The following is a 72,089-nucleotide window of genomic DNA, read 5'->3' as shown; positions in this document are numbered from 1 at the left end:
ACAAAATATTTAATAAATACACTATTTAATGATGTAGAACAGTCAACGCTACTTTCAATTGCAAGTGGCGCTCAAATGTGTCAAATGTGTCACTTTTAAATTTTACGGGTAAAGTTGTGCATGAGATATCATGGTTTTGAACTGTTCTTTCTAAACTATTCAAGTTTTGTTCCAATGCCTGTGGTGATCAATGGTATTCTTGCAACTTGATTCAACTGCTAATATATTGGTGGTTGTAGGCTTCCAGTTCATTAGACATTTAGTTATTAGTTAAAATTCTCACAAGAGTCGAAGTTATTGTTTTGGTTCATTAATGCAAAATTAGTACTCTCAATTTGGTTCTTCAAAATTACTTGTCATCATGTTAGGTTTTTTTAATTGTCATTAAATTAATCTTGTTAACATATATATGTTATGCTTGTATTCTTGTGTTTTATTTTTCATATTTTGTTTCCAGCTAGTCAATTAAAATAATTTTTCCTTTTCACGGCTAACATTATTAATTTTATGGTTGCTAACACGGTTGTGATTGACTTATACCTGAATATTTTAGTTATATTAAGCACTAATTTATTATGTCTATTTTATTCTACTTTTTCAGTTTATTTTATCAAATGGATAAGAGTTGGATAGACTACAATTCTCTTAATAAAGAGAAGTATATTAGAGGAGTTTTAAATTTTCTAGATTTTGCATTTGCGAAATCGTCAAAGGATGGAAAAATTTTATGCCCTTGTACCAAATGTTTCAATTGCAAGTGGCACTCTCGGATGACTGTTTATGAGCACATTATTAGTAATGGGTTTCTAAAAGGATATGTTACTTGGATCTTTCATGGTGAACAAGTTGGCCCATCTAGTTCTTTAGATACATCCCAAGTGGAAGGGGAGTTTGATCATGACATGGATACATTGGTTCATGATGCATTCACAATGCATGCAACTAATGAGAGTAATGACACAGATATAAATATGGAGGATGGAGATTCTAGAGAATTCATGAATGGACCTAGTGTTCAACAATCTGAAGACAATAATAATTCAGATAAGTTCTATCAGATGTTAAGGGAGGCAGAGCAAAGTCTTTATAAAGGTTGTAAGAAGTTTACAAAATTGTCATTCCTTGTACATTTGTATCACTTAAAGTGTCTAAATGGGTGGACTGATAAAAGTTTTTCGATGTTGTTAGAGTTGTTAAGTGATGCATTACCAGAGGAAAATACTTTGCCCAAATCATTTTATGATACACAGAAGATTATTTCAGGGTTGGGTCTATCTTATGAAAAAATTCATGTTTGTCCCAATGAATGCATATTGTATAGGAAGGATTTGGCTGATGCTGAAATTTGCCCTAAATGCAATTTGTCAAGATGGAAATATAACTCTGATGATGTTGAATGTAGAAAAAAGATACCAGCAAAGATTCTTCGTTGGTTCCCTCTTATACCTAGATTGCAAAGACATTTTGTATCACCAAAAATAGCTTGTTCTATGATATGGCATGAGGTTGGTCGAACTAAAGATGGACTCTTGAGGCATCCAGCTGATTCATTTGCTTGGAAGGATTTTGATTGTCAGTATCCTAATTTTGCTTGTGACGCTCGTAATGTTCGACTAGGTTTGGCTACTGATGGCTTTAATCCTTTCAAAACTATGGCAATTTCCCATAGCATTTGGCCTGTTATCTTGATTCCGTACAATCTTCCTCCATGGATGTGTATGAAGCAACCTAATTTTATACTTTCATTGCTTATTCCTGGTCCAAAAGGTCCAGGTATGAACCTTGATGTTTATATGCAGCCTCTTGTGGAAGAATTAAAGGAATTATGGGAAATTGGGGTAAAAACATTTGATGCATGTAAAAAAGAGTCATTCCAAATGCGTGCTGCAATTATGTGGACTATTAATTTTCCTGCTTATGCAAATTTGTCTGGTTGGAGCACTAGAGGCCAATATGCTTGTCCATATTGTGGTTTTGAGATTGGCTCAAAGTGGTTGCGTTATGGTAGAAAGTTTTGCTATATGTGTCATCGTCGTTGGTTAGAGCCGGATCATAAGTGGAGATACAATAAAAGAGATTTTGATGGAACCCAGGAGTTTAGAGCTCCACCTGATCTACCTAGTGGAACTTTTTCTTTGAGACAGATGGAATATCATGGAGTTGGGGATTGGTCACCATGGAAAAAGAGAAGTATTTTGTTCACATTGCCTTATTGGCAACATAGTGTGCTCCGTCATAATCTTGATGTTATGCACATAGAAAAGAATGTGTGTGATAACATTATTGGGATGTTGTTATAATTAGAAGGTAAGTCAAAGGACAATGATAAGGCACGCTATGATCTTGTTGATATGAATATTAGAAGCCAATTACATCCAAAGATGCACCCAAGTAAAGGCAAACAATATTTTCCTAGAGCTTGTTACCAAATGACTTCAAAAGAGAAAGAAACATTTTTGGAAGTTCTCAAAACAATTAAAGCTCCTGATGAATATTTGTCTAATATTTCAAGATGTGTGCAAGTGAAGGAACACAAAATATCCGGTCTCAAAAGTTATGATTGTCATCTTTTAATGCAAGAGTTTCTTCCTATAGCTATGAAAGGTTGTTTGCCAGACAAAGTGAGTTTAGCTATATCCGATCTTTGTTGTTTCTTCAAGGAGTTGTGTGGCAAGGTGCTTAATGAGAGTAATTTAGAGCACCTAGAGCATCAAGTAGCTCTAACATTATGCCAATTAGAACATATTTTTCCTCCATCCTTTTTCACCGTAATGGTACATTTGGTAATCCATTTGGCACATGAAGCAAGAGTTGGAGGTCCTGTACATTATCGATGGATGTATCCTATTGAAAGGTATGAATACTTTTTAATCATTATAAAACATTCTAGAGTTATAAAGTAAAATGATATTATCTTAATTTGTAACCTAAAATTTTCTTTTTAGGTTCCTTTTGACTCTAAAGTCATTTGTTCGTAATCGAGCACATCCAGAAGGATCTATTGCAGAAGGATATTTAGCTCATGAATGCTTGATATTTTGTTCAAGATATCTATCTAGGGTGGAGACTCATTTTAATCAATCTGCTCGAAATGATGACTCATATTTTGTGGAAAATGTAAGTGTTTTAAATCCTAGAGGTAGACCATTAGGGAGAAAGAAGCAAGTTGGATTCAATGTGAAGAAGAGAAAAAGAGCTTCTCGAATTTCTCTTGATAAGAAAGCATTGGTTCAAGCACATAGATATGTGCTTTTCAATAGCAACAATGTTGACCACTTTTGAAAGTAATACAATTTTTTTCATGTTCATTTAGTTATTTAATATTTGTATAATATCTTTCTATCAATGATAATGCTTACTTTTTCTAACCTTTTTTTACATATAGCCCATATTGATCTTATCAAGAGACAAAATCGTCGATTATCTCCATATGAAGTTGACAAAATTCATAGTAAAGAATTTCCAGATTGGTTCCGTGAAAGAGTAAGTTTAGGAAGCATCAATAATATTAAATTTCGCATTCATTTAAAATTTTAACCATTTGAAATAAAATTGTGGTAGGTTGCTCGATTGGAAGAGCAAGACAACACTCTAGTGACAAATGATATAAAGTGGTTAGCTCGTGGTCCACTAGAAATAGTGAGAAGATATAGTGGGTACATTGTTAATGGAGTTAGATTTCATACAAAGACACGTGAAAGGTGCTTGAAGACTCAAAACAGTGGCATTGTTGTAACTGTTAAGACATTAAGTTATGCCAGTTCAAGAGATAAAAACCCAAAGGAGGGAGAAATCCACTACTATGGTGCACTAATAGATATAATTCAATTGGATTATTCTGGAAAATATAAGGCTATACTTTTCAAGTGTGATTGGGTTGATATAAACAGGGGTTGCAAAATTGATAACTTCGGTATGACATTAGTGAATTTCAGTTATTTGCAACATACAGGGAATGATATATGTGACGATCCATTTGCTTTTGCATCTCAAGCTAAGAAAGTATTCTATGTGGAGAATAAAACACAAAATGGTTGGCTTGTTGTTGTGCATGCTAAAATCAGAGATGTATATGATATGGGTGATGAGCAATCCAATGACACAGATCAAAGGAATGAACAAGTCTTACAAGAGATAAATCATAATGATTTGATCAAACCAGAAGCCGATGATAGTGATGATATCATTGAAGTTACAATACCTATGGAGAACATTTTACCACATGACAAGGATGATAATTATATAGATGATGATGAGAGCGATGCAGACTTCTTTTGATTTGTTTTTATTTGTTCTATTTGAACATTTGGTTATTTTTTAGTATACATGTATTGAACATTTTGTCACATTTATATACTCTTATTCCTTTCTTTAGTTTTTTGTTCTTATTATTCATTACTCTTGTGTTTATTTTTTGTTATGTATAAAAATCACTCACAATATAATGATGTTATCCGTTTTTTTTATCAAAATTTGTTTCGTTGTTTCCTCAATAGTTTGATTCTTGGTGATTGGAGATTGGTGAAAAAATAGCTTACAAGAAATCTAAATTCGCATTTTAGGTAATTACTTTATTCTTCTTTTATTTTTTGGCATGGTGTTTAAAAAAATCATAGTTAATAATGTAGTTATATCTAATTTTTATTTTATTTTATTTTTTGGATTGGTTTATTCAGCATACTATGGGAAAGCACAGAAAGTTGAATATCATTCAGAATGATGGTCAATCACAAGCAAAAGAGCAATCAATTGAAAGCTCTACTGAAGTGAACCAAAATAACAACTCTATACTTGAAGAAAATGCACAATTTGAAGGAGGTATAAAGATTTTATTAACTTAATTTCTTTATTTTATATTAAATTATTTATAATACGATTGTTTATTAACTAAATCAATAATCACAAACAGAACAACACATACAAGAAGATAGTCATGTTCAGTCTCGTACTTCTCTTGAAAGTGCAAGTGAAAGTTCAACTAAAGGTATTTATACACATGTTTTTTTGGGTTAGAATTATATGTACAATTCTGTTGGAGTTGAATATCTTTTAGAATATGATAAGATTAAATTTACTAGTGAGTTTCTTTTTTCCATATAGTTCAAATCTGTGTGTGTGTGTGTTTGATAAATATCATATCCATGAATGATTTAGGTAAAAAGAGAACCAGAGGTTATACACATATGCTAGATGTGTGGGACTTGCCAGATGGAGAATTCATACTTGTTGAAGTATATCATTGGGGGCAATCCTATGGGTTGGGAAGGGAAAACTCTACTGAATGCAATTGGGAGCTTGGTAAGGAGACACCAATGTGCTCCTATCAATTTTCTTAGCTGGAAAGACATGCCTAAGGACTATATTACTGACATGGTTGAATTAATTTAGGTCTGGTATAAAACTTTATAAGTGTTGTTTCATCTTGCTTCTTGCAAAATTTTATGTCTTCTAATGTCTAACAAAATGATCTTTTTTGCTTGTTAATGATACTCATAATAGAGTAAGTTTCGATTTGTTCCTGAATTAACTGAACAAACAAAGAAAATATTGATTGATGACATGAGTCTGAAATGGAGGCAATTTAAATATGAACTGAAATCAAAAGGATATGATGAGAGCAAAACTAAGGAGGAAATGATTGCTCACATCCCAGATCCAAGGGTTGATCCTTCTCAATATCATGATTTAGTACATTATTGGTGTTCTGAGAAAGGACAGGTATACATGACAATGTCACCAACCTTTTGCTAACATAACAATTATATATTATATGTTTATTTTTATTATTGAATTTTTATATTAGTTGGTTATAGAAAATAAACAATATCAAGAAAAGGAGCCGCTCAAAATATGAGGACTTGCATTGCATGGGAACCAATAATCTTCCAAGACGGATTCATGAGATGGTTTGTCTTTTTTATATTTTTTATTATTAAATTGCTTAATACAAATAGGATGATTGATTTTTTTAACTAATGTTAGACTACAAAGGCTAAGGGAGTGCAACCTTCTATGGCAGAAATTTATATTGACACTCGAACTCGAAAAGATGGAAGCAGTGTTAATGAAAAGGCTGCTATTGTAATTGTAAGAATTTTAATTTTAATTTCAATACTTTTTCTTTGTTTTGCTCAATTTTCTAATAGAAGGTTATGGGGTGAGGGGGAGTAACTAATGTGGAGATGAGTTTTGTTTAGTGATATTGAAGTATTCAGGATATTGATGTATGATAATAATTTATAAGGTGTATTTATGTAGGATGAACTAAAAAAGAAAATGGTTGAAGCAGAGAGTTCGCAAAATTTACAAAGCACCCAAGATTCTACTGATAGGACAAATGATATATATTCAAAAGTCAAAGGACCTGAAAAAAGAGGATGTGTGCGTTGTCTTGGCAAGCTTCCACATAAAGCAAGTTCATCTCAAAGCTCTTATACAAACAATAGAATTCAAAAGTTGGAGAATTTGCTTGGAAACCTTGTAGCTGTGCTTAAAGTACGATTTGCAAAAGATCCACAAATTAATCAAGTCTTAGAAGCTATAGATCAAGAGGTATGAATTTATAATTCTACTTATTCAACGATTTAACTATGATATGATACTTTACAAAAAAAAAAACATTCTTTTAATTTAGGTACCTACAAATGATTCTACCAGTAAAGATCATCAAACTACAAACAATCTTAACTAGAGGTGAGTTGAAATTTAGATGGTAATGAAGATGCGAGCCGGCGACAAAATGTTATTTCAGGAACATGATTTAGATGGTAATGAAGATGTGAGCCGGCGACAAAATGTTCAAGTGTTTGGTTTTTACTTTGCCTATTTGTCCAACAACTCGAATTAACTCTTTTATACATTTAGAAATTTAGAAACTTGTTACATTTTAGTGATGATTCCCTCCATGTAAAGAGGGTCATGGTGCACCAAAAATATACACTTAGGAAGGACTATGCACATGGTACTAAAAACCAAGGCAAAGTGAATTGGAAAATTTTCTATAGCACTACTAATGCTAGATCATTTCACAATGATAGTGGATCAAGGGCTGCAATATGTTAAAAAGCACACAATCTAGTTACAATAATCACAAATTAGGCTAACAAAAATTTAATTGTATGTAGCAGGTTGTTGTAACTTTTCAAATTTAATTAAGCTCATGTATATTTAATTAAAAATTATAATCAACAAAGAGTGTAATTAGGAACTAGTTTTATTATTATTATATGACATTTACCTACATAAGACCGTAGGTACAAGTAAATTGACTTTTACCTACAGTTAGAGATTATAGGTATAAATTAATATCTTTTACCTACACATTTGAAATAGTAGGTGTTACCTATAGTGATAGTTAAATTTGACTGTAGGTAAAAATATATCCGTAGGTAAAGTCTATAGTGACAGATTATTAGTTGTCACTGTATACCCCCTCAAAGTTGATGCAAAAAACGTATCTAGGACAAAGTCCTTTATACATCTACCTACGGATTTTGGACTTCTAATGACAGATTTTGACTCTAGAGAATTTCTTTTTAAATTGAATTCATCTAACATTATTGAGGAACATTAGAATAACACAACCATTGAAATAAGATACAAGCTTACAGACAAAACATAATGCAGCAAAGTTTCTACAATCAGAAATTATAATGAAAGCTTTGTATGTGTATATATATATAAGCACAAGGATAATAAATAGATTGCAAAATGAGGATGAGAAAGCATATATTGCAGAACTTGGAGAGATCCAAGCAGGTATAATATGAACAAAGACCAAATAAAATAATAAATATAAAGAAGCTTGCTAGCAATGTCATCACTATAGCTATTATAAAGGGAGGTGTTTTGTTTCTTTTTTCCACTTTGTATTCGGGAGGTGAGCACCAATTGTGCACTCTAAACTAATCAAAATTCAATAATTAGTGCCACTAGTGCTGAGATTTACAAGGATTTACCAAAACCTAGTACTGTGATGAGAGCATGAATACAAGGATTTGCCCTTCCAAGTGAATGGTAAAAGAATTTGTACAATGTAGATTGTATTCATAATCTCATATTTTTGCACCTATAATGTGGATATATATTCAATACAAAATGTGAAATAGACAACTAAATTGGAAAATATAACTCATCCTATTTAGAGATGGGTTGATGAATTGTAAAATGATGAGTTCCAAGCCTATATATTTGTGAAATTTCATCACCTTAGTATCAACTTTGTCGTTAGTCTCTTGATCATGTCCAGAAGGTTCCCTTGATTCGTGAGGTGTACATTCAGACTGGACAAATAAAATTCAAAAGACTGGTATTAACAAGTTTCCCCATAAAACAATGCCAACTCACTAACAAAAGGGAAATTCCTACATTCTTACCTTGTTCCGCATGCTTTTACAGAGCATTTCAGGTAAACAAAAATAGCAATCTAGTCACCTCGGTACAATATTTGTTTAAAAGGGTTGATATCCAGTGCAAAGCTTCGATTCAAGTAGCCTCCAGTTCACTAGATAATTGCCTGGTCAATCAAACCATCCCAAAAATCATTCTACAGAATAATTAGTGCAAAATGGAGTACTTGGCTAAATACAAAGGACCCTCAATCATTTTTCAATAGCTTCTACAGTAGTCAAACCACCCTAGAAAGAAAAACCATACCTCCTGGCAATGGACAGGATTGCTCCTACATCAAACGCTTCAGCTGGATCTGCCTTGAGGGCACGTAGCTCTTCATTGGTTTCACGAACAACCTAACATATAAGTGATAGATAATTTCAAATTTATAGATTAAATGGAAGGAAGCAATGTCATTAAAAAAAGCTATAAAAAAATAGAAAGCAAAACAATAGATGAGGAAAGAAAAAAAGAAATTCTCAAGAGAACCTACAACTCTAATTTTCTCTTCTTTATCTGCTATACAAGGCAAAATGGAACAAGCTGGTCTCTGTAACATCCCATTTTTCGTAAGCTAATTTAAAAAAATAATTTTTATTTATAAATAAATAGAGTTTTAGAAAAATGATGAGATTCTATAAATAAATAAATAAATAAGGAGATATAATTATTAATTAAAATAATGATTTGATAGAAAATAAAAAAGGTATTTTTATTCATTTGTTTGATAGAGAATAAAATAGAGTTTGTTTTTATAAAATAATAAATAAATAGAGTAAACCTAGCTATAAATAGTGTTAGGTCAATTTTCACACTGACACCGCCTCTTCTTTCCCTCATTTTCGTTTTTCTTCTTCTCCTCTCAAAATCCTTTCTTTTTCACGCAGCCCACCAAAGCTGTCTCAGAAAAATGACGATCTCAGACTCATTCATCGTTGGATCGTCGTGAAATTTTAGCACCACGTTCGCAACCAAATTATGAGAATTCCCACCGTTGGGAATTTTGATATCATATTTGAGCTGAGAGAAATATCTTTCGCATCGTAGCCTTTTCCTTTCCCGTAGCAACCCAAAATGGTCTCAGTAAAAGTATGATCCCGATTTCATTAACCGTTGGATTTTCATGAAATTTTGATATGTGGTTCGCAATTCAGTTCCGCACACCTTCACCGTAGGGATTTGCGAGATAATTTTCAAAGAGAGAGAAAAAGGAATTGCACCAAGATAGTACAAGTGGAGGCTTCAATCCCTTCTCTGTCTCTCTGACGTTTGAGAATTCTATCGGAGCAGTTAGAGGAAAAAACTGGAAGAATCTCATAAAATCGCTAGAGATGTTGCTATCACTGGCTGAAGACCTGTGAGCCCGCTTAGAGGTAATGGATGAGTTATTCACTATTGGAGATTAGTGAGAAGATGTGTAGGGATCCTTAGAGATATCAATTGGAATGAGTTTTTGGGTGTTTTTGCAATTTTCATTTTATCCTTATAATTATTACAGTGAAATATATATGTTTGATGAATCAGTTGATGTCTCAATGAGAAATTGTTGTGAAATTGATTTGTTCTTGTGTTGAGTGTGAACCCCTTAGAAAAATTAAGCTCTTTTTATTAACGTAAATTATATTTTAAATAATATTTTAAATAATATTATTCAATGACTTATTTTATACAAATTATTATCTTGTTCTAATTTTTCTACGACGATGATCAACATGTTATGTGTATATAATTATTGTAATACTAGAATAATAAATTAAAGAAAATTGTAAGGTTAATGCCTAGTGGTAATTTCTTTTGATGTAATATTAAATTAATTGTTATAGAAATCCTTTGATTAAAAACAATGTAGTTTAATTTACTATATACATATACATATATATGTTTTGTATCATGTAAATATTATTATTGTGTGATGTGTATATGAGTTGTAAGGTGTAATAAGTTATTATAATGGTATTATAATATTATAGTGAAGATTGAGTAGTACAAAGTTGAATGTGTCAATTTGCGAGATAAATGTAAAAATGAGATGGTTGATGTGATATTATGAGATGTTAAATTGTGGGCATGATATTTGATTGTGAATAAGTGTGGGTGTTTGACACTTGATGTGACAATAATTATATTGTGAGCTATGAATTATACAATAACCCGACCAGTGTTATCTTGAGAAAGGCGTTGATGCACAGTGTTTAAGAGAAAATGTAGGTTTCCTATTCAGGAACTAGTGTTAAATTATAGCGCAATGTGTTAAACGTGTTTGAAACACGAGTGTGAGGTCGTGAGTATTGTATAATTCATGAGCAGTGCTTATAAATGAAATATGTGATGAATTGTGGAATAATATGTTGCCTTGAGATTATAATTTTGTTATTGAGATTGAGTAAAAGTGTAAAGTAGAACAGGTGTTGAATTGTGATATACGTGAAAACATGTGATGGTGAATTGTGACATTATGAGATGTGAAATTGTGAATGAGTTTTGGTTGTGAATAAGTGTGTGATTAACTCTTGATGTGACATTATTTGTGTTGTAAGCTGTGAATTGTACAATAACCCGACCAGTGTTAAAGAGAAAGTGTAGGTTTCCTATTTAAGAACCAGTGTTAAATTGTAGCGCAATATGTTGTACGTGTTTAAAACACGAGTGTGAGATCGTGGGTATTGTATAATTCACGAGCAGTATCTGTGTGCTAAAATGATTTTAGGGGTTGGACCTGAATCAGGAGAGAGAGGCCCTGACAGACTCTTCGGAGTGTAGGCCTTAGGGGTCACCGGGTTTGAGTGCTCCTTTAAGCCTATGCCGATCCCACATGATTGGAGGATTCTCGCAAAACATCGTGACCCTAACTAGTCTCCCTATGATCTTACTTAGTGAGAGTGACCTGGCAAATCCATTGTGTGGTGTGTCTTGTTATGTACTCCTAAGCGCCCCAGGGTGGTTTTTCACTAACATGGTACCACATTGCATATAGGCTTGAGTCTTAGCATAACTGTCTCATGCGCCTGCTAATTGTTTATTATGAAATTGATGTGTTATTATGTCTTGATCAGAGCATGTGATTCTTGTGTAATGTGATTGATGATTGAAAAGTGTGATTGATGGATGAAAAGTGAACTTTGAATGACAAAGTGGTGGAATTACGTGAATTACGTGTAAGTAAGTTTTATTTGGTTTATATGATATGTATATCTAGTTGTCTTGTTTCTCTATTAGTTAGGAATGTGATAACTCACTCCCCGTTTGTTGGTTGTGTTTGGATCCTGTGATGATCTTGAACTTTGTGTTCGGGGGAGCAGATGATTAGGTGAATTGCTTTAAGGAACCTTGTGCTGAAGGACGTCGAGACACAACGCTCTGATAGGATGTGGCATTGGGGTATAGGGTTTTATATTAATTGTATAAAGTCTTAGACGGTCTTGTTTGAACCGAGATGACCTTATTGTATGATGTAGAAGAAAGTGAATGTGAACCATTTATCCCTTTGAAAGACTTGTATTTAAAAATGTAAAAAAAAAACTTTTAATTAATATTTAAATTTTTATTCCTTTGTTAGTATATATGTGAGGGGTAGAGGGTGTCACAGTCTCCACCAAGCTTGACAAACTCATTTATCTGTAAAAATGAGAACACAAACATTATTTAAATTTAAATAAAAAGCAAATGAATCACAAAACAGTAACTAATAATTTTTCTTTTTGATATAGAAAGAATTTTTAGCTTTGAAGAGATGCCAATCCTAAGCATAAAGTGTTATAAGAGCAAATGGTTTACTATCAAGTCAAAGAATTGTAGTACCACTTACCCATGTGATAGTTGTTAGCCTAGTGAATTCATCTAGAGAACCTGCCCTCTGTACCAGGATTTCAGCCATGCGACCATAATCTACAGACTTCAAGAGTAGCACTGCTCGAGTAGGAAAATGGTAAATCAACAAAAAACTTTGCTTTTGTGTCAAAGTAGTAGTTGAAAATGAACCACAGCTCTGTTAATTAATCAATACAAGCACAAGCTAACAGGTATATCAACCCTAAAAGATGGATTAAGGGAAAGATAAAAAAAAATGGACAATGGCTGCAATAAGTTTTACTTGTACAGTAGAAATGGGGAAACCATAAAAAAAAAAGGGATAATGACCATTCTTCACTTTACAGATGATTAGGTAGTAGACTTTCATTTTGTATAAAATGTTGAGAAAGAAAATGACCATTCTTCAAACAATACACTTACCATCAAGAAAATCAGGAAGAAACCCCAGCATATCAATATATGGGACACTATCCAATACAGTAATCCATCCTACCAAAAACTGACGAACATATGGATTCAACACATTCATGCGCTCCCTCAGCAGTGGTATGAATTCTTCAATACTAAAGATCAAAAAACAAAATGGAAGGGAATGAGGCAGTGTAAGTTCGAGTGAAGGGGAATAGGTTGACTTTTATTATTTCATTTTGGTTATGAAAAGTGAAAGTTGCTTCATTTAATACGAGATTGCTTCACACCTTGTGGTGTTTACACCTCTTGCCTATCGAAGCTTTGTTCAAAAACTACATTCAGAGATCTCTTTTTGAAAATTTAAAACACTAGATACAGAGAAACAAATAATATAGACTTAAGAGAATGGTGCACCTGAATTGATCACTTTCGGTCACAAGATCCTGAAATAAGGACCCTGAAATATGACGGAATAAGTAATTGAATTCACACTATGAAATTGACATATTCCAGGGAAATGTGAATAAAAACCAAAAGAAAACTATGAAGAATTGACATTACCTGAGGACCAGGATAGCCACCAACGGGCCAACCTAATTGCCATTTCACATTTGTTTGAAGTAAGGTGTACTCTTGTTATAACAAATTAAACACACGAGATATAGAAAAAGAATGAAAAATCTAATAAGATATATAATTAATAAATAAATAACATATGCATGTAACATTTTTTATACTTTTATCTCATTACAAATAATATATGATAAGTAATTTAATTAACTACCAACAAAGTCATATAAAGGATAATTTTTTATTGATAATGTAAATAATAGTTTATACACAAACTACGTCCAGTCAAGTCATACCACACTTCTTTTAGGAAATAAACTAGCTTAATGATTTTATAAAAGTATAACTAGTTAAAAATGTTACACCTTAAGTCATTCAAAAAATATTTTAAAGCCTAACAGATTATTTTATTATATAAATGTAAATGTTTATATAAACCTTTATGTTATTATTATTATTTTGAAGTCTGATTGCAAAATGAATTTTTAAATAAGTTATCGTGTATCTTATATTAGACCTTAAAGATAAGCTTATAAAACATAAGTTAGACTCATTTTTTATAAAAGGTTCATTTGTTTAAGTTTTTTTTTTAAAAAAAAAACATACTAAAAATTAATAATTAAGCATTTTTTCATGTGTTTGTCTAAATTATTTTTTTGTTAAGAAAACAGAAAATTGCTTTTTTTAATAAACAAACTTTATCTACTTTTAGAAAAACATTTTAAGAACATTCTTAAAAAAATTACTTTAGACAAATTTGCCCAAAGTCTAGCGTACCTATTTTTTCCCTAGTTCCCTGCCTTGAGTAGTAGTTATTTTATTTTTATAAGCCACACCTAAGTAAAAAAAATACATATTGTGAATTAAAAAGTCAGCTTTATGCTTTAAAAGAAGTCTATAACAAATAACAAGTCAGACTTAAAGGCCAAAATGGATGTTAAAAAAGATTAGGTTACGTCAAGCTTAAAAAGAAGTCTATAACAAATAACAAGTCAGGTTTATGTTTTCAATATTTTAAAATAAGATAGGTTTAATTATATAAAACTTTGTTTCCCAATCCATTTCCACTCCTATGTCTACTAAACTCTTATTTTATTTATTATAAAACTTTATTTATGTTTTACTCGAAATTCCAATCCTTTTTGTTTTACTCCTCAGACATTTGAAAGGAAAAAAAGAGATTGTTAAAAAGAAGTACCTTGTTGCAGCAAAGAAACCAAGGGCTATCATCATTTCCCACCCACTAATGTTGAGGCTGCAAAAAAATATTCAAATATGCATTTATACTATGATTAAATAAATAGATTAATTTCAATATGAACAAGCAGGGATATCATGTCCCTTATATCTTATTATGAAATTTAGAAGCAAAAGTAAAAGAACAAGATTACCATATGGCCAGAGCATTAATTGACACTTCAGCATTTTTCATGTTGCCTGTAAGCAGAATCAAAACAGTGTTGTACCAGATCTCAAGACTGTAAAAGGAACCATAGTTTATGTCAGGGCACTTAGTCATTATAAACAAAAGTTGGCCAATGTTTGGAATCCGATATGCTAAAAGTGTTGATGTCATTGCACCGTTGAGCCCAAACTTAAACCGAACAGTTAAAAGCCATGACAACAAAACATGAATTGAAATTGAAACTGCTGCAAGGTAGGCAATGATCTTGTTCTTGCTCTGTGATTGTAGGAACATTTGGCAGGTGAATGAGACAGAGAAAGCAAATATTATACCTATTGAAATTTTTTGGATTTCACATTTTAGATAACTAGCTAAAGAGAATTGGGTGAAGAGAGAATTAATGTTGTATTTGGATGGAGAATTTTAACATTTCAAGAAAATTAAAATACATGAAATTCGAATTGCTATGATTTAAATTTCATTCATTTTTGGGTGCTTTTGTTTGGATTGAGGAATTTAATTTCATCCAAAGGTAGAGAGACACTAACCAATGCACCATTTGCAAACCTGACTAGGACAGTCATAACAATGGCATAAGCTGCTAGTTCAGTTGACCCAATATGCCCAATGAAGGATTGACTAACCACCATGATTCCAAACGTTGAAAACCTTGTGAATATGGCAGGGCCTGCTACCACCCACATCTTCTTGCTTTCATCCCATGCCCTTTTCCTCAATGACTCTTCCTTTTCAACACTCTGTTTATAGCACAAATTTATTGTCAAATTTATATTAGATATACTTTTTAAAAAAAGAGATCCAAAAAACATCTTTCCAACAACGCAAGGCTTTTGTGTTCAAATAATGTTGTCACAACTACAAGAGTAGAACAACATCTTTCCAGCAAGCATTTTAGTGAAGTGTTTCCAATCACTGCACATAAGTAATTGATTTGTTAACTGAACGAAGCAAACCAAACTTGGGACAAATCTTGTTGAAAGCTTGAGACTAACTATTTATCTTAAAATAAAACTATAATTAAGCACTAAGTAAGATTATCAAAAGTAATGTTGGACGTAGGTTCATTAAAACATACCTATCAACACTAAAAGGTTTGTCAATATGAAAGAGGCACAATAATGATACTGATACAGTGGGAGGCATCTATTCCACATAAATGATGCCTTCTTCAGGATCTTCACCATCCCAATCATCGTCATCCTCATTTGGTGATGAATCCAACAGCTCCTTGTTTTGGCTCTTGTCATTCTTTAATTTATCTAATATAGCAATAACCTGAAAATATGAAGCGGTGAGGTGGAGCTAGGAAAGCAATGATACTCGCTGGAATCGTAGCCGGAGTCGAAGGCTTCTTTGATGACCAACACCTTCATTTCACAAACCTCCGCCAGAGTCTCCGCCACCGCCGGCAGTGGAGATGGAGACTGAGAATCTCTTTGCGGCGGCATGAAGTTTGTTAATGCGTCAGGGCCACGAAGACAAATTACGACATCGTAGTAATCCATAGCAGCTTCTTCGGCAGTGTCATAGGTTCCCAACCAGAGATGCACTCATCTTGCCAGATTCCGAACCTCCGCCACCCATTTCCCCCACAGTCGCTGTCGGACGCCGCGGAACTTCTTCTCAGAGGAGGGATCCATGGTTTTCTTCCTCATCTCACATGAGGCATCTGAGGAAACCAAACGCCTCAACACAGCCAAATGCAGAATGCCAAACACACACATTTGAGAAGAATGCAGCGTAAAGGATGGATTAGGGATTTTGAAATTGTATGAAGAGTGAAGGAGTGTCTGAGTGTGAGAAGAAAGAGAGAGAGAGTAACCAGTCACAGAAGTCGAGGCGACGAAGCACGCTGCCCAATAAGAGAGAAAGTGAAAAGGTGTAAACATTTAAAGACAATTTTGTATAAAACCGCCTTTGTACAGAACTCAATTACTACGGTTTTTGAATAACCGTACTTTAATTCAAAATTTTAATTTACATAATTACAATACTGCCACTATGACATTTTCAAAGACGGGTCTATGCCGACCGTAGTTATTAATGTGTCATAATTTATTATTATTGTAGTAGTGGCTGAGTTAAGGGTTGAAAGTTGAAACTTAGACGTTGGTGTTAGTGGACTAATTAAAAGATTATTTTTTACACAACTCTTTTTTTTTACACAATTTAAGTGGGTCAATCTGACCCACCACAAGTTCAACCCGGGTGGGTTAGGTCATAGGTGGGCCGGGTTTGATTTCTAGACTAATTGCAGTTTTTATATGTTTTTGGGGTCCGACCTTGCTCACACCCGTGGTGGATCAGGTTGACCCATTGGTTTGGACCCATTTTGACAGCTTTACCTTTTTAAAGGATTCAATCCATATTGTAGTGGTAAAAAATTAATTAGTAGAAAAAGAAGAGTATACCAAAAAAAAGAGAAAAGTATTAATGACACTGGTAGTTTTGGAAAAATATATAAATATAAGGCAAATTTATTACTATCAACTAAATTAATTATTTTCCTTAATTGTAGTGACTTAGGTAATTGGGTCTTATAAATAAGAACAAAGGGAGTTTGTATTAGCTATTACTATTATTTTCCAAGTTAAAATTAACTATCATTTTATTTTACTATATAACTTTACCAAACACTCATTTTGGATTCTCATTTCGATTTTCAATCTCCACACTCATGTTCTTTCATTCTCCAATTCCCTAATTCTCATTCTCTGATTCATTTCTCATTTTTTACTACATGTATTCTCACATTCTATTCTATTCTATTATCACGTTCTCTTTTAGTGAGTTCAAACCCTAAATGCATTCTCCATTTGCATCTCTGGATACTTTTAATTTCATAAATACTGATCTCCATGTTTTCTTTCTTTATATATGGATCTCACTCTTCGATTAAAGATTTTCTCCAGGCTTTGTTTTTTGTCTCTACACCTAGCAAATAAAATCAAAACCTAGATTGGTTTCACTCTAATTAACCTGAAGGTAGTGTTCGACTTCTATTTCATTTTGAAGATTTGATTTAGTGTGTAACAAAGTCAAATCAAATTCATCTCGATTCAAATTTTAGGAATTAACAAATGAAGGATTAAGGTTGGGTTAATGGTTGAGAAGGCACAAGAGAAGAAAAGAAGTCAAACCAAATGTCAAAAGAAGCAAAGGAATGTCTCCAATTGAAAAATTGATATTTGTAGGTCTTTTTCTCTGTCTTAGATCGAAATCCATTTCAATTATTGCACACCACAATTGTTACTTTTGTTCACTAATTCCTTTGGTTTTGATTTTTGTTAATTCAATTAGTATGTTAACAGAAGTTCAATATCTTGTGCTACCATCTTATTTGTTCAAATTAAGATTATAAGTTTGTTCTATGTCATAATAATGTTCTTGCTCTATTTCATAAATGAGATTATAAGTTTGAATGGCCAGATTTTGATTTGTATGTTATCTATACTTGAATTTGATGTGATGTGTGAGCGTATGTGTATACATGAATTTAATTTAATTGAAAATTAAAGGTTATAACTAAATATGGTATTGAAGTGTGGCATGCTACATGGTTTGTAATATTGAAAGCCATTTGGATGGGGAGGAATAGGATGGTTAAAGGTAATGGTGTGGAAGTGATTAAGGGATGGAAAAAAGGATTTTGTTATCCACTAGCAATATGGATGATGAATCCTATTGCATGTATTGGAGGTATATTTTGATGTTTATGTTTCTATGAAAAGGATATAATATCTTTGATATGTTTTTTTTGGCATGACTATTCTATGTGTGAGGGTTTTGTCAAATTGATTTTGGATTGGATCTTTTATTGTTTCAATGTTGAGATATCCAAATGTTTTCCTGGTGTTAAAGTTTTGGTTGTTGTTGTGGGTTGGATAAGATGACATTAAGGGAATATTAAGTGCTTTACGTTGGAGTAGGATACATGATGAATTATTGGCTATTGTTGCAGGATGAAGGATCCAATAAAATGAAAAGAAAGATCAAAGACAATGATCTTAATGAGTATTCTCCCTATTATAGATATTGAACTTATATACTGACACTTGTTTGCTTTCTTAATTAAGTATTAGGTAGTGAAACTGCATATGCAATCATAGAGTTGCACATTAAACATATAAAAAGTTAAAATGATGCCATCATTTGGGTGGATTTTAATGGTATTAAGATTATTATGTTTACTTAAGTAGTGCACACATATATCCTACTCACACTTTGGATTTAGTAGAAGATGCCAAACCTCGCAGGGTGTAGGCGGTCCCAAATTATGGATTCAATTTCAATGATGAGCGAGCAAAGAGAAAACAAGAGGTAAATAATTATTACTTGCTTATGCCCTTTGTGTTACATGAGGATTTCTTTTGAATAAGCTTATAGTTTAAATAAAATTTTATTTTGGTGGTCAGTTCTACACTATGCTTGAGGGAAAAATTCATACAAAGGAAGTGAAGAACAATAACCAACAAGCAAAAGCCAAGGTGATAAAATTTGATATTTAGGATGAAATGTAACTAGCATAGATTGTCATTTAATCACACCAACCTTTCACCTTTTTATAGGAGACACAATGCCAAGCTTGTACCAGGAGCAAAAACCAAGGAGATAATATTTGATATCTAGGATGGAATGTAACTAGCAGATATTGCCATATAAGCACACCAACATTTCACCTTTTTTATAAGAGACACAATGTCAAGCTTGTACTAGGAGCCTCCCCTTTCTCCTAGGGTGGAGTTAAAAAAGGTAATTTCTATATGTGTGTGTGCATACTTATTTATTTGATTGCATACCTACAACCATCCATTCCCTTATTCATGTTCCCTTTCATGGTTGCTGCATAATTTCTTGATTCTGTGTGTTCCTTTTTTTAGGGAATGCAAGATAGATTCCTCCACTCCTTATGTCTACTTTTTTTTTTGTTTAAATTGTACTTAATTGCACATATGAATGGTAGGACTCTCGTATAAATAAATAAAAAATGCATTTTGGTCCTTCCAATTCAATTTGACCAATGTTTTTTGGTTATCTTTCACATTTATGTAATTAAGGCCCTTCATATATGTCATTGTATCATTGATGTGGAAATGTTATGTCACATAATTTCACATAAACAACAAATTTGTCCTATGAGCATCACTCTCATGGATAGAGTAACATCAATGTAAAATTTAGTGGGGAAAATGACATGTTTCAAAACTAGATTAAGCAAAATTGTAACTATATTAGTAATTTCTTACATTTTTCTAGGGTTAATCGAATTGTCAAATAACAGGCTCAAGCTCAACTCGTTTGTAATAGAGGTTGTATGGGTTCAACTTGTGTCTTAATGAGTGAAAATTTGAGCTTAATTAATCTCTGACTCATAGTCCAGTTACTATATGTGTATACCTACTCTATATAAACAAGTTCAAGTCTAAATGAGCTTTAGGTAATAAAACAAGCTTCAAATGAGTGTGATAAGTATTGATATGATATTACTATAGAGATGGTAAGGAAAAAAGTGGTGCAAGTCATAAAAAGAACTTATGTATTTTTTAAAGTACATACTATTTAAAATTTTATTGCTCTAATTTTTGAATTTTTTTAATCCAATTGTTCCAGAGTCGGACATTGTTTCAATTTGATGTTTTCAACTATGGACTAGGAATTAACTAGGAAATGATTTTTAAATTACTATAGATATAGGATAATTTTAGGTATACATTAGCTACAAAATTACTATGAAAATAACCTTGTTACATAGCTAGGAACAAAGAAAATTGAACAATGTATTACTACAAATTAACTGGGATTATTTTTCCTAGTTAACTAGCTACTTATTTCATGGTACCACTTATATTGTAATAATTTTGTAACTAATTTGTTGTTAATTATTTTTACTAGAGATTAGTTACCAATTAACTACAAATGGTGTTGCAGCTAATTTAATAAATTCTTGTAGTGAAAGTAGCTTGTATTTGTATGAAAAATTATGATGAATAGAGTTCAATGAAAATTTTGGTGGAGGTTTTAAATCCTTCAATCCAGGAGGAGCTTAAAGAAGTTTTTTTAAAAAATAATCAAGAAACCTTGTATTCATAACCATAAAACAGGTGTGGTGCGTTTTCTTTTATAGTAATGTATCCTTAAAAATGATCATCTTGAGAGCTTAAAAAGTTGTGTTGCTTTTGTCACCCAATAAGGGGTAAAATATTTAGAGTTCAATTTCTTTAACCTCTTTTGGAGAGGAAAATAGATTCCAAAGAAACATGCATGTAACTTTGTTTGAATGGCCAACACTTGCTTATGAGCATGAATCCATTGAATCTTTGAAACTTTTTTCATGTAGTTTTCTTGAAAATTGTTTAAGTAATTGATAAGCTCTAAAAGAGATCACTTTTGGTTGGATGAAAGTGACACTCAAAGTCATCACAACTTTGCTATCCAATTGCAAAATTATTGAGAGTTTTTTTTTTTTTTTTGCAAAAGTCCTAAAACTTGATCCATTTTGGCATGGGCAATGAAGTGTTAATACTAAAAAGAATTTGATTTTCATTTTATTTGTTTTCTTTTTAGTGTCATCCCTTGGAATCATGTCCAAATTAAGGATCAGTGTTTGAAAGTATTTGTTTAAATTTATGAAATGACTTTTGACTTTTTTTTTTATAAAATTATTAATAAATTTTTTGAAATATTTTTTTAAATTATTATAATAAATTTAGTAATAAAAATTATATATGTGTGCCGTTAGAGACATATATCATTCCACCAAAATCTTCATCTATTCTTAGTCATATCACCAATCACCCTACCTAGTAGTTATGTCAAACACCATTTATATGTTTTCCTAGTTGCCTAAGTACTCTTTGTTTCTCGTCATCATTTTCTTTCCTTTCAAGTATGAGGCGAGGACATGCATCCTTTCCAAAACTTGGTTGCACTTGTGGAAAAATTTCACCACGCATAGACATAGAGTTCAATGAACATTTTTTTAAAGCATTTCAATGAACATTTTATAACGTTTTAAAACTTTTGATTCAAGAGAAGTTTAGAAACTGTTCTTTTTAATTTATGAAACTATGATTTGATAAAGATGTTGTGAAAATTTTTTCTTTGAGGTTCTCATATCTTGAACATGATCATCATGAGATCTAGATAAATGTGTTGCCTTTTCATCCAAAATGGGATGAAAGAGTTTGAGAAAAATTTCTCTAACCCTTTTTAGGTTGGGGAAGAAATTCAAATATATGTGTAATTTAGAGTAGTCATTTTTGGTTGGATAGACATAAGTCTGTATTGACTTTTGAAACTTTCTCCATGTTGTTTATTTGAATGGTTTAAGTAATTGGCAAGTACTCAAAGAGGTCACTTTTGGTTGGATAGGAGTGACACTCGATGCCATCACAACTTTACTATCCAGTTGCAAGATGATTGAGAGTTTGGTTTTACAAAAATACCATAAATTAATCGAAACATTTTGAAATTGGCAATGAAACATTGAATTTATAAAGGTTGATGCTTACAAGTGTATGTGCATTTTTTAATATGCTAGGTTCAAACTCAATGTACAAAATTTATGTTTTGAGAATGTTTTTGTACTTCAAATTATATTTTTCCAATACATATGCTTGAAAAACATAAGTTTGGTACGTTGAGTTTGAGCCTAGCATATTAAAAAATGCGTACACTTATCAACATCAACCTTTTTAGACTCAATGTTTCATTTCAAATTTCAAAATGATTTGATTAATTTCCAGTATTTTTATAAAACCAAACTCTCAATCGTGCAATTGGATAACAAAGTTGTGATGGCATCGAGTGTCACTCCTATCCAACCAAAAGTGACCTCTTTGAGTGATTGACAATTACTCAAACCATTCAAATAAATTACATGAAAAAGTTTTAAAAGTATAGATTTTTGTCCATCCAACCAAAAGTGACCTTTTTGAATTAAACATTTCTTTAAAACTCTTCCCCCAACTAAAAGGAGTTAGAGAAATTTGCCTCAATCTCTTTCATCCCATTTTGGATGAAAAGGCAACACATTTATCTAGATCTCATGATGATCATGTTCAAGATATGAGAACGTCAAAGAAAACTTTCTCACAACACCTTTATCAAATCATAGTTTCATAAATTAATTAAGAAAAAGAACACTTTCTAAACTTCTCTTGAATCAAAATTTCAAAACATTATAAAAAATTGTTCATTGGAATACTTTAAAAAAATGTTCATTGAACTCTATGTCGGTGAAATTTTTCCACAAGTGCAACCAACTTTTTGGAAAGGATGTATGTCTTCACCTCATATTTCAAAGGAAACAAAGAAAATGATGATGAGGAGCAAAGAGTACTTAGGCAACAAGGAAAACATGTCAATGACATTTGACATAGCTACTAGGTAGGGTGATTGGTGATACAACTAAGAATAGATAAAGATTTTGGTGGAATGATATCTGTCTCTAAGGGTACATACATACATACATACATACATACATATATATATATATATATTATACTAAATTTATTATAATAATTTAAAATATTTCAATAAATTTTTTTTAATAATTTTATATATAAAAAAAAGAAGTTAGAAGTCATTTCATAAATTTAAACAAATTTTTTCAAACACCGACCCTTAATTTGGATGTGATTTCAAGGTATAAAGCTAAAAAGAAAACAAAGAAAATGAAAATCGAATTCTTTTTAGTTTCAATGTTTCGTTGTCAATGCCAAAATGCATTGAGTTCTGGCACTTTTGCAAAACCAAACTCTCAATGATTTTACAATTGGATAACAAAGTTGTGATGACATTGAGTGTCACTTTCATCCAACCAAAAGTGACCTCTTTGAGTGCTTGCCAATTACTCAAACCACTTTCAAGAAAACTACATGAAGAAAGTTTCAAAGATTCAATAGATTTATGCTCATAAGAAGTGTTGGCAATTCAAACAAAGTTACATGTATATTTCTATGCTCTCACGATGATCATTTTTAAGGATATGATGTTGTTAAAGAAAACTCACCACACCTATTTTACAGTTACAAAAACAAAATTTCTTGAATTATTTTTTTTTTTAAAAAAAAACTTCTTCAAGCTCCATTATGAATTGACGGATTCAAAACCTTCAATAAAATGTTTATTTAACTCTGCATCGTGAATTTTCTTACAAATACAACCTATTTTTACTACAAGAATTTTTTTAAATCAGCTACAACATAATTTCTAGTTAATTTGTATCTAATCTCTAGGAAAAAGAATTAACTACAATTAGTTACAAAATTACTACAATATAAGTTGTAACCTGAAATAAGTAGCTAATTAACTAGGAAAAATAATCTTAGTTAAATTGTATATGTACAAACATTATTTGGAACGTAGTATGAAACAAAAGTGTTCTAGCCAAGTAGCCACATTAACATTGTTTTTTTTATATAACTTTATAACTTTCGATCCTATCCATTTATAAAGATCTAATGGTTCAAAGAAAATTGGCTAGAGATATTGTATGCATGAGAGAATACATGTGTTATTTTGTGACACTTAATGTAAACTTTCTTTTCAACTCTAAAAGGTAAATTTCTTTGAATGTAAATTTTCCAACTTTGAGTGTACAAATATGTAGGGGTTTTCCATTTTTTTTTATTTTTCATTTCTCTTTCTTTTTAATTTATTGCTTTCTTTTTCTTTTCTCTAGATGTGACACCCTCAACCCCTCACATATATACTAATAAGGAATAAAAAATTCAAATATTAATTAAAAGTATTTTTAAAACATTTTTTTTAAACAAGTCTTTCAAAGGGAAAAAAAGGCTCACATTCATTTTCTTCTGTATCATATTCAAACTTGTCCAAATAAATAATAAAGTATTCTCGACTCAAACAAGGTCGTCTAAGCTTCATACAATTAATATAAGACCTATATCCTAATGTCACATCCTATCAGAGCGTGGTGTTCTCGTGTCCTCTAGCATGAGGTTCTTCATAGTCATCCACCTATTCATCTGCTCCCCCGAACACAAGTTCAAGATCATCACAGGATCCAAACACAACAACACACAGGGAGTGAGTTATCACATTCCTTGCTAATAGAGAAACAAGACAATTAAATATACATAGTATATAAGTGAGATACCACTTGCTTAAACATAGCTCACGTAACTTCACCACTCCCTCATTCAAAATTCACTTTTCAATCATCAATCACATTATACAAGAATCCCACACTCCGATCAATATATAATAACACATCAATTTCATAATAAACAATTAGCAAGCATATGCAACAGTTATACTAAGACTCAATCCTATATGCAATGTGGTACCATGTCAGTGAAAAACCATCCTCGGGCGCTTAGGAGTACATAACAAGATACATCACACAATGAGTTTGTCAGGTCACTCTCACTAAGTAAGATCATAGGGAGACTAGTCAGGGTCACGATGTTTTGCGAGAATGCTCCAACCATATGGGATCAGCATAGGCTTAAAGGAGCACTCAAACCCGGTGACCCCCAAGGCCTACACTCCGAAGAGTCCGTTAGGGCCTCTCCCTCCTGATTCAGGTCCAACCCCTAAAATAATTTTGCATGCAGACACTGCTTATGAATTATACAATACCCACGACCTTACACTCATGTTTTAAACACGTTCAACACAATTGCGCTACGATTTAACACTGGTTCCTAAATAGGAAACCTATATTTTCTCTTTAACACTGCGCATCAACGCTTTTCTCAAGATAACACTAATCGGGTTATTGTACAATTCATAGCTTACAACACAAGTAATTTCACATCAAGTATTAACTACACACTTATCCACAACTAAAACTCATTCACAATTTCACATCTCATAGTGTCACAATCTACCATCACATGTTTACACGTATCTCACAAATTAACACATGTTCAACTTTACACTTATACTCAATCTCAATAACAATATTATAATCTCAAAGCAACATGTTATTCCACAATTCATCACATATTCTATTTATAAACACTGCTTATGAATTACACAATACCCCGACCTCACACTCATGTTTCAAACACGCTTAACACATTGCGTTACAATATAACACTGGTTCCTAACTAGGAACCTACACTTTCTCTTTAACACTGCGCATAAACACTGGTCGGGTTATTGTATAATTCATAGCTCACAATATAATTAATGTAACATCAAGTGTTAAACACATCCACTTATTCGTAATCGAATATCATATCCACACTTTAACATCTCATAACATCACATCAACCATCTCATAACATTCCCAATGATATTCATAAGATACAACATACACATGTTCATGAAATTTAATCATAATATTCTCAAACTCCAACACTTAATAATTTTTGGAATCATACTATAACACTCTAAAATATTATTTACATAAATTATTAATATAAATAACTACCTCTCTATATATAAACTAGCATATATCATATTAAATCACACATTTCAAAGTAAGCTTTCAATGCACAAATTCTAAATAATTATATGAACACTTTGGTCAGTTTCAATTATGATATTAATTTTTTAAATTATATATAAAAACCTAAACAGCAAGAAAAAGAGAAAATACAAAATCAATATCTCTCTCTAAATTTCTCCTTACTTTATTTCATCAATTCATATTAATTAGAAAAAGTACTCAATTTATAGGGTTCACGCTCAACACAATAGTATATCAATTTCACAACAATTGGTCTGTCAAACATATATAATTCACTGTAATAATTATAAGGATAAAATGAAATTGCAAAAACACCAAAAAATGCATTCCAATTGATATCTCTAAGGATCCCTACACATGTTCTCACTAGTTCCCAATTGTGAATAACTCATCCCTTACCTTTAAGCGGGCTCGCGTGTCTTCAGTCAGCGATAGCAGCATCTCTAGCGGTTCCCTGAGATTTCTCCGATTTTTTTCCTCTAACTGCTCCGATAGAGTTCTCAAACGTCAAAGAGACAGAGTAGGGATTGAAGCCTCCACTTGTACTGTCTTCATGCGATTTATTTTTCTCCCTCCAAAAATATTATCTCGCAAATCCCAACGATAAAAGCGTTTGAAATTGAATTTCAAACAACATATCCAAATTTTGTGAAAATCCAACGGTTAAAGAAACCATGATCATAGTTTTACTGAGACAGCTCTGGGTTTCTGCGGGAAAGGAAAATGTTACAATGCAAGGGGTATTTCTCTTAGCTCGATCATATTATCTAAATTCCCAACGGTGAGAATTCTCGGAATTGGGTTGCAAACGTGGTGCTCAAATTTCATGACGATCCAACGGTGAATCAGTCTGAGATTGTCATTTTCTTGAGACAGGTTAGGTGGCCTGCGGGAAAAAGAGAGGGTTTTGGGAGAAGAGAGAAAAATGAAATTGTGAGGCAGAGAAGGCTGAGGAGTCAGTCTGAAAATTGACCTAGCATGTTGCTATTTATAGCTAGGGGCATTTATGACCTATTATTTACTCTATTTATTTATTTATTTATTATTTTATAAAAACAAACTTTATTTTATTTTCTATCAAACAAATAAATAAAATACTCTTTTTATTTTCTCTTAAATCATTATTTTAATTAATAATTATATCTCCTTATTTATTTATTTATAAAATCTCATCATTTTTTTAAAAAATTTATTTATTTATAAATAACAATCATTTTTAATCTAATTTACGAAAATTGGGATGTTACAATTTTCCTATGGTAAACCATTATATCTTTATGCATGGCACTGTCAAAATGCGTGAATAAATTGTTCTATACTTCAATGTGAGTTGTTTCTTACCTTGGAGAATAATGCACAATTTTCTTGTTCTTTTTTTTTATTTCTTTTCGTGTTTTTATCATTTTGAGAATAATTCTTTTTTTTTCTTGGTTAGTATTTTAATATTTTGATGATGAAGTTAAGGATAGTATTTTGAAGGAACATGCTAAAGGAATTACCAATACATATTTCACTCCACATTTTAGAATATTTAGACATCATGGATGTTGATTGAACATCTGTGTTGAGTAAAGAATGGTGCTCCATTTGGAAAGACATACTAAATATCTCCTTAGTTTCTTTTAATTTTGGGACAATGACAAATTCAAGAACTTTGTTAATCATTTCCCTTACCATCAAGGAAATTATCTGGTGCAAAGTATTCTATTTGACAGACATGAAATGGTAGAACTAGAAATGTTAAATAAAGTTTTTAGATATGTTTTGCATTAGGAGGTTCAGAGATTGAGCATCCAAGCCAACGCATCCAAAAGAAATTTTATAAGAAGTCATATTCTATTCATCTTTAAAACCTTGAGTAAACTTGACGTGTCTTTTTACTCCAATAAAGTCCATGTTGTAGACCTTCCATATACCCTTGATTTGCATGTTTTACAATCATCTTTTCAGCATGATGCTTACAACACCTGTAAATATATGTTTTGAGCCTCTATCAAAATACATGTCTTTGAACAAAGTGTTCATTGCTAATGGTTTCTTATCCAACCATGCAAATTTTCTATTCATATCTAATTAAAAACTTCTTACCTTAGCCTTACACAATGCCCCAAACTACAGAATTACAATCCCTCCCTTGAAGAAGTAACATAAGAGCATATTAAATGTACAAATGCCATAACTTTTCATCTTAGAGTCTTGGTTGTCCATGTTCTATACAACAAAGAAAATCTTAATTTCTACTCCTATCATCCGGTTAATTTTGGAAGTAAGCTTTTACATTTTTTTAAAAATATGCATCCCACATTTCAGGATATCACCTATGTTATCTTCACTCTAATGCCATGACACTAAGATTTTCATTTTCTTTGGAGAAAATTCTAGAATAGGTTGCCAACAAGATTTTTTTTTAGAATGAGTAATACTAAAATTGATGATGGTGATTATTGACGTCCGTTATGCATGGATTCAACGAAATGCACTTATCACATTCTATAAATAAAACTACAAAACAAAATCAAGAATAATATAAAAAATGTGGTTTCATCTAGGTCAGAAATAGGTGACAATTCACATGTCTAAAATCTACAACATAAGCAAACAACTTCTATTATCACTTGTTGATTCAAAATTTACACTTTATGAAGCAAAGTAGAGAAAAGGATCATAACAGAACGAACATTATTAATTCACTTGTTCACCTTTCTCACCCTAACCCTAGTCTGCCACTCCCCTCTCTCACCCTTCTCAACTCTCAAGTCTTTATTTTCTTTTTTCTTGTTTTCGTTCAGATATCATCATCTCTAAAGATTTTTGCAGCAAAGGGGTGTTGTAGAAGGAAGAAGAAGGAGATGAATTGAAGTGTTGCGAACTAATGTGGCAAGAAACACCTTCAAGATGTTTGATCTTCTCCAAGCACTCTACCTTTTTGAGTAGGCATCATAACACTCTTTATTTTAACAAGTAAACATTTTTTTAATATATTAAGTGAATGAAACTATTATTATTGTTTCCTTATTCGTTGTTAGTGAAATGTGCATGCTGCAAAATTCCAAGACAATGGCTACACATACAAACAACACAAATGTAAGAACTTTATAGTTTGTTTTTGTTTTAGCTTTAGAGCTAGTTTGATTTCTTTCCTTTGTGTTTGTAACTCTTCAAAAATTGTGTCCTTGTTGGGGATGTTGAAAATCATGAAAAGAAGAATGTGAGAGTGAAGACATCTAATAGTAACTTAAGTAGTATTAGATTGGAGTGTTTTAATGATTTTGTCTCCAGGTGTATTTTTTATGTTCATTTCTTTATTCAAAGATGTTTGGTTCTTATTCATTTTCTTTGTTAGTTATTTTTTCTTTATGTTAGAATATGTTTTCATAAATACTTTATTTGGAATGTGTATTTCAGGCCAAAAGATTTGTTCTAATGCCTTCACTCGGATTGATCCTTGTTCACTTTCATAAAAGACTATGTTTTTGTTCATTTTCCCATCTGCTAAAAAAAATTCAAACTTGTTGATATGGTTCATATTTTCACTTGATAATTAGTTTAGAAATTAATAGTATTGTGATATGTTTAGACAACAAAAATGAAAAAAAGTATAATGGTTCTTCCTCTATGGTTATTTTAAATATTTAAGATGATAGGGAATTTATTGATCTTTGGTTTCATGTTGCAAGATACTTTCAAATAGAAGATTTGACTTTTGTTTCTAAATCCCCAGAGATGTGTTAAGGAATTTTTTTGTAAAAAATTGGACACCGCTCCAATAAAAATACATTTGAGTTGTTTCTCGCACGATAAATCAACATTTTCACAAGAAAGTGGGTAAGAAATTTTAAGTTCTTTACGTAACATACACTAAAGCTAGTTGCAAAGAAGCAACAAAGAAATGACAGTTGATCATCTCTATGATAATGTTGTTGTTGGAAGCAATTGATAATTTTATTGAGTGTTAATCCATGTGAACTAGCTTATATGCAATAATAATTTATGTTAAGTATTTTAAATTCCTATATTTCCTTATAATTATTCTAAATTTATTATTCATTTTTGCAGGAGATTCCTCTACAAAGAAATCTAGATATAAGCATAGAGCCTAATACAAAAGGACTTTATTTGTAATAATACAATTATTATTATTATTGTTTTGTTATTTGTATTTTTAGCTAGATAGGCATTAGCTACAAAGCAATATGCTAATTAATTTGTTTAATAGGGTTACATTATGTTAGATTTTGCTTTTGTTTTTTAATGGTTGAGTTTAGTGAAAATGGTAATTGTAAGGTGAAGAATTTTTAAGAAGTTTTATTTAACCAGGTTATGATTAATTAAAATATTGATATAACTATGTCTTTGGACCTTTAATATAATTAACATTTGAAATGGTTTTTCATTCAATTTTTTTGGAAAAAATATCAAGAACAAAGATTATGGCCAAAAAAATGTATTGGATTAGAAAGAAAAAGGAAAAAGAAGCCTAATACATTAAAATTGTTTTTTAAATTAAAAAATAAGTTTTTTTTTCAAAGGCCAAAAATAATGACATAAACCAATTTAACCCGCCCGAATTCAACCCGTTACCCACTCAACCCAAACCTTCTTAAATTGAAGGGCTAAATTTGTCGGAGATGGGCTAAAAATTTCATGCGTTAGTTTGGTCCAAATTGGGCTTTTTGGGCCCAATACTAACTATTGCTTAACCCTAATTAAAATGATCGGTTGGATTAGAATCAAATTTTGCACATGAAAACAAATTTTGTATGTACAAAAATCACACAATATATAAATGCACATTTGCTCATACCTTTATCCATTTTTTTCTGACCTAAGAAATGGATCAAACTTTAGTGAAAGAAAAAGTAGAATGAAGAATATTAAGTCATAAAATGAATAAGGTCCCTTAATAATTTTATGTGAATAAATACTAAGTTTAAAAAAAACTTGTCTTTGAAATGCTTACAGACGAAAGTGTTGCATCTGCGTTTAATGAATCAAACGTTGAATCTATAAGCATTTATGGCATAGTTAATGCATTCTTGTTTGATCTTGTATGTTGGGAATGCCTAAATATTCTTCATAGGATATGTCAAAATGAAGGAAACAATAGAAATGCCAAAGTTTAAACTCTTTCTACATAGTACTCCTCCCAAGCAAAAAGTGATTTGACCTCAGAAGCTAGTCTTGGAGTTCTTCTTAAGGAAGATAAGAAAAGTGTTTTATTATCTTGGAGTGATTGGAACTTGGCGTGCATTTATTGCTACATTAAATGCTCCAACAAACACTTAGTTTCATACTATCGAACAAACATAAAATGAAGATCATTTAAAGACAACAACTACTTCTTCTTGAAGCCTATAAATACTAGAAGAGTTGAAGTTTTGAAGTTACAATTCTTGAACAAAGCATTGTTACAAGCCCTCTAACTCTCTAAATTTGAATTTTCTTAAGTTGTAAAATCTCACAAAAACACCTTGTACATCATGAGAGTGAAAAGACTAAGTGCTTAACTTGTAAATCCGTCTATGATTAGTCATTCTTCTTGACAAAAGTCACTTTGGGGATGGGCATTAAAGATTTCAATTTATATCCTCAACAAGGTACCAAGTAAAATAGTCTCTAAAACCCCTTACGAGTTATGGATGGGGAAAAACCTAGCATTAGGAACATTCATATTTGAGGATGCCTAATCGAAGCAAGGCCTTATAGGCCGCATGAAGAAAAGCTAGACTTAAAGACACTTAGTTTCTACTTTGTTGGATATGCTAAACACTTTCGTAGGTATAAGTTTTATAATCCCACTACAAGATTCTTCTTTAAGACAGGGAGTGCAAGATTCCTTGAGAAGTTGAGTTGGGAGGGGAAGGAAACATAAGAGATGTTGTCTTTGATTAAGAACATGTTATTGACAATGGATAAGTCTTTGTATGTACCATTGTTCAATAAAGAGACTTTTTATTCGGTTTCTTAGAAGGCTCTCTTAGGACTATTATGTCATTGATAACTCATTTTGATTTAAAGTTGCATTCAATGGGTTTAAAGATTGTGTTTCTAAATGGAACAATTTATACAATGCTAGCAAAAAACTTTGTTAAGGTGATCCAAAGTTTATGGTAAGCAAACTAAAGAAATCTATTTATGGCCTTAAATAGGCTTCTCGTCTATGATATTACATTTCATCAATATTACCTCTTATGATTTTGAGGCAAATTTGGTTAATAATTATGTATACCAAAAGTTAATTGAGAGTAAATTTGTTCTTTTGGTATTATATATTAATGACATCCTACTAGTCATCATATAGTCTTATTATCACAAAAGAGTTATACCAATACATTTATGGATAGATTCAACATGAAAGATAGTAAACCAAATGATATACTCGTCGCTAAAGGAGACAAATTTAGTCTCAAATAATGCCCTATTATTGATCTTGAAAGGAAAAGATGCAAAAGGTTCCTTACAGTTGTGGGGAGTCTTACACATGCTTAAGTTTGTTTTCGTCTTAACATAACATTTAGTGGGAGCCTTGGGGAGATATGTGAGTAACCTTGGTTGCAACACTAAAAAGTAGTAAAGAGTGCAATGCATTATTTGAAGAGAACAAGAAACTACATACTTTCACATTAGAAGTTTGAAAGTTAAGAGATCATTAGGTATTCTGACTTCGATTTTGCGTGATGCACAAATAGTAAACACTCCACATTAGGATACATCTTTAATCATGGTGGTAGAGTTAATATCTTGCTATGAGACATCAAACCAAAAGATATAAAAGCTTAATTCTGTCACTAGTTTGTTTGTTGTTATCAACATTAAGAGGTCATTAAGTATTTATTGTTACAATAACTCAACAATATTATACTCCAATAACAACAAGAGTTCAACCAAGTTAAAGGTTATTAACATAAAATACTTCATTTTTAAAGAAAGAATTCAGAAAAATAAAGATATTTATATAGCATATAAGACAAGACAATATGCTAGCCAACCCACTCACTAATGGTTGACACTTAAGGTATTTTCATAAGCATGTTACACATATGGTGTTATTTTAGTTGTTGCCTAGGTTTAGTACGAGTCTTTATGTTTTATGTTCGGATTTGAATTTTATATATATATATATATATATATATATATATATATATATATATATATATATATATATATATATTATTTTCTGTAGAAACAAAGATTATGTTTTACAAGTTTATTATTAAACTTGTTTGTTTATGTGCAAAATTTAAATTGTACTTAAAAACTTCATATTGATCTCATTAAGACTAAAGTTAGACTAGATGAAAATAAACATGATTGAGATCATATTACATGTAATTTCTGTGTTGTTCATCTATATTAATCTATGTCGAGCAAGGGTGGAACTAGGTTGATTCAAAGGGGGCAGCCCCATGCACAAAGTGCGCTCATTATATACATTAAATATCATATTTCTATCACTCCTTTATTTCTCCTGCCCTTCTACTAAATTCCCATCTTCCCCAAAAGGCTTTAATGCATAATTTTATGTTTCAGTATAAAGGACAGTTTTTTTTTTTTCAAATTGCTTTAAAATAGTTTATAGATATTTTTTGGTTTACGTTAAGAGTTTTAGGCAATGTTAAGATTTTTCTATTCTAGTATTTTGTTACGAATATAAAACATTTATTATAAATTTTATACTAAAATTTATTTTTAATTCCTGTAAAGTGAATGAGTTAGGCAATAGTTCTGATTTGCATTGCTTTAATTTCTTTTTACGAATAATTTAGTTCATTATTTACTGTTAACTAAGAATTTACAATATTTTTAATTTGGTAGATAAATTAATTTTGATCATAATAAATTAACTTTTATACTGCAATTATCATAACTGAAAAAATCTTTCTTCTCCCTCTAAACAAAAGAAGTAAAAAAAAATTAGTTTAATATTTATGCACTGATAGTGTAAAACAACTTTACACTACCATTCAACTATAGATTATCGTTTGAATTACTTTAAGATAATTATTTTAAAAATTAATAAACTTATCATGTGATTAAATAATAGTGTAAAAGTTTTGACATTGTAATTGCATAATATTTTTTCTCAATTTTTTTTTATCTATCTCATCCTATTCTTGTATCACAAATTTCAAAAAATTCACCACTAGCTTGTATTAAAAAAGAAGTCAATAAATTTATTTTTATTAAACTAAATTTTAGTTTACCAAAGTGTTTAAAGTCGTGTTCATTCCATTTTTTATACATGAGATAAATCAAATTGTTAAAGGGAAAGTCTAAAGATAAATAGTATACAAATGTAAGTCTAAGGAATTATGATATAATTGTTACAATATGTAGCCCAAATGAAAGATTGTTAGAATTTTGTGTTTCAATAATTAATGTGAACTAATATTATATAACAATTATTTTGGCTATTTTATCATTACTAAATTTTATTTTATGTAGTCAAATTAATTGAGTCCATTAGACTATTAAATAAGATAATATGAGGTTAAATGTGTAGATGTCAGGGTTAGTTTATTAGAGGATAATAAAAATCCTATTAAGTTAACACACTACAAAGAAGATTATGGTCCCGAATGTACCCAGCAGACACAATAGTTTCTTTTCTTCGACACTAAAGAGTTACGAAGGTCTCACTAAAAAATAAAGGGACTTCAATTGAGGAAAAATCATAAGGTCATTGACTACATTATTTGTTGATTGTTCATAATTCCACAATAATTGTTGAAAAATTCTTAGATCAGGAACCAATAATGAATCTATGACATTTATTTCAATCCTTAATCCTTAATAATCGAGCATGGTATAGATTTTAGGACTTTTGAATAATTATTCTAGAAAATAGATATGTAGATTTTTTTATTTTCGCATAAAGAATAAAGAATATTAAAATAAAAATTAAAATCCCAACATCACTAGGATCCACCTAATGATGGGGTTCATATAATATGCAAAATGTCCCAGATTCAAACTTTTTTTTCGTCATTGTAAAATAAAGGGCAATTCTCATAAACCAACTAATTTAATGATCAATTCTCGAAAACATCAATCCATCCACAAGATCTTAGTTTAGTTATGATAATACTCAAGCTATCAACAACATGGTCAATAATAATAATAATTGTATTAAGTGAATACATATGATTACGAAACCCCCAAAACACTTAATTGAGTGTGAACTGATTAGAATTAAAAGTGTTTTAATCTCAATGTCTGAGCAAGTGTTCACATAGAGCATTAACAGAAGAGCGTTAGTGTTCTTGCGTATTTTTTCTTTATCATCCGAGTCACATATTCAATATATATATATATATATATATATATATATATATATATATATATATATATATATATATATATATATATATATATTTTATGAAGTTGATAAAAAAATAATTATTTTTTAAGAATAAACTAAATCAAATAGGCACTAGCATTGTGTACTAGCCGATCAAACCCAATATTTTCTGATGCAAAACCAGTATGATCATCATCAAGCAATTTATTTATGATACTTGGATGGTGTTGCATGCGAACCATGCAGGTGGTTGGGGTGATAGTACATCTGAATTTTACGTCCATTCAATTGCTGAAGAGGCCTTGCGTTGTGCTTAAACTCTGGGCCCAATGGTGCCTTAAGGAGCTCTAGTTGTTTCTTGGATAGCGTCCTTAACTGCAAGCTCCATTAATATTAGACATTTTTCCAAAATGAATACAATTTTCCCAAGCCAACACTTTTTTTTTTAACACATTAGTGACAAAAAAAAATTATTAAATAAGAAGTAAAACTAACAAATTTTAAGATTTTCAATAAGTTTTAACTAATAACTAAAACAGCTTTCTAGGAACAGGAGGAAGGAAAAGAGTACAAGAGAGGCTAAAAGAAAGAAGGTAATGGTTAAAGGAAAAACAAAATAGTGGGCCCATAATACACAAAATGTCACTCCTTTAGTCTCAATTATAAGTAAATAAAAATAAGAAATTTTTTTTTCATAACATTAAAAAATTAATTAATTTCATTAAATTGCGTTAATTCTAATTAAAAAATTCTTAAATTACCTTTAATTAAAACTTAATGTTAATTATAAGTCTCCTATTAAATGAAAGATGTTTTAAAGATAATTTCATTAAATAAGATAAAAATAATTATTTTTTTATAATAATTTTTTTATATTTAAAATAGAAAGAAATAACATCTAAAAGTATAGAATGGTGGCCGGACAGATTTTATATTACGATTAATAATGTGTTAAGAAAAAATTGTGCATAGTATATTTCTAACCCTCCTTATGTGTGTATTCATACTTTCCCACCAAAGGAGAGCATATATAGTAATTAGTTACCTTGCCTAGAATGTTCCAAGTGACACCCTCTTTGCACGGTGGAGTGGTAAGAGAGCCAACATATCTATAATACCTATGGCTGCTTCTGTTTATCTCTTCTACATCAAAGGTGCCAATTGCAATTTGGGCATCCTTATTGCCTGCACGAATCTCCTTCTCTAAATCAACCAACTTGTCTTCAAACTGCACACCAAATTAAATCCCATGTTACCACTATATATCAAGTTCCAAATTGTTGTTTTTATCATTTGAACCACAAAAATTTTGGAACACAAGTGAAGGTCACTTCCACTCTATTACCTGGGATATGAGAGGGTCTGGATCACCCAATTTGTAGAGCACTGCCACAACTGCTATGTTGTAATTATCTTCGGTCAGGTGGACTAGATGGAGCTCCGCGTCATGTCTGTATTCAAAAAAATTGGGTCAAACATTGGTCACTGACAATATTATAGTAAAAAGTAGTGTTAGTAATATAATATTTATTCTTTATAGAAGAATCAACTTACACCAAAAGTTATCATTTTTATTATTTATTTTCTTAGAATTTAGTAAATAAGATTAATAATTTATTATGATTATTATATTTTAACAAAATAAATTATAAAAATAAAGAATAATTTTAAAATAATTATTTTTTATGTAAGTTGATTTCTCATATTCTTGTTTGACATAGACATTATTATTGATTAAAATTTATTAAAAATTATAAAATTATACGTAAAATTTATTAAATAAAAAATAAAATTTACTAAATCTTATAACGAAGAAAGTATTCAATATAGTATGTGGTTAGCATTTTTAACTTATTTTATGACTTTTAATGTGCAAGCCCAAAACTAGGAACCACCTTCTATCTATCTATAATTATTAAATATCTTCTTTACCTTTTTTTTGTTAAATTTACTTAAATATCATCACCCCTACCTCCCTTCTCTTTTCTTTTTTTTTTTTAACAAAGCATCCCTTCTCCTTTTCTTCTCACACCTCTTAACTCTTTCATATCTCACTCCAAAATCATTTTGTCTTTGATATTTTGTAATACTCTTTCACGATTCACCATCCTCCTTTTGCTAATAAAAGAAGAAAAAAGTGCAAGACATGCCCCTCTCTTAGCAGCCTACACGAGAGCCCCTTACATAAGAAAATCCAAATAATGGAAAAACATACAACTCCTAGGCCAGAAAGAGACTAGAATAAGCAAGCAAAACTATTGCATCAACACGATTGACCTCCCATTTGACATTAGCCAATAATACATGCTCTTTGTTATACCTCTTGTCCCCAACACTTTAGAGTAGATAAAATCTTGGCTCATAATTGATAAGCAATGGTCTTCAGTATGAAAAACAAATTCAAGGCAATGATTTCAAAGTAACACTTGGAAAATATACACGTCTATACCAATTTGACATAATTTTTGAACGTCAAAATTTCGCAGAAGGCTCTTTCCACTGAATTACCAGATGGTTAAGGGAAAAGGGTCTTTTGTAAAATTTTGGTATCTTGAAATCATGTTCAATTGGTATAGGTGAGTATGATGTATCTAATGCATACTTTTCCAAGTGTTGCGTTGAAGCTAGCCTTGCCTTGAATTCGGTCCTGTGACTATGATTTTCGAATTGAAGGCCATGGCTTATCTATTATGAGCCAAGGTTTGATCTAGTTTAAAGTGTTGGAGACAAGAGGTATAATAGGGGCATGTGTTATTGGCTAATGTCGAATGGGAGGGCAATGACATTCATGAAACAGTTTTGCTTTCTTATTCGAATCTCTTTTTTGCCCAGGAGTTATATGTTTTTCCATTATTTGAATTTTTTTTGTAATGGACTCTCGTGTAGACAGCTAACAAAAAGGGAACGTCTGGTGCTTTTTCATCTTTATATTATTAATAATATTTTCTTTAGCTTCATAAGAAAAAAATAACATGATTTAATTCTCCGGTAAAAGGAGGATAAAAAAATATTTAAGGAGTATAACATGATTTAATTCTCCGATAACATGAATCGTGAAAGAGTATAAAAAAAATATAAAACAAAAAATAATCATAGATTGAGATACGAGGGAGGTGTGCAAAAAAAAAGGAAAGGGGCCGAAAGTAAATAAAAGAGTGAGAATATTTAAGTAAATTTATTTTTAAAAAAAGGTAAAAGATATATATATATATATATATATATATATATATATATATATATATATATATATATATATATATATATATATATATAGATAGATAGAAAGTATGTTTAACAATTGCAAGGATATAGGTCTGAGTGAGGTGATGTAATTTCAATCTTCATACATTTTAAAACAATTCCCGTATCCAAATTTAAAACAATAACAACTTCAATATTTATACACTTATACAGTTTTTTTTTTTTTTACTGCATACACTTTTACACACGTACCCACATTTTAAGTAATATGAATATGGTATTCCATTATACATATGTTTGTTCAACTGATAAAGAAATATACTATTGTATTAATTATGAAAAACCAATATAAAGAGCATCATTTAAAAGTAAAATATGAAACATAATTGAAAAAACATTCAAAGATAATCCAATTCCTAATTATAAAACATTACAAATAAAAATCTTTAGCTTGATTTTTTTATAAAAAAATCTTTAAATTTTAGTTATTAAATATATTATATGGATATGGGTAAGATTGGATAGTATAATGTCCATAACTACACACCTACACCTAAAAAAAATTGTGGGTCTTATCCATGTTCAGACTCATTTGATGGGTAAATTTCCTATTTATTGTGAGAAATTTTTTTGAATATCTACTGAGTTTAAGTCAAGTATCATCACTAATCATGTTTTCCAACTAGTTAGGGCATAGAAATAAAGAAAAGAGTTCTTTGAAGACGGAATATGGAAAAACCTATAAAAAATAATTGTAAAAGAATTGTCACTAAATTTTTTTAATTTAATAGCTTACAAAGATAGTTGTACAATTGTCAAAATAAGTTAAGTTTGATGAGACAACCAGTTTATTTGGCTCATTAAAAGGCATGAACTAAGCTTGAAAAACTTTAAGCTAATTTGACATTCAAAAGGTTTGTATTAAATAAAAACCACAAGATTTCTAATATATAAAAAAATCTTTATATTTTAGTCAGTGTCTGCCAGCTCAATTAAAAAAATTTTGATATGCATTGTGGTTAGATCAACAGAATAACTTTTTTCTTTTTTTAATTATTGCTTGAACGTATCATGCGACAGTAACACAAAGTTCAAAAATATATATTGCGCAACTTCGTAGAGCTACCATTAGCTGAAGATTCTATGTGGTATGGAATTTATAACCAACTATTTAGCATAAAAAAAAATTGTACGAAAGTAATGTCTTATAAAGTACGAAGATTGGTTAGAGAGAAAATGATAAGGTTTGTAAAGCAAGTGATTGGATAGAGAAAATGATAAGGTTTGTAAAGCAAATGATTGGAGAAAGTTATCATTCTTTTTCATAAGTGGTATCTTGAAAGCACACTCCATCATTTGGCATTTTTTTTAATTTTTAATTTAAAACAACAGAGGTATTCCATAAGAAGGGTGAGGAAGCAAGGGAACTTACATACGACCATTTGCCATGTGCTCTGATGGAGAATGCCAGTGCAATTGTTTTAAGGAGTAATTTTTTCCATTTATATTAATATCCCCTACTTTTCCTTCAAAGTGCACCTATAAACGGAGAATTTAATCATATTAATTGTTACCGGAAATTCCTTAACAACCTAACCTTATAACTGTGTAATTTGTTCATGATAACAAAATGATGAATTATCAACCGGGTAGCCATATACTACGTAACAAAAACAAAATACCTGTTAGCAATAGAAATTATTATATAGTCTGACATCACGATAATTTCGATCAATCTTTATAACATGTTTTGAAATTTTACTATCACTTTCTCATAAATTGAAAATTTTGGTTATGTGAACATGAAAATTAGTCGATGTCATAAACACATAATAATTTATATATGGAAAAATTATTACAATCATATGGAATCATTTGATCTCAACCAATCTTCATATGTGATATATTATTAATTATTTTTTAAAATTAAAAATTATAATTACATGTCATCACAATCATGTAATAATTTTTCTCATCTTAGATCATATAATAATATCCTTTTTTTCCGACTAACCTGTTCATGACATATAGTTAAGCTTTTTTAATTATTTTTTAAATTGAAAAACTTGAATACACACATGTAGAGAGATTGGTTGAGACTATGAATAAGTATTAGTCTTTTTGAATCATCATGACATTAGTGTGAAGTATTTATTGACTTTGTCGATGACTTATCTTGTTGATCACATTTAATGAAATTTTTTCTTTTAATCACTGTTTTTTTATCCACACGACTAAAACTTAAAATCTTACTTAATTAAAAAGATCGAATCCAATAACACTCGGATCAACCAGTTGCTATGAACAAGTAGTAATGTTAATCTCTTAGACACCTAATAATTTCATCTCTCGTATTTCAAGTTATATGAACTTGTAAAGTTGCATATGATGAGCATCTAGCTAAATGCTTATCCAATTATGCTTATATGGAATGAAAAGGAAAAGGAAAAAAACAAAGGAGTGATTTGGTAGTTTAAGAACAAACCCCAATGTTGAATATGTTGTCAACAAGTGTGGCATTGGTAGGAAGGTAGTTTCTGTTTAGATTCTTCAACTGCTTGTTGATGACAATATCAGTCTTCATAAGTTCCACAGGACTCTGAGATTTCCCATGTGAGCATGCTGCATAAGATGGACTCAAGCTTCCCCAGTACTCAGGTCCATTTGGACCAGCATAGCTAAAATTAGCCGAAACTAATGTAAAATGAAAAAAGAAAGAAAAAGAACATTCATGTAAGTAACAAACTAGCCAGTAATAATCACGGTAAAACTCATTTGTGTGAAGAAAATCAAAGCTAGTTGAACTCAATGAGAATTGAAATCTTACAGTAATCTGCAGAAGTGCATAGAGCCAAAACCGCTATGGAAACTATTGAGAAATGAACCCGCAGGGCCATTGTGAATAGCTAGCTGTGTCTGCTTTGATATGAGAGCCTTTGTTTTATTCCTCAACTATATATATATGTGTGTAATAATATAATTACAAATTCATCATAAGAAAAATATTATATGTGATGTGGTGATGGTTGTGTTATGTGTTATCCAATATATATGAATGCTAAATTTGGGCGGTGGTTGACTAATGAGTGGTTTCTTAGGAAATGAGTGGAGAAAGCATTGATGTCTCTGTCTATTCAGGGTCACAGGTTCTGTTCTGTATTAACTGATGAGTGTTTTTTTATTTTTAAATTTTTTTCTGTGAACCACAATTAACTGGAAAGAAATTGTAGCATTTTGGTAACTTTGGCTAACCGTCAAAAAAATGTTCCAATTTGGGTTCCTTTTGTTGAGTGTACCAATTAATTGCTTGGATTCCAAAATTCACTCCAGGAGAGATGCTGATGGTGCCTTGTTACTCTGTCTTACATTCAAAGATTGGAAAATCCTAGAAAGATTTAAATAAATAAATAAAATTTGTGCTTAGCTGATAAATAAATAATATAAAGTGACAAAGGTCAAGGAACGAAGAAAAGAATCATCTCCCTTCTAACCGAGCCTTTAACTATTAGGTGCCAATAGAAAAGAAAAAAGAAAGCAATAGTGTATGATTGCATGGGTTGATGGAAATGGTTGCAACCGTATGTAGTAAAATAGAATAGGAAGGTACTAGTGTTTAAAATATGATGAAATGGAATAAATCTTAGATTGAATTCATTCTATTTGATATTCCTATTTTTACTTCATCTTGTTTTGGGCAAATTTGTGATGGTATTACCTTTTCTTTTCATTGGTTTATTCATAAAAGAGTTTAATGATTATTCATGTTAATTTATACTATAATCAATAAAAAAAATTATTATTTAGATATTACGTTATTATCTAACCATTAAAATGAATGTCAGTGACTAAAAATAAAAATAAAATAATTTATAAAAGACTAAAATCTAAAATCAAGATAAAATAAGGGACTAAAATCATATTTTATCTCCATTTTTTATAAGCTTTAGTAATTTTTTTAGTCTTTAAAAAATAGTTTTTTTATTTTAGTCTTTAAAAATTTTCATTTTGATTTTAATACTAGTAAATTTTATTTTTTATTTTAGTACCTGCTATCAAGTAATTGTCTTATAAAAAATTATATTTAATTATTCTGTCAAACTCTTAATTACACTATAAATCAATAAATTATTAATGTTATTGTTATCATTGGTTAATGTTATTATTTGATAGCATCACTAAAACTAAACCAAAAAAAAAGTTACAAAGATCTTTAAATGAGTAAAAAAAACATATATCTTATTTTATAGAGTCCAAAGGTTATTTAAGCTTTTTTTAATAATAACGAGGCATTTTTCAATGAAAAAGGAAAAGAGAGAGAGAGAGAGACGAAACATAGAAGAGGTAATTTCTATCCTACCAAAGTTATACTTTTTAGTCAATATATCTGCGGTAGTAAACACTTTGGGTTTGTTCCTTCCATTTTTGTCACATTTCACAACTACTTTAACATGCAAGCATATGTTTGATGAGGGGCATGCAATGATAGCCAAAACTAGCACGCTTCTTTCACGTTGTATCTAATATAATTAATCACCACTTTCATAGTCAATTTGTCACTGTGACCCGAACTAATACCATTAGTGACATTTTGTCTAGGTAGTATTTAATCATAAGGAACAAATTGTAAATTACTTTAGAGTTTAATGGCCATGAATCACTGTTGTAAAAACTTTTATAATATCAATGAATCAAGAATAATTTGACTTTTAAATTAGCTATGGTAATAAATTATAACGAAATCATCATGTAAAATTATTATTTTTATCTTAGGTTAAAGATTATGAATGTTCTTTAATTCATTTAGACAGAAATTAATTTTATTCAGAATACGTGACTGACTGTTATTTACCCAAACAAATTTTACACACGATAAAAATTGAACATATATTCTTTCACTAAATAAATCATTCTCTGTGAACTTAATCAAATCTTGCACCATTATATTAATCCTTTGGGTTAAGTAAAACTGGTTTACAATGTTTTTTTAGTTAGTTTGTCCAGAAAAATATTTTTATAATTTATGGAAAAGACCTTTTCTTTGAGCCTTGCACTATGTGACCATCCTTATGAGTCCAAGAAAAGTGATTGAAATGCATGTGCATAAAAAAGTAGGCCACTTTGGGTGATTCTGATTGAGGTTGCGCAAATATTGGATTGGGGACGCAAAAGCACTTTGTGAGGATAGCAAGGAGGGCACTGTCTTTTGTGTTTGTGTTCAAAGACGGATATATATTGATTATTCTTTCTTTCATAATCATGTGATATCATCTTCAAAACAGAAAATCATGCATAGATTAATAACATTTTACCTTACTTTTGGTTGCTTCGAGTTAAATCAGTACCTAATTATGGTTTCTCGGAGGTACAATTAAAAAAATTAAGTAATTAAAGTGAAATTTATAAAATAGTATATAATATCAAATATTTTTAAATTCCTATATAGGTATGTATATATACATACACTATCCTTTGGAATTAATTGTCCTAACATTATTGAGTGTATGTAATAGAAATTTATCATCATAAGAGAATATTGCAAAAGGAAAAGTACCTTTACAATATTTTTGAGTTGAAATCGCTTACTACAGCTACCAATACATCAAAAATACTTGAACTCTGTTTTGCCAAGTTTGAATGCAGAAATGATATAATTCACCAGTTATATATATTGTTAATGTGCTCGGTGTTCAATTTGTTTTATGTGTACCATGTACATTGAAAATTCCCCTAACAGTTAAGCAACTTCGTTTTATATTGTTTTCATCAAAACAAAAACTAAACTTTTTTTAAAAAGAACAGAAACTAAACCTAAAAGCCCAAAACAGAAAATTACAAAATTCTCATAGAAACAAAACTACAAAATACAACTATGCCGGCCGAAATTAACCAACTTTTTCTTAATCACCTTCCACCTTCTCCATTGTCTTCTCAACTTTGGAGCGGAAAATCCATAGTCTTTAACATTTATAAAATAATGCATTCACGTTCATTAAATTATATGCTTCTCGAAGTTCTCTTGTACAATATGCACCATATTCATTGATTAACCAATTTTCTCCTAGAATTATGAGAGGGAGACATCAACCTTACTCAAACAATTGCTTGGGAATCAACAAACATTTGATTTCTCTATGTTTTGTTTTGATGTATTGGACATGTCCTTTAGGGAAATACTTTGTCACTATAAGGAGTTCTTATTTTGATTTTTAGGTAAGTTCTTGTTGTTTGAGAGCAATGCCAAAACTCCTTAAATAGCAACAAGATGCCATGAACTCTTAAACGGGAACACAATAAATTATTAAACGGTCCTAAATTGTTATAATCTTTGCCAACATTTACATCACTGGATAACATTATTATGATTGATAAAACTCTTCTTTAAGTATTTAATAATTATATATTTAGAACTCAAATCTGAAATCTTTGGTTAAACTGAAACATCATCATGCTACTTGATTCACGTATTTAGAATTACTTGACACATAATTAAATATTATTAATTATTTCTCATAAATTGTAAAATTATAAAAAAATTATTTGAGAATATAGACAGAGATGGTGGTCTAAGACCACCTAATATACAGGTCATTCCATATGCTTAGAAAAAATATAGCCCATTCCATTATTTTGATTAGGATTTGAAACTAGAAAGCACCAAAAACATCATGAATTCAATATCACACAAAGTTGGGGACAAACAATTTGAGATTTCCACTATTCATTCATAGAGCCCCACAGTTCCATATTGCCAAAGAAAAGACTCATCGGTCTGCCACTGCCACACATGGTGTGCTTCCCATCACCGGAAATGAAGCTAGAAAAATCCATCCTACCTTTAGATTCCAATTACACGGGTCATACGGAAGCAAGCAAATATTAAAATTTTATTAGAAATAAACTGATGAGCCATATTCATATGAGGAGGAATGGAGGATTGTCAAATCTTATGGAGTATTCTGTTAATGTTCCTAGTTTAGGATTGGACTTGTGATATATATCATATTAGAAAAGGAATGGACCTTTTCAAAAGTTAATTTAAATGAGGATTGTCCAAATTTTATATAAAGTATTTTTTTTTTTTTGCTGAATTTATATAAAGTATATCGTAGCTATATAACTAGCGTGGGATATCTTAACAAACTTAATGCCACGTGTATTCTTTATTTCGTAATACACCCAACAAGGCATAGAGAAGAGGAGAGAAGAGCTTGATTCAATTCATGTGTGTGTAAATCATCTTACTTGAATAGACAATAAAATTTTACTGATCGAAATTTATTAACTGGTTGAAATAATAAATTAGCAACGCATGACTTGTAGTATTGAAGTATATACGTCCTTGTTTTTCCACTCATTACATTAAAAGTTTAAACAAATTGATTACATAAAAGTTTAAATAGCTTATTTTCTTTAGGGGCAAGGAGTTGCATGTTGGTTAAAATGTGCTTACTTCCCTCTTTCTTCCTAATTTGGGGAGAAACACTTATGTGTAGAGTCAATAGTTGATACTTATTAATTTATTTTCCTCTTTCAGTGGAACCAAACCAAAAAAAAATTCTTTTCTACTATTTCTTCTGTTATTCATTCTCTTTATTTTCATCTTAAGAAAACATAGTGCAAAAGTAGTATATACTTTCCCCAAATTTTTTTTTTCTTTTTAGGCAATGTTTAACATTGTTGTACAACTTTTCCTTATATGTGATAGATTAAGTTTGCAAGAAAATGAAGATTCAATAAGTTTTTCATTCCACAACTATTTTAGAATTCGTTTTTTAATTTCTGTAAAAAAAAAAATGTCCAATTTCAATCCTTCATTTATGTTTTGTTAGCAATTTTAGTCATTGACATTAAATGGAAACCAATAAGTGTTGACATGTCCAACAACAGTACACATAAGCAACACACATGGTAGTCACATACTCACATTACATTTGTGTCATTTTTAGTCTTTAGAAAAATTTGAAATTTGAATTTAATCTCTATAAAATTGTCACCTTTATAATTTAGACCCTGTAAAATTATCTTTTTTTTTCCTAAATTATTAAAATTTTAGTTTTTAATTCTTAATTAAGCTTTCAAAACACATTCATTTTCAAGATGTAAATAACATCAAGATAAAATTTATCTTTTTCAACATAATATTCACTGTATATACAATTTAAAGAATAGAAAAAGTAATATATGCATTGATAATATAAAAAAATTTATACTATTATCTAATTATAACTTATCATCTATCTATGGTAAGTTTATTATAATAACTATAATCTTTAATTGTTTCACGAAACTTTTTACAGGTTACTAATCTCTGAATAATATAAAAGAATCTTGTTATCTGTCAATTATACGTTCCTCTTTGTTGATCAATGTTAATATATGGTTTATACTAATACAAATATAAGGGTAAAACAAAAATGGAGACACAAACCATCTTATAGAAATTGGTGCCTACTGCAGAATCTGATTATACCTTTTCCACTTGCATTAGAAGACATAAATTCTCCACTAGAAAAAGATGCAAATATGTCATCTTATATATGTGTGTTTTCAAGCAGCGGAGCTCAAAGAGAATAGCACTCCGTGATATATAATTATTCAAGAGATAGGGTTCTGAAGGTAAGCATCAACTTTTTATTGAACGGTTTTACTTAGGAGTATCATTTTAAAAAAGTATAATATTTAACGTTACAAATATATTTCTTATTCTGATTTTTAATAATAAAAAAATATTTGTTAATTTCTTAACCATTACTCTTAAAATAATGACTAGAAAAATCATTATATTAAAAATATACCGTATGAAAAATGAATCTATATTTTAACAAATATTAATATTATGCAATCAAACAAATAAGACCATGTGTCAGTTTACAATTTGGCTTGTTTGTTTGTTTAGTGTTTTTAAATACTTTTTGGTCCAGGGAACAAATGAACCTCCCCAAGATGGAAACGTGGAAAGGGTTAGAACTTAGAATTGAAGGGATTCAACGTTTTTCGAATCTGAGGTGTGTGAATGGTGAAGTTGAACTGGCCTTGAGAACGAATACTATGAAAAAAGGACAATATTTAATGGACATCCAAATACCAATCAATATTTAAAGAGATGAAAAAAATAAAAAAGAGAAATCATAAGTTTATAAAAAAAATATCATGTGATAAAATGTGAGAAATAAAGAAAAAAGAAAAGTATTAAACAAGTGGATTAAAAAAGAGTATCCAAATATACTTAAAAAAAGTACCTCACCTCCACCCATTATATATTATATTGGGGAAGTAACAGAGAAGAACTTAGACAAAGAATTGTTACTACACCAACGCAGTTTAGTTCAGCGGATTGAGTTCAGTGTTATAAATTTTTTAATATTATTTTTTATTCTTACGAATAAAAAAGAAATGTCATTACAGTCTTAGTTACATTTTAAAATTATGAAAAACTGCATATAGGGTGTTAGTCCATGAGCATAGCTCACCCAAAATCAGCACGGTCCAAAATATTAGCATGCTCAAAAATAGAGGGGTGGGTGTTGTTAGCTGCATCATCAGTATTTTTTGTTTATACACCCAGCAATTTAATTTAATTCCAAAAATGTTCTTATTTTTTTCTTCTTCTTTTTAAGTGTCTTTCCACTAACACATTCTTTCCTTCTTGTTCTCGATTTCTTTTTGGTTTTTTATTGTTGTGAGAGATGCATTGTGCCACTTCAGTCAAGGTAAAAGTATTATGGAGGTACACCGATGGTGATTGTTGCGGTGGTTGATTAGGTTGTTAACGGAGTTACATCAGATGTACGTCGGCGTTATTTTTTTTTTTTTTGTGTAACATACAAATTATACAATTTGTAAATTATATAAAATTAACGGATCCGTAAGTTTTATTTTAACTTACGGATTACATAATCCGTATGATTTATAAGGATTTTTAATTTTTTAAAATTAAAGAAATATTAAATTTTTAATTTTTTTTAAATTATAAATATGTTAGTATGATTGTTAAAAATATTAAATTAATGTGTTGAAAAAATTAATTTTTTTATTTGTTTATTTGAAATGTAATTTGTATTATTGTTATAAATATTTTTAAATAAGTGTAGATTGATAATTAATTTGTAATTACTTATTTTTATATTTTGAAAATGGTGTTAATTGTAAGATAATTTACTTGTAATTTATGGATAATTTATTTGAGTTGTTGTGGTCTAAAATTGATTGTTTCGTGTGGTCATAATTTCATGAATTAGAATTAAGTTGAATAAAATAATTTATTTTACTACATATGATTTGGTTATAATTTTTTATTGTATTATATGGTTATGAATTGTAAATAGAAAAAGTTGATGTTATTGGTTTCTAATTTATAGGATTATCAATTTTAATGTTTTATAATATTATATGCAGTAAAAAAATTAAGTAGGATTTTGTGTGATAGTATATGTATGATGCGGTTAGGGGTTGTTTATTTGTGATGTTCAAACTTTTGAATGTTTAGTTAAGATGGACGAATATCAATGGATGTATGACAGTATAATGTCTTAAGAAGTTGATATGAATGAACAAAATGAAGACGAAGTTGATGTGAATGAAGAACATGTTGATTGTTCCGATGCGTTCAATACTACTCAGGTATTAAAGTGATTTATTGTTATTAAATTAATAAAATTAATGTCCCTTTGAAGACTAAATTTTTGTGGATTGCATTGTAAGTGTTGTGGCGGTTATTATGAAGTTAGACACAAACACTGGTATGAGAGGAAAAATTTCATTTGTCTTAATTGATTGTGAAAGGAGTGATCAGTATAGGTATAGGAAAAAAGATTTTGTAAGATAAGAAGAGATACTAGGAGTAGGAAATGTAGGTGTCCCTTTAAGCTTCGTGGGAAACCAGTGGTTGGAGGCCAAGGATGGATAATGAAGTTAATGTGTGGGAGTCACGATCATGAAATGGAAAAGTCATTAGTTCGACATCCATACGTTGGTCGATTGACTAAGGATGAAAAGACAACTATTGCTGATATGACAAAGTCAATGGTGAAACCAAGAAATATTTTGCTAACGCTGAAGGAGCATAATGTCAATAGTTGTACAACAATCAAACAAATATACAATGCAAGAAGTGCATATTGTTCTTCCATAAGAGACATTGATATTGAAATGAAACATCTAATGAAGCTTCTTGAACTAGATCAGTATATTCATTGGCATAGATTAAAGGATGAAGATGTTATACGTGATATCTTATGGTGACATCCTGATGCAGTAAAGTTATGCAAAGCCTATAATTTGGTATTTTTTATAGATAGTACCTAAAAAAACAAACAGGTACAGGCTCCCGTTACTTGACTTTGTTGGTGTGACACCAACGGAGATGACATTCTCTACTGATTTTACCTATTTGGAGAGAGAACGTCTAAATAATGTGGTATGAACTCTAGAACGATTTTGAGGTCTTTTTCTAAGACGTGATGCCCTCCCTGGAGTTATTGTTACCAATAGAGACCTAAAATTGATAAATGCAGTGAAAACTGTATTCTCTGAGTGTACCAACTTGTTGTGTAGGTTTCACATTGACAAGAATGTAGGCAAAATATAAATCTCTAATTGGTCAAGAAAAAATGCATGAGATTATATCAAGGATGCCTTGGGGAGTTTGATTGATTGTCGTTTCGAGCATTTATTCGATGATTGTCTTAAGAAGTTTGAAATTGTTTGTTCACCATGATTAGGGGTGAGAATAGGTCAGGTCAGGCCAGGCTTTAAAAGGCCTGGGCCTAGCCTACGATGAATTTTTGAGGCCTGAGCCTGGCCTATAGCCTATCAAAGGCTTTTATTTTGACTCGGCCTGGCCTTTTTAAAAGTTTGGTCTGGTCTGATAGCCTTTTTAAAAGTCTTCTTCACATTAATATTCCTCCTTTGCTCTGGAACGGTAGGAACGTAATAGGAAAGTTAAAGGAAAAGGAAACATTAAGAGAAATATGAAAGCCAATAAAAATAATGAGGAATATAAAGGGACACATGACTCACACATAAATTGTAATTAAAGTCTTACTTGATCATATCATAGGAATTGAAGTTATGGAACAGTAATGTGTAATCAAAGTCTGCTAGTTTCAAAAAAATAATTAATTGTATCCAAAAAATAATGTAAGTATATATTGGTACCCAAAAAATAATATAAGTATATATACATATATATAGGCCAGTCTATCAGGCTTATAAGACTTTTTAATAAGCCTAAGCCTGATCTATTTAATTTAATAGGCTTTTAAAAAAGCATGAGCCTAACCTTTTATTTAAATAGGTCATTCCAGACTAGGCTTTATGTAGGCCAGGTCGTAGGCCCCTGTAGGTCGGCCTGGCCTATTCCCACCCCTAACCATGATCAATGTTTGTAGACTATGTCAACGAAACATGGATAATTCCCTACAAAGAAAAATTTGTTAAAACCTCAACGAATAAGGTGATGTACTTAGGAAATACAACAACAAACAAGTATGAAAATTTTCATTTTTTTTATTAGAGTTTAGGAATTAATGGATTTTAATTATTGTATTTGTTTATTATTTTTTGTGTATTTCAAATGTAGGGTTGAATCTTTTCATTGGGCTTAAAAAACCATTACAGAATAGTCTTGGAGACCTATGTAGTGTTTGGGATGCCATGAACAACATGATCACGCTTCAACATACTAAAATTAAGACATCCTTTGAGACAAGTACGCATGTGGTTTGACATATTTTTAAAGTTACCTTATACAAGAGGTTACTTGTCATGGTATCAAGGTATGTTTTATATCATATTGCTGCTGAGTTTGAGTGTATATATTATGCTAGCAAAAACCCTTCTCGTTGTGAACGTGTCATGAGAACTACTCACGGTCTTCCATGTGCATGTGAGCTATCCAAATATGTACTTAGTACCATACCACTTGAGACAATCCATATGTTTTGGCGGAGGTTAAGTTTTTCAAACCAAGGGTTATCTAAGCCCTAATTGACCATAACCGAAGAGATGGAAATCATATCCAAACGATTTGAAGAGCTTGATGTTTGTGGCAAAGTTACTCTAAAGAGTAAACTCTGGGAAATTGCCTACTCTTATCTAAACTCGATGTGTCCTCCTCCAGAAAAGGTCAACACCAAAGGTGCTCAGAAGAAACCGGTGATCAAACATCAAAGATCAACAAAGTGTGATCCGTCTTACTGAGAGTATGTTGATGTTTTACATTCTGTGCAAAATAATAATTCTTCAGTCAAATGTAGTACATCATCTTCTGACTAGGCAATTCCAAGAAGGACTATGCCAATGGTGAATCAATTTCATCCATTCATTCACAATTCCATTGAAAATAGTGTCGATGTGAAAGTTGATAGTAACTGTGGATATCGTGCAATTGCTGCATTATTAGGTATGGATAAAGATTCATGGTCGTTGGTGCACAACAGTTTGCTTAAAGAACTTGCCAAATGGTCTAATGAGTATATCAACCTCTTTGGTAACCTCTCCTACTAGAAGATGGAAACTGCTAATTTTCTTATGTCACCTCTCCACAAAATCGATATAAGTCCTCGATCGCCGATATTCAATGAACATGCGATCAAAGGACTTAATCTTGTGGCAACGACTAACCCTTCAATCTCAGCAGCAGGCCTCCCGAATTTCTAAATCTTCCTTCCTTGGGAGGATAACTTCAATTCAGGACGTTCCTAAAAAAAATTAAATAATTTTAACAATAATAATAAATACTTATTGAAATAATTTATTTAAAACTAAAAATATCTCTTCATTCCAAACAATGACCGAAACATGATCAGCATATGCAGTCAGAACTATAAATACTTATTGAAATATATTTATAATTGAAAATAAAACAACAACTTTTTCAAAACAAAAATGAAAACTATGTATTTAAAAAACAAACAACACGTATTTAAAAATTAAAATTAATATATTTATAATTAAAAAAATAACTATTAAAAAACATAATTCAAAATAAACTATTTTTTATTTATAAAATAAACAATAACTATTTACAAACAAAAAATAAAATAATATATTTATATTTCATACAAAAAAACTATTTAGAAACAAAATAAATTAATATATTTACAATTAAAAAATAACTATTTAAAAACATAATTCAAAATAAATTATTTTTTATTTATAAAATAAACAATAACTATTTACATACAAAAAAGAAAATAATATATTTATATTTCATATAAAAAACTATTTAAAAACAAAAACAAAATTAATATATTTACAATTAAAAAAATAACTTTTTAAAAAAATAATTCAAAATAAAATATTTTTGTTTAAAAAAAACGATATGTATTTAAAAAGAAAATTAAAATTAATATATTTACAATTAAAAAACTAACTATTTAAAGACATAATTCAAAATAGACTATTTTTTATTTATAAAATAAACAATAACTATTTACAAATAAAAAAGAAAATAATATATTTATATTTCATACAAGAAAACCTATTTAAAAACAAAAATCAAAATAATACTTTTTATAAAAACAAATTTTACCATTAAATAAATAAATATAATTAATTTATTAATAAAAGAAAAACATATGAATTATGTAATCCGTATAAATTATATGGATTACCTGTATAACTCATACGAATTATGTAATTCATATATATTATACGAAATCCAATAACTCAAGGCAGCCATTAACACCATTAACGAAAAACAATGAAGTGTACCTCGATGGCAAAAATGACACAACAGTGTGGAAACGTCCTAAAAGTCGACAATGCAAGCAGCCAACAGCAGCGGCACGACACAAACCAAGGAAGAGAAAGCAAGAAGACGAAGGAAGAGATGACACAAAGGGAGACGACATACAGGAACAGTAATGCGAGTAGGGAGAGTTTTTAAAATTTAAGTGAAGGACATTTTTACCACCAACATAAAGGTTAGCCAACTCAACTTTACTCATTTTTTGTGAACCAAGAATCCCTCGTTTTTTTAATTATGCGATTTTAATTCATTTGTTAAACATCCAATAATTATAAAAAAAAAAAAAAAAAGTTGATGTAATAGTATAGTAGAGTGACACATTAGCATTTTCACTAAATATTGACTGTTACATCAAATACATGAATCAAAATTGTACAAAATTTGTAAATTAAGGATAAAATTCACAAAATTGAAAAGGAATGGAGACTAAAAGTGTAATTAATCTAAAATAAAATAAAATATCAACAAAAAGGGGGGAAACAACTAATCTAGAAATTTCAAATAAAAAAGGGGAAAAGAAAACTAACATAAGTTGGCCTAACTCGTTAATTGAGGAATGCCAATGTAGGTGCAAAAGTGACCCGACATTTTCCCAACAGTTCACAAGTTGGAAATTACTTTGACATTTCTACCCAAATGGCCCAAGGGTGTGGAGATTGAAGTTGATTAAAGGCGATCTAGGTGCAAAATAGCTTCGATGCACCTAGGGCATGAGAACATACCTCGACCTTAAATTGATAGTGTATTACTCCAGAACAGGTAAGAACTCTCCGTAGTGACCTATGGCCCTGTGCCATGCATTCAAACCCGTCTTGGGGTCCCCCTATAAATAAAATCATCTTCAATAGTTTCATGTACATATGACATTGTTAGTATAATTTTTTTTCTTGATTAATAGTATATAATTTATCATACGCTGACGATACATAGAAATTAAACTCTTCATAAATATATGGTGTAGGAAAATTATGATCCTGAATGAAACAACTAACAATATCCGACTAATCACAGAGCCTATGCATACCCAGCTATAATCCACTAGCATAATAACATCAATCTCTTTGTAGATTTACACTAGTGTGCCAACAAAATTTATATATTTTACCCAATCACTGTTAATAGAAACGCAATATGCATCAGGCAGGCACCTTGAAGGTTCATCGACCAAACAATACCATCAGCATCTTCTAAACCGCCTCCTGAAGGGGAATGAAAAATGTTCAACGCAACCAAAATCTGGAATACGCTTAAAGGATAGATAAATCACATTCCATGTATTACTAGTAAACTTACTATCAGCTAAGTACAAGAAAAATCCAACTGGGTCCCTCGGTGCCATGCAGTACATCTGTGTATTATGGGGTTAAACCAGTCAAAGTTGAACACCAAAGAAGTTATTCATCTTTCATGTTTAGACAGCTTCAACAATCAGAAGCACGGATTAATTTTTTGTTTTAACCCCAAGCATCCTAACTCAATTGCAGCCTGTTGATCAATTTGATATATGATCGCATGAAACCTCTCATACTCTCAACCTTTCTGCATACTACGTGCTTCAGGTTACGATGCACAGAGAAGGATTCAAACTCGGCCTTTTACTGCTGCTGTTCATAAATCTGCATATAAGTTTCTGAAAGTGCAACCAAATGAGGAAGTGTTTCAGAGACGTGCAAATCCTGCATCTCGTACCTAAAAACAAGGTATTAGTCCTCGTCATTGTTAAACATCCATACATCCATTTCAGATTGATGCATTCTTTTTATCTTACAAAGAATTAGAACTTACCATAGTTCTTCTGATTTGCGTTGCACAAATACCCTATAGAATCCTTCACCAGGTTTGCCGTCATGAACAACATTAGCAATCAAATCATATTTAGTTCGCAATTTCTCATTTTCTTTTGGTGTTGGCAAGGGAATGTAATCCTTCAACTCCAGGTTCTTCACAGGAAAGTTGACTGAAGCAAATAAAGAATGGATTAGGGTGAAGTTAGAAGTATGCAGATGTCAACTTGAATAAATTACAGAAGATTGCAACAGAAATTCCTACCTAACGTAGGATTCTTTTCGACAAAAAAATTATTCTTAGTAAACCGACGCATGTGTAGAATCATATACTTGGGCAATCTGGTAACACGATACTGCATCCTTGCTATATGAGGACGGACCACCTCCGTGACAGTTTCACCATCAAACTTCTTTAGTATGTTAAAGAGTGGAACCTAGATAGAAATCAAGCTTTACCAGCAGGCAAGTAGGAAAGGACAGACAGAACTTCAAAATAAAAGGCTAAACTAACGTCAAGCCATGAAAAATGAAAAACAAAACTCAAGTTCATAAGTGGAAATGAGGAAGTGCAAACTTTAAGAGGAATTCTACCATTATTACTTGCAAGCTTTTACATCATGGTATTCAAATAAAAGATAATTGAGACTAAACTAAAATGTCGAGGAGGTATGGTATAATAACGGCAAGTGTGCATTTTAAATTCATAAATCTTGACCAATTAGAATGTAAACTCCACAGAAGAGATAGCACTGGTATGGGGGCGGAGGGTGTTCAAGTTTTCAACTACAAAGGTAGATCGAAACAGATACATGAGTGCGCAAAAAGGTTTTTCAAAATTGGTCTCCCCAGTCATTTATATAGTTCATAAAAATGCTTGGGAAGTGTTCTCCATGCAACCGTACAAAAAGGTTATGGACAATGTTAATTTGGTATAGTTGGATGCAACTGGACCTTGAAGTTTATTACTTGAGTCATGGACCAAAAAAAGTCTTTGCTTAAGGTCAGATGTTCTCTTTTGACTACGAATTTTCTTCTATCCAATTATTTTGAGAAATTAGACAATTTTTTCCAAGACAAATAGTGAGTAATGCTGAAAACATGGGAAAATAATCATTGTAATGCTTTAGAATTTAGATTGTCATTCATGTCCTCTAAAAATATGCACTGTATGAAACAAAATATATTTGCATATAGGTGAGATAGTAAATAGCAGCCAAGGCAGTCCATGTAGCATGCTAAACAATCAGATTCAATAGACATGCTGAGAAAACAAGATCAATTCACAGCAGAGTATGAATGACATAAGTATAATCAGTCAAGTCAATCTCACAAACTATTTGCTTTGCATTTAAATGATGGTTTATAAGTGACAATAGGTTACCAGTATTGGTGTCAAAATATCCTTCCAAACAATCATATCCACAATTTTCTTATTTTTACACGTCTCTTGGACATAACAATAACAGCCAACAATAACAAGATTCAAACTTCAAAGTAGGATCACCTCAATGTAAATTATAATCATCAACTACAATATCTCATATGCAACAAGCACAGTAGCATTAAGTAGAGTAGTACCTGTGGTATTATATTTTTTTCCATCACATCCTTGAAAAGAGGAGGTGGTGGCAAGTCCAATCCTAACATTAGAAATGGCATTTTTGAAGTTTCTTTGACAAATGCATATCGCTCATTCACCCCATCTGAAAGTTTCTCAGCATTGTTTTGGTTTTCACTGTTTTCTTTCTTATCAGAGATCACTTTGTTAGGAATCTCTTTCACAACCTCAAGTTCGCCCTGTAAGCACAATAAAAACAACAAACACAACTTAAGTGGATAGTTCCAGCCAGCAACATGTCAACCAAAAGAAAAGAAAATTAGAGTAGATAAAAAGAACCTGAAAACACTCATATATTATGCTTGTATTCTTCTTTGAAGTCTTAAGATCTGCATGTAGCGTATTAAGTAGCCATGACATGAACTCTACCGGGTCAGATTGTGCACCTATCCGAAACCTTTTTTTACTGGCTTTCATCACAGCTTGTAGAAACTCGTGTGGACTGACCTGTAGACATGCATATTGAAAAACAAGTCACCATCAAATTATAATAATTTATAATAATATTATATACAATGAATTTCTCAGAAACAAACCTGTCCTTTAAAGTTCCGTGCATGCCAGATTTTCCTAGTGAGTTCACCAAATCGATGAACAAGTGGAGATTTGCAGTGTTGATAATTTTCAGGGATAAGAAAAAAATTTCTCAAGGGGGTAACTCTCATTAGGGATTGAATTGTTACATTCACAAAATCAGTCTCCTTGATATTATTAAGTCCCACCTGAAAAGTCACAATACAATGGATAAATTGTAGGCCCCTAACAGCCTTTCCAAAACATTTTTATAGGCATGAAAAGTATACCATTCCGGGAAGGTAACTAGAACCATCAAGAGCCCTAGACCACTGCTTATTTTTGTCAAGTTGTTCAACTTCTTTTGCAGTGAATCTGCAGATAGATAACCATATGAATGAACTTAGATAATGCATATTAGTAGTTAATCATTTAAAGAATTCAAGGTAACAACAACATAAAGAGAACAGAGAATCATAAATGATAAAGATGATGCAGACAACTTAACTTATGTGACAGATTTAAATATTTCAATGTGATTCTCAACTAAAGAAAAATTGAAGCTTTATCTTTTATGGTGACTTCAAGTGACTGGTGAACATCAACTAACAAGCATGTTACAAGCAGTTTGGCAAATCCACAGGAAGAAAATAGAAGATAAATTATTACAACAGGTATCTTACAAAGATGCTAACTAGGTAAACTGAATTTATTTTGAAATAATGATGACACAATGCAAAGTCCAAACCCATCGACTATAAACAAAAAGTCCTTGTTTAATTAGTTTGTAATGAAGAGAAAGATATCAGCATTAGTGAAATGATAAACAATCATAAAAATAATTATTCCTCGTGCCGCCATGGAAAACACCTTTTTAGGGTACATAGAAGGAGATTCCAAGGTTGACCTGAACAGCAGAGCTGCTATGGTAAACCCCTATCTACCAGTCAGAGGCATTTTCCGGGATTGTTCTAGTTTAGGGCTCCCCAATGACCTTCCCATAGAATGGATGGGGATATGTTTAACACCAGTGAGGATCGAATCTCATATGTCATACCTATCCACAAAGAGTCCAAGCCAAGGCTCAAGCCTTAGAAACTCACAAACTTTGTGTAGGCAGATAGATGACCAATTCAACCACAACCCTCAGTGGAAAAACTTACTTGATTTTTAAAGGTCCATAGCATGAAATTTGAGCTTCCAGAATGGATAAAAATCACTTTTCTAAGGGGATACAAAGGGAAAAAAACTCCCAAACCAACCAACAACAAGTGACATACATTGGACAAAAAATGATAATATCAACATTGTTACCAGCCAATAGCTGATGACCATAGAAACAGAAATATGTTGCTAAAAAATTGTCTGCAGAAAGCAAAGCCATATATAAAAAAATAGATCAACCTTGGATTTAAGACATGACGAATGTCATCTAATGAAGGATCATTAATTTCATAACCATCAGGAAGACAGTAGACTTTTTCAGTGCGGAGATTGATATAGACGTGGTGTCCTGCTTCCAGACTATGTGTATATGCATGAGACTTCTTCCCTCTCCCTTGGTAATACTTCCCGCAAACCAAACATGCATACACATTTAAATTTGACAGGGAGACAGAACAGAATTTTTCAAAGTCGAAATCCAAAACCTGCACACAAACATCATCAAAATTAAATATGCATAAACAGCAGCAAAATTCTTCTCAACAATGCACAAGATAAGTCAAATACCTGTCTATTAACAGTATCAAGATAAGGACAGTCCTTCCGAACCTCAACCTGGCGATTTCTTCCAGTAAATTGTTCGTGTGAATCGTCATCTTCTTCATCACTATCATCAGCCTCTCCATATTTATTATGCCCATTATGATGGGACCCATCATTGCTCCTCTCATTTACAGAACCCCTTTCCCTTCTAACATCATCTTCCTCCTCATCAATGTCAGCATAATTATTGGCCAACCCAGAAAGAGGATTTGCAACGGAGACAGGAGGAGGAGAGGGGGAAGAATCCTCATCCAGCCTCTGCCTTTTCGACTCATTATCAAGCCCTTCATCCTCTACTCTATCACCCGCTTCCCTTTCCCTTTTTGATGTCATTTTCTCTCCTAAAGAACTTTTAAACCAATAGCAGATAAAGAATAAATTAAGACATTAAACTTCAAATTCAAATCACCTACAAATTTAAACACTGACAAAAAGAAAGAAAAAAAAAGTTTTCCTTTATCTAACAAAAGGGCTTAAATGAGATAGTGAAAGAAGCTAAAAATGCTGTGGCAAGAAGCACATGAATAGTATTCTAAAGGCCAAATGACCTATAAATAAATTCCACCAAGAACCCATCCATAAACCCTAATCTCAAATCACCAAACCCATGAAACGGGCGCCAGAAGGAGAGGACGTTGGACTTGACGGCGCAGCCGGGAGGACCGTAGTCGAAGGGGCCGGCGACGCTCCAGGAAGTTCACCACGGACTGTCGGAGCACACGATGAAGGGCGCGGACGGCGATTAGGTCTGTGCGCTTATTTAAAACATGAGAAATTTAAATGAATCATCTTTATGTAATAAGAATATTGATAAAAAATAATAATAATTCTTCTTTTTATCCCATCTTTTTTATTTTTTTGACGATTTTATTTTAACTTTTTAATTTAGCCATCTTACCCCAATGAATCTTGCGAAATTTATATTGTCTTTTTACGGCTAATATAATTATTTTCTACTCTTAATAGAAGAACGTGTCAAAACATTCGCGTATTTCCTTATATTCCTAGAAACACATTATGAGCTCTTACCCAGAGATTAGACGGGAGCCAAGGAGACACTTAAAATTGCATCCGTCAAATTGAGAGTAGCCGTCGTTGCCTATCATGCGACGGAGGTGTTCACCGGCACGAAGAGTCTTGATTATGCCTTGTGTCGTTGATTTGATTCAATGTTGTGGTCGAGTATGATGGTGTCGAACGCCGTGTCCTGGTTCTTCTTCGATTTCCCATCTCGTATCAATATTCTTCTCTTTGAAAACAGACCAATTATATCTTCTCTTCTCATTCATTTTCTTTTACCCTCACAATTTTAATTTTTTTATCCAAACACAAAATTTTGAAAATAAAAAATTTTTAGTTAAAATATTTAAAATTCTTAGAATTTAAAATTTCTCAAAATTTAAAATTTCCTCATCCAAACACACTCTTAGAGAATTTATAACCATATTATTTTTCTTATCTTTTAATGTATTGACAAATAAGTTTTTTGGCTTATTACCCGAGCACTACAGGATTTTTGGTAATACAATAATTGTTTTTTTATTAATTAAAATTTGTGCATCCATCATCAATTTCTTTTCACTTTTGTTATAATCAAATTACTGAAAATTGATATTGGAAGCATGTGCCTAAATACTTCAAAATATATAAATTTTAAAATATATAACGTGAATAGATTAATTTGAAGGGAATTGAGTTGACATATCAATTGACGTGATATTAATTATGGAGAAAATAGTAATTTAAAGAACAAAATATATAAATCAAGTTACTTACCTTATTTATTTTTAATGTATGCGTTATCAAATATTGAATTAGATTTCTCCCGAATTTTATATATTGAAATGTAATTAATTGGTCAGCCACCTATCCAATTAATTTGGTCACAATTATTACTTACCTTATTTATTTTTAATTGATACATGATATTGTAAAAAAGATATAAATAAAAAATTGAATTAGATTTGAACAGATTTTTTTAAAACCTTATTGTTAAAAGTACATTGTCCTACAACAAATTGATTAATTTCAAATTTTCATTATTTTATATATTGAAAGTAGTGGTGGGAATAGGTCAGGCCGGTCTATAGGGGCCTACAACCTGACCTACATAAAGTTTAACCTGAATTGACCTATTTAATTAAAAGGTTAAGCTCAAACTTTTTTAAAAGCCTATTAAATTAAATAAATCAAGTTTAGGCTTATTAAAAAGTCTTATAAACCTAATAAGCCGACATATATATATATATATATATATATATATATATATATATATATATATATATATATATATATATATATATATATATTATTTTTTGGGTACAATTATTTTTTAAAAAAAACTATCAGACTTTGATTACACATTACTGTTCCATAACTTCTATTCCTATAATTAAGTACGACTTTAATTACAATTTAGGTATGAGTCATGTGCCCCATTATATTTCTCATTATTCCTATTTCTGTCCATGTTTCTTATTAAGTGTCTACTCTAGAGCATAGGGATATTAAAGATTTAATGTAAAGAAAACTTTTAAAAAGATCAGGTCTAACCAAAAAAAAAATCTTTGATAGACAATAGATCAGACTCAGATCTCAACAAATCATCGTAGGCTAGGCTCAGGCCTTTCAAAGTCAGGTGTGGCCTAACCTATTCTCACCCCTAATTAAAAAGTAAATAATTGATAAGTCACTTATTCAATTAATTTGATCACATTTGTTACTTACCTTATTTATTTTTAATTGATACATAATATTGTAAAAAAATATAAATAAAAAACTTAATTAGATTTGAACGTATTTTATTTAAACCTTAATATTAAAAGGATATTGCCCTACAACAAGTTGATTAGTTCCAAGTTTCTATTATTTTATTAAAATGTGCACTTGACCATTATTGTTGCACATGTTTCAAAATAAGATTTGGTTCATATTTGTCACTTACCATATTTGTTTTTAATTGATAAGTAATATTATAAAAAGGTTATAAATAAAAAAAAAACCTGGATTTGAACATATTTTATTTAAACCTTAGTTTTAAAAGAAAATTCCCTTATTAAATTTAATATTTTGACATTTCCCCTATTACAAATGATACGATTCAATTTAGGAAATAGAAAAAAAAAGATATAAACCTTAATATTAAAAGGTTATCCTCTTATTCAAATAGTTATTTTCAAATTTTCCCTTATGAATAACACGTCCGATTCAGCACCACACCTCTTGAATTAATTATGATAATTGTGGAATACTTTTTCAAAGCAATTATGGTATAGATATTTAAAAGGAAAATAATGAAAGAGATCGTCTTCTAATTATAATTTGAATTAATTAAAGTAACTATGATATATATATATATATATATATATATATATATATATATATATATATATATATATATATATATATATATATATATATATATATATATATATAACAAAATGTAAGATTAATTTGCATTAAGATAAATATTTAAATATATAATTAAAATAATTTATAATTTAAAAATGGAATCATGATTTAGTAACGTAGATAAAATAAGTTGGAGGATATAATTTTTTTATAATGTTTCCTTATTATTTTGAAAGGATATAAATCAAAGCTTGAATTATATTGGGAGAAAAAATTATTTAAACCTTATTGTTTTGAAATATCTTATGGTCAGTATGATTCTTAGCAACCAAATGTTACCAATAAAGTTCTCCGAAAAACAATTTGTAATGACAATAAATAAGTCTTTGGCATTTTCTTGAGTTGGACTATATTTTTTAAGACCTAGTTAGTTATAGACAATTATATGTTATTTTTTTTAGAATGCATTCTAGAGATGGATTTAAAAAAATTGCTGGAAAATCATGAGAATATATTTGAAAAATGTACAATTGATATTATATATACAGATTTTTTGAGAATTTATCTTAATATATAAGATATTTATTCATAATAAATTTTCTTATTCTTAGATTTTCTTAATATAAATTTTTATACGCTTTTTTATATTTTTAATTCCCATTTTTTTATCTTTATATTAATTTTGAAACTAAACCATGCATTCCATCTACCGTCCATCGCATAGGTATCAAACTAGTTGGTTAAATAAACTAGGGTTGTTCGGCTGAGTGCTTGCACATCTCATAATGTCTTAACCATATAAGATTTAGTTAAAGAAATACTTTTCAACTTGAGAAGCCAAAAAATATTTCTACGCATATTTTAAAACAACTATTTACTTAAAAATAAATAATAAAGTATATGAGACATAATCAAGCATTTTATTGAAACCAAAATATAAGATAAATGCAGTGTAATGCAACTAATTTGACATAATATGATCTCATCTAAATTTGATTAATAATGTTTTAAATTTAAATCAATTAGATTATTTTAGAAACATGTATATCCCCTACAGGAAATCATTCAACTTCAGTATCATAGAATTACTAGCAACAAATTTATCTCTTAAAATAGTTAACGTAATTGCATACACTTATCTCAAATTCGAAATTGTTAAAGTTAGAATAATCTCATGTTGTATCAATTGATGCAATCAGTTCATGGTTTAAGTCATTTAGATTTTATTAAGTAATTTTAAAAGATTATTTTTATTTTTTTCATAAGTCAATTTAAAGGGATATCTTGGATTAGGATTTTAAAAGATTATTTTAGTATAAAAAAATTTGTGAATTTAAAAAAAAAATATGTAAAAATGTTATGACTTGTCAGGTTTCTTTATAAGATATTTATGATGATTTAAATTTTAATAAATTTATATTATAAGAATTTCAATGATTTGAAATGAATTTATAGATTTATAAGATTTGAAAAGTCTTTGTAAATTTTAAAAAATACATCCAAAATTACAAGAGTTAGTGAACAAAATAATAAGAAGTGATGCAGTTTAGATTAAAAAATAAAATAAAATCAATATGATTTTTTTAATCTTTTAATAGCTAAATTGATTCTAACGGTCATCTTATACTAACTCTTATTGTAATAACGTCTTTTGATTCTCCCTTTTAGGTTTGAACAATGGATTTTAAATTATATACTAGTTTTCTTATATGTTTTAATTACTACAATAACATATATTAAATGGGGTGCAATAATAAATATATATAATAATAGAAGGGAGTGCTAAGGGGAGGACGAAATTAAGGATATTGATAGTCATTAACATTGTATAGGTGATGAATTTAGTCAATATAAGAAAAGCATGAGTAGTCTTAACATATAAGACAAGCATTAATTTAATTTAGAAAACAAATAAAAAAGTAATGAGATGAGTATATTTGATATTTTTTTATTTTAAAAGAATAGGAAAAACATATATGATTCATGCATCTTAAAAAATATTATTTCTTGAGAGTTATTTGGTATGTCTTTAAATTGAGTAGGTCTTAGTTTTGTGTTGGATATTGAAGAAAGAACATAGAAAAGAGTAATCAATAGAAAAAGAAAAAAAAATCAATCAAAATTCCAAGAATTTTGATGGGATTATTTCATAAATGTTTTAGAATAAAAAGTTAGATACAATTCAACAAAATTCATTCTTTTAGGATTGATTTGACTGCATGTATTTGAAGACTTTTTATAAGTTATAAAAAAAATTAATTAAATATTACTAAATTTTGTTATTATTCTTAAAAAAAATCCTAAAAATCTTAATTAAATATCACTAAATTTATTTATATCATATTTAATATCACAAAACTTTTTCATAATAAAAACTATTTTAAAATCCTTTCAAATATTGTTCCAATACACCCTCTAAACTTATATCTATAAATTAAAATTCATAAAATCTAAAATTAATCCGTATAATTAAATATTTTACATAACTATATCTAAAGAGAAAATGCATATTCAAAATTAACTTAATAATATAAAATTTTATATTTGGACAAATTAATTTTCTATTAATTTATCACTCAGGAATCTGTTTTAACATTCGAATGTTTCTTTTTTTTACATCAATATCTATATACTAAAATTGAAGTATGTGGAATATACTAAAATATCCATGGCTGAGAGCTTGACAGCTGTCCAATTTTTTGATTTTTTGGTCATTTATGCCCTTCTAGGTTGGGTTGGTTTTCTGCCACCTTGCTGCCATGTGTTATTTTATGGTTATGGTTTTAAGCCACGTAGCTTGGTGTGTTGTTGAGTGATTAGATTGCCGTTTCCAGTTTTGGTGGTTGGTGGTGTACGTGGCTTCTTTTCTAGCGTTTTTGAGTCCTTTCACTAGCAAGTTCCAAGCTGCTGATTTATGCTGGGTTTGCATTGTTTCTTCTTGATTTTGATGTCCTGTTCGGTTTCACTTTTTTCATTTGTTTTTAGTTGGCTTCCGTCTTCAATATACCTGTTTTGTTGTTTAGCATTTTGGCGTGAGGCTGTGGTTTCCAGTTCGTGATTTCCGTTCTTTTGTGGTTGAAGGTTCGAGTCAGTTTTTTGTTGTTTGGTGGTTTTGGTCTGTGCATGTTTATGTTCTTCTAGCACGTGCTTTGTTCTGTTGTTTATTGTTAACAAATTCTTTCTTTTCTTTTCGTTGGCTTGCATTTGTCAATTGTTCTTTGGATTGCATTTACATGGTTTTGGATTGATCATATTATTCCTTTAGAGCTATAATTCTTTGGTTCTGTTTTTTTGCTTTTTACTGAGTTGGCTATTTTGTTTTTTGTCTCTTTTCACTGGCTTCGATGGTTGGATTGTATTTACATGGTTTTTGATTAATCATATTATTGTTCATTTGTTGTGCATGTGTGTTTTTTTATTAACCATATTATTGTTTGTCTGTTGTGCATGTGTGTTTTTGTCAGGTTTTTGTTGTTTGGTGATTTTGGTTTCTGCATGTATATGTTCCTCTGGCACGTGTTCTGTTCTGTTTGTTATTATTTACAAATTCTTGGTTTTCTTTTGGTTGGCTTCCATTTGTCTGTTGTTCGTTGGATTGCATTTGCATGGTTTTGGATTGATCATATTATTCCTTTAGAGCTATAATTGTTTGGTTCTATTTTTTTGCTGTTTGCTGAGTTGGGTATTTTGTTTTTAGTCTCTTTTCACTGATTTCGATGGTTGGATTGCATTTACATGGTTTTTGATTAACCATATTATTGTTTTAGAGATATAGTATTTCGGCTTTGCTTTTCTGCTGTTTGCTGACTTGCCTATTTTGTTTTTGAGTTGAAGTTGTTGCATGTATTGACTGACAAGATTAATTGATAGTCTAATACTTTTTGTGGTATGTTGGCATTGATGGAAATCTTATTGCATGCGTGGTTTAAGAATGGGTTGGTATTCTGTTTTCCAAAAGTAAAACTTTGTTGTGTTTGTTTTCGGCCCTTCTATTTGTTTGTTGATGGTTGCAATATTATTTGTTCAGAGATATAATTTTTTGTTTCTGCTTCTCTGCTATTTGCTGATTTGGCTTTTCTTTTTTGGTTCAGGTTGTTGCATGTATTGCCTTAGTAGTTCAACAAATAGTATCATAGTTTTTATGGTATTTTGTCATTGATTGAAATGTTATTGCATGTGTCATTTAAGTCTGTGTTGCTATTCTATTTTTTGTTAGCATAATTTTCTATTCTAAATTGACCATCATTCTTTACATAGCATTTGCATCGTTTTGGATTTATTACATTTTTCATTTAGAATTGGCAGGTCTATGTAATTTTATGGCGAGGATTCCTGACAAGATTAGGTCTATTAATGGATCAAAAGAGACGCTTAAGCTTGCTGTTAGAATCACCGATCTTTGGTTCGTTGGGACTCCCAACAAGTCTGAGCAAGCGGAAATGGTTTTTGTTGATTCTGAGGTATATTTTGTGCTCTCTATTTGATTGTTGGATTGTTGTTCATATCATTTATTGATTATATAGTTTGCATATTTTAGGGTGATCAAATTCATGTTATTTGTAAATCGGACCACCTCAAGTCTTGGAAAGCTGATTTGAAAGAGAATTGCACTTATGTTATGCATAATTTCAAAGTTGTCAAGAATGATGGTCAATTTAGAGTGTGCGAACATGAGTACAAGTTATTTTTTATTGGAGTGACGGTTGTTAGAGAAGCTGATTTGCATGAACTGCCTTTTAAGGAATTTAGATTTGTTGAATTTCCAAATGTCGTTGCTGGCAATTTTGTGTCTGGCCTGTTAGTTGGTGAGTACAGTCACAATTTGTGCTTTTATTTTGATCATAACTTCTTTGGGTTTTTTTCAATGACCTGTTTTCATTTCTGATGGTTTAAGATATTATTGGGGTCGTTGATCAGGTGGTCTTTCGGCATGTTTCATCAAAAAATACCAGGGTTGTTTTTAGAATGAAGGATTTGAGGTTATGGTTAATCACAGTTTTTGCTATCTCCTATGTATATTTGGTTATTTAGAGTTTATATTATCGAGGATTTTATTTGTCATTTTGCATTGTGCTTATGTCTATTTTATCCTTATGAGGTGATGGATGTAATGTTGTTTTTTTGTTGTAGTGGTGAAATTTTGTCTTGCATACTTTGGGAGAATTACTGCATTCAGTTCCTATCCTATTTGAATGAACGTGGGGATGATGGGCCGATGGTTATTATATTGACACATGTCAGAATAAAAGATGCGCAGGGTAAGTATGATATTCTATTTACTGATTTGGATACTCAATAGATGAGTTTTGTCAATGCTATTCTTGGCATTTACATGAAGTTATCCAGCTTTAGTGAGCAATTCCTTCAAGGCGTCAAAACTATTTATTAATGATCCTATATTGGAAATTCATGAATTTAAAGAGAGGTATTTTGCTTATCATCTTTGCTCTGTGGCTGTTAAATTCATGTGTCAATTGTCTTGAGTGTTTTCTGTTGCTTTTTTTTTATTTATTCGATTGCCTTAGGCTTTTAGATTTAGGTGTTGAGGTGACTCCAGTTTTACTACCTGGCGATCAAGCAAGTTCACAAGTTTCAGGGGGAAGCCAGCTATCATCAAAGGATTTGTTTCTTTCAAAAGCTGAAGTCAAAACTATTTTTGAGATCAATGGCATTTTTGAGGTGGACCTGTTATCTGTGTTTATTTTGTATTCATTGCAATTAGAAGTCGAATTTGCCTAGATTTGTTCGCATCCATATATTATAGCTAATGTGTCTAACAATGGCATTTTATTGTTGGCAATTTGATTGTTATGGTTTTTTTAAAGGACGTTGTTTGTGTTACGGTGGGGACTATTAGCAAAATAGTCATGGATAACCATTCATGGTGTTATCCAGCTTGTGTTCAATGTCATAGGAAAACTAACATCCAAACAGGACCATTCACATGCAGATGTGGCAAGGATAATGATCAACCTGTTCTGAGGTAATTGGAGTTTTAGTTCATTAGCATGTTTTATTCAGCATTTTGTATTTGACTAGCATCTAAATTGGTAGGTATAGAGTTGAAGTCATGGTTACCCAAAACAATGAGAGTAATAAGTTTTTGCTCTGGGACCGTGAATGTGCTGAATTGATTGGTGAAACAGCTGATGATGTGAATAGGGTCAAGATTGAAGTATGTTCATGCCTTATCATATGTTGCTTCTCATTTTATGTATTATATTTTGTTCTTTGAATTGTAACTGGCAGCTGGTGGATTTGTCCTGTTTCTGGCAGGATGGTGATCTTGATTTGAATGCTTCTCCTCAAGCACTTGACAAATTGTTGGGTCATGTGCTTGCTTTTAAGGTCAGGATTCAATCAAAATTCAAAAATGCAGTTGTTCTTAGATACTCAAATGACCTAGATTTGATCAATGTTGTTCTCAAGATGCTGCCTGATAGTGAGGTGTTCTTTTCTGATATCTATTTTAGTCGTTGTTGTCATAATGATATGATTCATGAATTAGACTATCATCAACTTATATATGATGCAGGCATGTTCCAAAATAGATCCTTCCAATGTTGATTGCAATAATACTATGCATGCTAAATGTGTAAGTTAATGTTGTTGTCATGAACATCGATATGTTATATTGTTTTTTATTTACCAGTTTATGCTTTATGCAGCAGTCTCTGTCTGTCACAGCTGACCATGATCCGGTTGCCGGATTCCCTTTAACACCCAAAAAGCGGGTGTCATCTGATGAAGTTGATGATGAGTTAGGGAGCTCGCCCAGCCCAACTATCGTCTAACAAATTTAGCTTATTCCAGATTCTTATTGTTGTGTTTCCACGGTGCTATTAAAATATTGTCATATTGAACAGGCAATTATGTAGTTTTCGTTATCACTGCATTTGACAATTCCCTTGGCATTTTTTTCCAGCATGCTGATGCTTTGAACATTTGAAAACCGGTTTTTTTGGATTCATGCTTTTAGACGTTGTAAATTAAGATTTGTCCATATTATGTGTTCCTGCTGTAGTATTGCAAGTTTTCTTATATTAAATATGGCACTAAAAACAATTGATTTTCCCAGTATTCACTGTTTGGTTGTCCTCGATACAATTGAACTGTTGTTTATCATACCTTTGATGGTCTATATGGTTCTAACAAATTAATGGAGGAGTTAGCCTAAATAAAAAAAATGGTGAAGGAGATAAATTGATGCTCAAATAACATCAAATATTAAAAACAACCAAGGAGGAAAATTTATAGCTACATTGGCGATCATGTTGATACTCGATATTCTCACGTTCTTAATCTGTTTCTTGGTTAACTGCTTAATGAATTCCATTCCCATCTGAATTGCGTGAAAATAACAACAAAAAAACCAGATTGAGAAAAAATAGAATGCAAAGGATTGTGTTAAATTTTTAGTTTCAGTTTTCCTTCTCAATGGAGGTGCTCTTTAAATTAATAAAAGTTTCTATCTTGACATCATATTTCCTCATTTGGAATGTGTTTGCCATGAATGTTATCACTCCATTTTTTTTAGCTATCACTGCTTTGCTAACATCATGTGTTCGATATTTCAATTGCAATTTTTCAGTTCATTGATGGCTTACGCAACTATAATCTTGATTTTAACTACAGCAAAGTAGAACTATATAAAATAGGTCTAATCTATGGCCAAGAGAAATCAAAGAAAAATTTGTGATGTGCCGGACAAGGTTACATAATGCCAAATAAAAGATGTAAAATAGAAATTTCATATTTCAAGTTGAACACATGAGCTAATAGATTTGAGTGTACAAATTAAACAAATTTGTGTTAGTGAATGCAAAATTCATCAATATATATACAATGTCTTCCATTGCAAGCTTAGTAGCAGTTACAGAAGTCAATATTTCCGCCAATGACTATGATCATTTCTACCTTACCTATTTTTGATTATGGCCTTGGTTTGTATGTCTAGATTGACACCAGAGTCCTAAATAGACAATATCTTTCATTGCAAGCTTAGCAACAGTCCCAAAACCCAATTTTTCTCGAAACCAAGTGTCATGATTTCTATATTACCAATTTTACTAGCTGTTAATGTTGCATCATAGTTTTGCTATGTCATCTAGCTTTGGTCTCATCTCTTTACCTTACAATTCAGTCAATTCTATCATTACCCTTTTTCAATATACAGAATTAGCAACATGCAAACATATCTAATCCAGGAAATTCCACCACTAATAGTCAGCCTATAATCCATAACCAATGAAATGCCTCATCTCCGATTTATTCCATCTTCTAATTTTATTGTAGTTTCTGCAGATTTAAAATAAGCATTTGGTTCTTCGTTTGAACATAAATCTATTGTTTAGTTTATAATTCACTCAATTCTGCCTTTAGTCATTTTCAACATGCAGAACTATCAACATGCAAAGAGATCTGATTCTGCAAAAGCCAGGATCAACAGAAAACGTATTATGCAGCAGAAGCGACATGGTCATGCTCAGTCATCTTCACAACCAATAGTTAACTGCACTTCAGAATATAATAGTGAGACATCTCATATAGCATGTTCTGCAAGGAATCAATTTACTTAGCTGCCTTAATCACATTTTCTTTTGTTTTTTCTCTATTTTTTAGTGATTGCGTCTGATTCATCAAAAAGTGAAAGATTCTGAATCCACACAAGGTACTGGAAAAAAAAATGTTTCATGCTCTTTTTTGCTATGGTTCAAACATTGTTATTATATGTATTTCTAATTTATGTCACCACTAATAGTCAGCCTATAATCAAGAACCAATGAAATGCTTCATGTTCGATTTTTTCCATCTTCTAATTTTATTGTAGTTTCTGCAGATTTAAAACAAGCATTTGGATCTTTGTTTGAATGTAAATCTATTGTTTAGTTTACAATTAACTCAATTCTTCCTTTAGTCATTTTCAACATGCAGAACTATCAACATGCAAAGAGATGTGATTCTGCAAAAGCCAGGATCAATAGAAAACGTATTATGCAGCAGAAGCGACATGCTCATGCTCAATCATCTTCACCACCAACAGTTAATTGCACTTCAGAATATAATAGTGAGACATCTGATATAGCATGTTCTGCAAGAAATAAATTTACTTAGCTGCCTTAATCACATTTTCTTTCGTTTCCTCTCTATTTTTTAGTGATTGTTTCTGATTCATCAGAAAGTGAAAATTCTGAATCCACACAAGGTACTAAAAAAAAATGTTTCATGGTCTTTTTTGCTATTTCAAATATTGTTATTATATGTATTTCTAATTTATGCAGGTTCAGACTCTAATTTTATGACTCCCTTCGAGGATTGTCAATCTCCAACTAATCAGCCTGTAATCAACATTGAAGGTAATGACTATAATTCTGATTTCCAGTTTCAGATGCTACTGTACATGCTCTTAAATTAATATTCAAAATTCTTATCATGATATTGTACTATGATATTGAACAATTTCAGGATATTCTGATCTTGGTGATCAACTCATCCAATGTAGATATTGTAATGCACAAATGTGGTATGATGAAAGAATATCAAAAAATAAGAATTGTCATAATCCAAGGTTCAGTTTATGTTGTGGAGATGGAAAAGTTGAATTGTCATTATTACAAAATCTACCCCAATATCTCCAACAACTTCTATTTCATGATGATACCATTGATAGTAAAAATTATCAACATAACTTACGAGCATACAACATGATGTTTGCCTTTACTTCTGCTGAAATTAAGCTAGATAA

The 72,089-nt window shown here is 30.6% G+C and overlaps 5 protein-coding genes and 1 pseudogene across 9 annotated transcripts; 2 read left to right on the top strand and 4 right to left on the bottom strand.

Annotated features, from left to right (window-relative positions):
* The first annotated feature begins 770 nt into the window (after window positions 1–770).
* LOC114371300 lies at window positions 771–2,300 on the top strand. Its single transcript, XM_028328773.1, has one exon. The coding sequence runs from the start codon at window positions 771–773 to the stop codon at window positions 2,298–2,300; it is 1,530 nt and encodes a 509-aa protein (XP_028184574.1).
* An 11,829-nt stretch (window positions 2,301–14,129) lies between these two features.
* LOC114371299 lies at window positions 14,130–16,113 on the bottom strand (annotated as a pseudogene).
* Window positions 16,114–16,158: 45 nt separating this feature from the next.
* On the bottom strand, window positions 16,159–16,939 carry LOC114371298 (ethylene-responsive transcription factor 1B-like). The gene is made up of 2 exons (XM_028328772.1): window positions 16,891–16,939; window positions 16,159–16,460 (listed from the first exon to the last, which is right to left on the bottom strand). The coding sequence occupies exons 1-2, from the start codon at window positions 16,937–16,939 to the stop codon at window positions 16,159–16,161; spliced, it is 351 nt and encodes a 116-aa protein (XP_028184573.1).
* Window positions 16,940–35,438: 18,499 nt separating this feature from the next.
* Window positions 35,439–41,681, bottom strand: LOC114370109 (alpha carbonic anhydrase 1, chloroplastic). Its single transcript, XM_028327394.1, has 6 exons — window positions 41,384–41,681; window positions 41,042–41,250; window positions 39,989–40,095; window positions 36,701–36,806; window positions 36,401–36,583; window positions 35,439–35,730 (listed from the first exon to the last, which is right to left on the bottom strand). Exons 1-6 carry the CDS (start codon window positions 41,451–41,453, stop codon window positions 35,560–35,562), a joined length of 846 nt encoding a protein of 281 aa, XP_028183195.1. The 5' UTR covers window positions 41,454–41,681; the 3' UTR covers window positions 35,439–35,559.
* A 12,550-nt stretch (window positions 41,682–54,231) lies between these two features.
* LOC114371277 (U4/U6.U5 tri-snRNP-associated protein 2-like) lies at window positions 54,232–59,766 on the bottom strand. Of its 5 annotated transcripts, XR_003658040.1 has the most exons (11): window positions 59,542–59,766; window positions 58,958–59,342; window positions 58,631–58,875; window positions 57,517–57,601; window positions 57,250–57,435; window positions 56,993–57,160; window positions 56,674–56,892; window positions 55,358–55,529; window positions 55,094–55,265; window positions 54,602–54,997; window positions 54,232–54,507 (listed from the first exon to the last, which is right to left on the bottom strand). XR_003658040.1 is itself a non-coding variant. In XM_028328756.1 (10 exons), exons 1-10 carry the CDS (start codon window positions 59,571–59,573, stop codon window positions 54,904–54,906), a joined length of 1,758 nt encoding a protein of 585 aa, XP_028184557.1. In that variant the 5' UTR covers window positions 59,574–59,766; the 3' UTR covers window positions 54,232–54,903. The 5 variants fall into 5 exon arrangements, 4 of the variants coding, with proteins under 4 accessions (XP_028184557.1, XP_028184559.1, XP_028184560.1 ...); XM_028328756.1 differs by having other exon boundaries at window positions 54,232–54,997; XM_028328758.1 differs by having other exon boundaries at window positions 54,232–54,997; window positions 55,358–55,478.
* On the top strand, window positions 59,601–69,138 carry LOC114371297 (replication protein A 70 kDa DNA-binding subunit C-like). The gene is made up of 12 exons (XM_028328771.1): window positions 59,601–59,739; window positions 66,650–66,804; window positions 66,882–67,149; window positions 67,239–67,323; window positions 67,475–67,602; window positions 67,691–67,769; window positions 67,870–68,031; window positions 68,259–68,327; window positions 68,399–68,519; window positions 68,621–68,791; window positions 68,880–68,939; window positions 69,013–69,138. Exons 1-12 carry the CDS (start codon window positions 59,601–59,603, stop codon window positions 69,136–69,138), a joined length of 1,563 nt encoding a protein of 520 aa, XP_028184572.1.
* The last annotated feature ends 2,951 nt before the right edge of the window (window positions 69,139–72,089 follow it).

The sequence above is a fragment of the Glycine soja genome, chromosome 10 (assembly GCF_004193775.1).
Source record: "Glycine soja cultivar W05 chromosome 10, ASM419377v2, whole genome shotgun sequence".
NCBI classification, from domain to species: Eukaryota; Viridiplantae; Streptophyta; class Magnoliopsida; order Fabales; family Fabaceae; genus Glycine; species Glycine soja.
The sequence above is the reverse complement of the archived record's forward strand: the minus strand, read 5'-3'. Positions and strand labels throughout refer to the sequence as shown.

Coding starts and splice junctions, on each gene's coding strand:
- LOC114371300 (XM_028328773.1), top strand. CDS start 771: ATGACTGTTTATGAGCACATTATTAGTAATGGGTTTCTAAAAGGATAT.
- LOC114371298 (XM_028328772.1), bottom strand. CDS start 16,939: ATGGGTCCAAACCAATGGGTCAACCTGATCCACCACGGGTGTGAGCAA. Junction 16,461..16,890: donor CCACCACGGGTGTGAGCAAG/GTCGGACCCCAA, acceptor CTTATTGGGCAG/CGTGCTTCGTCGCCTCGACT.
- LOC114370109 (XM_028327394.1), bottom strand. CDS start 41,453: ATGGCCCTGCGGGTTCATTTCTCAATAGTTTCCATAGCGGTTTTGGCT. Junction 41,251..41,383: donor ATGCACTTCTGCAGATTACT/GTAAGATTTCAA, acceptor ATTTTACATTAG/TTTCGGCTAATTTTAGCTAT. Junction 40,096..41,041: donor ACAACATATTCAACATTGGG/GTTTGTTCTTAA, acceptor CTCCGTTTATAG/GTGCACTTTGAAGGAAAAGT.
- LOC114371277 (XM_028328756.1), bottom strand. CDS start 59,573: ATGGATGGGTTCTTGGTGGAATTTATTTATAG. Junction 59,343..59,541: donor TTGGTGGAATTTATTTATAG/GTCATTTGGCCT, acceptor TTGGTTTAAAAG/TTCTTTAGGAGAGAAAATGA. Junction 58,876..58,957: donor TTGATACTGTTAATAGACAG/GTATTTGACTTA, acceptor GTTTGTGTGCAG/GTTTTGGATTTCGACTTTGA.
- LOC114371297 (XM_028328771.1), top strand. CDS start 59,601: ATGAAACGGGCGCCAGAAGGAGAGGACGTTGGACTTGACGGCGCAGCC. Junction 59,740..66,649: donor AGGGCGCGGACGGCGATTAG/GTCTGTGCGCTT, acceptor TAGAATTGGCAG/GTCTATGTAATTTTATGGCG. Junction 68,520..68,620: donor TGAATAGGGTCAAGATTGAA/GTATGTTCATGC, acceptor TGTTTCTGGCAG/GATGGTGATCTTGATTTGAA.